Source organism: Centroberyx gerrardi, chromosome 10 (assembly GCF_048128805.1).
Source record: "Centroberyx gerrardi isolate f3 chromosome 10, fCenGer3.hap1.cur.20231027, whole genome shotgun sequence".
Classification (NCBI taxonomy): domain Eukaryota; kingdom Metazoa; phylum Chordata; class Actinopteri; order Beryciformes; family Berycidae; genus Centroberyx; species Centroberyx gerrardi.
The window spans coordinates 1553149-1623647 of NC_136006.1; the positions used below are offsets into that span (position 1 = coordinate 1553149).

The 70499-nt window shown below is 44.4% G+C and overlaps 6 protein-coding genes and 4 pseudogenes across 6 annotated transcripts; 6 read left to right on the plus strand and 4 right to left on the minus strand.

Annotated features, from left to right (window-relative positions):
- Nucleotides 1-6756: 6756 nt before the first annotated feature.
- Nucleotides 6757-7970, plus strand: LOC139918976 (trace amine-associated receptor 13c-like). Its single transcript, XM_071908520.2, has 2 exons — nt 6757-6938; nt 7172-7970. Exons 1-2 carry the CDS (start codon nt 6757-6759, stop codon nt 7968-7970), a joined length of 981 nt encoding a protein of 326 aa, XP_071764621.2.
- A 2561-nt stretch (nt 7971-10531) lies between these two features.
- LOC144539881 (uncharacterized) lies at nt 10532-12622 on the minus strand (annotated as a pseudogene).
- A 4075-nt stretch (nt 12623-16697) lies between these two features.
- LOC144539853 (trace amine-associated receptor 13c-like) lies at nt 16698-18090 on the plus strand. The gene is made up of 2 exons (XM_078286052.1): nt 16698-16982; nt 17271-18090. Exons 1-2 carry the CDS (start codon nt 16807-16809, stop codon nt 18088-18090), a joined length of 996 nt encoding a protein of 331 aa, XP_078142178.1. The 5' UTR covers nt 16698-16806.
- A 5967-nt stretch (nt 18091-24057) lies between these two features.
- Nucleotides 24058-26679, plus strand: LOC139918974 (trace amine-associated receptor 13c-like). Its single transcript, XM_071908519.2, has 3 exons — nt 24058-24073; nt 25282-25571; nt 25860-26679. Exons 2-3 carry the CDS (start codon nt 25396-25398, stop codon nt 26677-26679), a joined length of 996 nt encoding a protein of 331 aa, XP_071764620.2. The 5' UTR covers nt 24058-24073; nt 25282-25395.
- A 6859-nt stretch (nt 26680-33538) lies between these two features.
- LOC144539912 (trace amine-associated receptor 13c-like) lies at nt 33539-34753 on the plus strand. The gene is made up of 2 exons (XM_078286231.1): nt 33539-33711; nt 33946-34753. The coding sequence occupies exons 1-2, from the start codon at nt 33539-33541 to the stop codon at nt 34751-34753; spliced, it is 981 nt and encodes a 326-aa protein (XP_078142357.1).
- A 3474-nt stretch (nt 34754-38227) lies between these two features.
- LOC139920928 (uncharacterized) lies at nt 38228-40870 on the minus strand (annotated as a pseudogene).
- Nucleotides 40871-43582: 2712 nt separating this feature from the next.
- Nucleotides 43583-47864, plus strand: LOC144539882 (trace amine-associated receptor 13c-like; annotated as a pseudogene).
- A 6249-nt stretch (nt 47865-54113) lies between these two features.
- Nucleotides 54114-55494, plus strand: LOC144539884 (trace amine-associated receptor 13c-like). Its single transcript, XM_078286161.1, has 2 exons — nt 54114-54388; nt 54675-55494. The coding sequence occupies exons 1-2, from the start codon at nt 54213-54215 to the stop codon at nt 55492-55494; spliced, it is 996 nt and encodes a 331-aa protein (XP_078142287.1). The 5' UTR covers nt 54114-54212.
- A 4063-nt stretch (nt 55495-59557) lies between these two features.
- On the minus strand, nt 59558-60890 carry LOC139928264 (trace amine-associated receptor 13c-like). Its single transcript, XM_071920736.2, has 2 exons — nt 60618-60890; nt 59558-60374 (listed from the first exon to the last, which is right to left on the minus strand). The coding sequence occupies exons 1-2, from the start codon at nt 60791-60793 to the stop codon at nt 59558-59560; spliced, it is 993 nt and encodes a 330-aa protein (XP_071776837.2). The 5' UTR covers nt 60794-60890.
- Nucleotides 60891-67247: 6357 nt separating this feature from the next.
- Nucleotides 67248-68547, minus strand: LOC139931497 (trace amine-associated receptor 13c-like; annotated as a pseudogene).
- Between the last annotated feature and the right edge of the window lie 1952 nt (nt 68548-70499).

Genomic DNA, 70499 nt, shown 5'->3' on the forward strand with positions numbered 1-70499 from the left:
TCTATGTACAATTATTCCAACATTTCCCTCCTGTTTATCATATATTTGCTTAAATTCTCATATCACTTATTTTCAGCCACTTCACTTAGATTTTCAGCTGTAACGTCATTTTTATAAGAACAAGTACATTTACACTCAGAGGCAAATTTATGATTACTCACATCTTTTACTCATAATCACCTGAGTTTGAGGACAGGTCATCATCATTGTCATCGTCAGTGTCATTGTTTCTCTCTAGTAGGGGATACAGTTGTTCCATATGCTGTTCCATTGGTGATATGGCTGTGGTAATGAGACGGTTAAGCAAAGCACGCAGACAAGGAATACAACAACATCCACACAAGGTCAGTACTGCTGCAAACACAGCTAGAGACATTAATACTGAGGACACCAATAGTCGGTATTTTCCGAAGGCATCCATCCATGAATCCCACATCGTGGTATCAACCCCAGAATGCTCTTTCATTTTGCTGTTGAGAGTGCGTAGACCTTCAATTGCCTTGGTCAGGTTGCCATCAGCAGCGGTGTTGTTTGGTATGAATGAACAACATTGTTCACCAAACATTGCACAGACGCCTCCCTTTTCAGCAAGCAGCATATCTAGAGCAATTCTATTTTGGAAAGCCATAAGTGAAGTTGCCGACAGTTGTCCATGAACGGCCTCAAAACCGCTCTGAGTCCAATTACCTAATCTTTGAACATTGTAGTGGATGTAATTGAGCCTGTCAACGTTTTTGTTAAGCGTACACCACCAACAGATAGAAGATTCGAACCCTGCTACAACTTGATCAACTAATTTGTACTCATCGGGTACTCCACGTGGAACGCCTATCGCGTCTATGTAAGTTGGGTCATTATCAGGTAGCCAGGTCGCAGAACGTTTGTGTCTGCGCCATCGTTCAGGCATTACACTTGACATGGTATCAATTAACTGAGTAGTGGACATTGGATAGACAGACACTGGAAGGATCAACGACACTAAAGCACAGTATCCTGTTGTATTTATGGGCAAACGGTCGAAGATCCTGTCATCTCCACACCACCACCAGATGTCACTACGAGACACTGGGGTGAACAAACTAGGTACTGCTAGTGTTACGTTACACCATGAGCTTGACAAATTTCCTAATTGCTCCCCTTTACCAGTTCTGTTGACACAAAAAAATTACCTGGTGCCACAGTCTTTGAAAATATTGTTTTTTTCTTTTCAGGTCCAGTATTGGGGAAAACTTCATCCCAGGACTGGCATGTGACATTAGGATTAGTATTATTCATCACATCAAAGATACACTCTTCAGAAATAACTGCTGGCACTATCTGAAGTATGGGCCTTGGACCCATACAGATCACACAGTCTTTTTCGTTACATTCACCGCTTGTTCTACCATCAGTAACCAATTGTTGTTATTACCAGACACTCCAGTTGTGACGCGAAACCATCCATCAACACTATCAAGCGACACACTGACAGCTCTCACACCAGCTCTTCGTGTATAATTGCTCATCCTAGGCTGCTCTGTGGTTTCCATAGTACTATTGACACATACAACAATCGGAAAATAAGGGTCAGCGCCTGACGACCAAGCCCACAGCAGCAGTCCCCAACAGGAAGTGTTAAACAGTGTTGCATTTGGAGGACGTATTTCGCCGTCGGGAAGAGAAAAAGTCAACCTAAGTTGTTCTTGGGTGACTGAGAGTTACTCTATCTTTAAAGAATTTAGCCTCTTCACTATGGCCTGGTGGCCAATATTGTCCTGCCTGAGTTGTAATAAAAGCACTCCAATCAAGTCGCAGAACGTGTCCAATCAGATATCACCAGGAACCTAACCAATCTTTGCCTGTGGTTGGTACAGTGTTCCGAAACCCTTTTAACACTTTTATAGGAATATCTACAGAAGTGGTTGTATTGGGGGGCACTATAACAGTAACCGAGTTATTATACGTCCAGGATATTAGCCATGGAATGTGAGTCTCAGGAGCACTACTTCTCTTAACACGATTGGTGTCATTGCTAGTATGAATTTGTTTGGGAGGCTCCCAGAGATACCATACCAGTAAAAAGGTCAGGATAAAAAACACGGTTATCATCCAACAACAGATGGACTGTTTCAGCCATCTTGGGGCCATTTCAGCTAAAGGGTTATCCTCTACTTGGTTTGGTGTCTTGGAAAATCTTCACTGACTTTCAGGTCTTACCAGTCTCTACACGTCTGGCACCACCCTATTATCAGATTCTCGCTCACCGCCCCTATTGGAACCTTCAGCTGAGATGACTCTTTTACAGTGTGTCAAATGTATCCAGGTACCTCTCTCCGCTATTTTAACTGCAGTAGGAGTCGTCAACAATACCTGGTAAGGCCCTTCCCATTTAGGGGAGTACCAGTGTTTCTTCTTGATGCTCCTTATTAGAACCCAGTCTCCTGGTTCCACTAATGGAGTGTCCTGCTGAGAGACAGAAGGAACGTCATCGGTATTGTCTTTCCTCTGTCTCTCCAGTATCTTTCTCATATAATCTGCCAGATTTGTTTCATCATCAGTTTCCCATTGATTCTTAAACTGAGGCAATCTGTAGGGTCGTCCAAACAGGGTTTCGTATGGGGTCAGACCAGTAGTACTGGTAATGTTTATGTATAGTTTTACCAAATCCAAACAACCTGTCCATGGTCTGCCAGTTTCCTCAATACACTTTTTCAATCTATTTTTTATTGTTCCGTTCATTCTTTCTACTAGGCCTGCGCTTTGTGGGTGATAGGCACAGTGATTTTTTAAGTCTATGTGGAACATAACTCCTATCCTTTTTATTATTTGATTTACAAAATGGCTTCCATTATCACTGTAAATTCTTTCTGGGATGCCATATCGCGGTATGATATCTTTACATAGCGCCTTTGCAACTGTTAGAGCATCTGGATGCTTTGTTGGAAACAGCTCTATCCATTTTGAAAATGCGTCTATTATGACCAAGCAAAACTTCTTTCCTTCACTCTGATTCAGTTCAATAAAGTCCATATGGATTATTTGGAATGGGTATTGGGGTGTTGGAAACTTTCCCCTCTTTGGTCTCATATTGCCCTGTGGATTATGTTTTGCACATATCAGACATGCTCTACAAAAATTCTTTGAATAAGAGTTAAACCTATTAAATCCATAGGTTGTATAATATTGATGTATCTGTCCTACCATCCCTCCTGTTGAGACATGTGTAGAACCATGGCTCAATATTGCCGCCCATTTATATAGGTTTTTTTTGGTAGGATAGGTTTGCTCTCCGGTCATACATAGATGTCATCTTTCAGGTGGGCACCATTCTTTTTCCACTGATCTTTTTCTGTTTGTAAGCTTTGGATTTGCATATCTTTTAACACGTCAGTAGTTAAGAGTCCACGCTGCCTCTGTTTCCTTGATAGTAAACTTCACTTTCTTCGTTGAAAAAGGTATTGGCAGGTTTAGTCTTATTTGTTTTCTTTTCTTTCATCACCTTTCAGCATGGATAGCATGACTTATATACTCATCCATCGTTCCATTTGCAAGCCCCACATAATGCTTCTCTACCCAATGACGTAATCCATCTCTAGAGCCAGCATGTAGGGCATTTTTCAACTGCTGCTGGTACACGCCAGTCTGATTACCATCATCTGTGATTCCACTATGAGTTCTAAACGCTTTTTCCATTCTAATCCTGTATGCTTCAAAACTCTCATCCTCCTTTTGCTTTACTCTCCCTATTTCTGTGTAATTTGCCTTTTTCCTGAATCTTGCTGTCACTCGTTCACCTAGTCGGTCTACTCGAGTCTTCAATTCCTGCACATCATGTCCCAAAGGGTTTCCTCCCTGCATTGGGTTCCAATCTCCCCTTACATAATGCCAGTCAGGACCTAACGCTGCCATCCAGACCTGCTGCACTTCCTGTCCATTTAAATGGTATGACTGTCTCAAACTTTCCATATCTGTCACAAACTGGTTAACATCTTCTTTATGGGATGTTACTCCTTCTACTGCCTTGTTTACGTCTTGCATGTTCCAGGTTCTATACACCAACATGGTGGGTTCTCCACCTTCTGGATTTGGGTTGGCTACTGCTATCATGGGATATGTATCTGCCTTTTTTATGCTCAATAGAGGGGGTGCTGCTGGTGACGCGGGGCTAAGCATGCCACCCAGGGTTTTGGACCACTGTCCAAGGCCCCCTGTTACGGATCTAGTCTGCCTGTCTGGTATGACTTCCTCATAACCTGGTGGCTGGGGTGTAGGCAGCGTTGGATACACTCTCTCTCGTCCTCCCCGCCCAGCTTCTGCTGCTGCTGCACCCTCCTCCTCACTCTCTTCCTCTTCTACTCCTAGCCCCCCCCTTACTGCTCTCTCTTCTCTGCTACTCCTAGCCCCCACCTTACTGCTCTCTCCTCTCTGACTTTCTTCCTCTTCCTGCCTACGACGTCTACTAGAGGTTGTTTCATCATCCTCTTTTCTGTGAAACATTAACTGTTTGTTTCTTCTGCCTCAACACATTTATCTGCACATTCCTTTTCCTTAGCCTCTTTAACCTTCCTGTCGCCTTCTTCTCTTTTCTGTGCTACTTCTAGCCAGTATTTCACATCCTCATAACCATCTTTGCGCATTTTCTTGTTTCTGCTTTTATTCTTCCTTTCTATTGCTCCCTGTAATTCAATTATTTTCTGAGTACTTAATTTACCATTATAGTTGTACTTTTTCACCCATTTTTCAAGGTATTTTACTTTTTGCGGGGTTTTTTTTCCGATATATTTCCAATCTTTGCATTGCAATGCTTCTCTAAATTGACATTTACTATTTCCTTTACCCATTTTATGTGTCTTTTAGTCCAGTGTAATAACACCTAGGGTGTTCTAAACACTGGGAAATTCAAGCAGGACAGTGATTCAAATTTCCTTTTGTGGTAAGTCTCACTTCAACTCTTTCGAGTGGAGACTTCTTGCCTTTGCATCCACAAAAGTCCACTGTTTAACTCCTGCCTTTTGGTATGAGGTTAAATACCTAGTGGTATTTTCCCCTCCACTCACACTCACTCACTCACTCTTTCGTACTTTACGCTGCGCTTTTTCAGGCTTACAGAGGACTACGCCGTCCTACGGAATTTAACTGTAACACAGGGGACTCCGCCGTCCTCTACGGAATTTAACTGCGCCCCAGGACTTCTTTGCCCTTATTCACCTGCCAGTGTCTAGAATATTCAGGGTTTTATTCGCAATGACCCTCAGTCATTCTTTTCCTTTTAAAGAAAACTGTAACTCACCGATTTGTATTGTCTCCCTGTCAGACTACCGTCAACCGTCGGATCTCAGTCGGCGGGGCGGATCAGTCCTGGAAAGGGACTCACCGTGCATGGATTTTCCTGGTGTCCGCCTCGCCCACTGAAATCCTCAGATCTATTGGTATCCGGCTCGAAGGACCAAGTTAATGTCGGGTTCAAGCAACCTGAACATTATTAAAACACACACAAAGAGAGAAGACACAGAGTTAGAGTTTTCTTCCTTGCAAGGGAGAACGGACGGAAACGTGCTCAGTTACACTTTCCAACCCGCTCTGAACCCGTCCCGCCGTCTCCTCTCTTTTTATTTCCTTAAGGTGGTTCCTAGTTACAAAAGGATTGCAGCCCCTAAAGGGTGGGGGACACACGGGCTGAAATTCTCTACGTATCTTTTTCTAAACATGGTTACAAAGAAGTTCTCGTTTGTAGCAGGTGTCTTCATTCAGATCAAAGGCATAGTTGCGGCCTCCGCCTTCCTGTAGGAGTGTTTCTTATCTGCCTCCTCAATGCGGTCACCTCGACCCTGAGCCTGCCCGTGAGGCTTCGTGATATCTCTGAAAAACAGTTAACACATCCTCTCGCACAGACACACACACACACATATATAGCTCTCAAACAGTATAAGCAAATGTAGGATAACTTCTATGTACAATTATTCCAACAGTTTCTCTCTTCTACGTTGTACCCATTTCATCAAAGAGTAGAACTGTCTGTGCAAACAACGTTCCGTTGTCGTGAACACATCTTAGTGCCTGCATGCACTCTTTGCTTCTCCACTGCTGTTGTCGTACGCGAAAAGTACAGTCTGCCTAGTGTAATCTAGCCATTTAATCCGGCCTTGGCTGTGCCCACACCCCCTTATCCAGCCTGCAGACATCTATACTTGGACTTACTGGAGCCTTGGTACAGACACACACACATACAGAGGACAGTACATCATTTTTGGTTTGAACAGCAGATGGCACTGAAGCACAAATGCATTCCTCAAATTTGGCTTAGTCAGGTCAAAGATTGAGTGACAGGCTTCTAAATTCCTCCCTCTGTGTGTAGAGATAGTGGAGAGGTACGTTGAGAGGTGTTGCACAATCAACTTATCAGTCGCCTCGTGAAAATGCAACATCTATTGAGTTATATATCATTTAATGAATTCACTTCCATTACCATTAGAAGTGGGTGAATTGGGAGAGAAAAATGGTGAGTAGAGAGGGAGGATAGATTTGGAAGGGAGGAGTAGAGAAAAGAAGTCAAGGGGCGAGAAAAGAGGTGAGGAAGAAGAGAGATAGTGATGAAGATGAAGAGGATGATGCAAAGGAAGGAAGAGGGACATCAGTCTCCAAGAGACAGAATGAGAGAGAGGGAGGGAGGAAAAGAAGCAAAGGGAGGAGAGAGATAAATCAGCTGTATGATAGAGAGCTTTGGTCAGAAAGCTGCCAGACCTCAGCAGCTTCTCCTCTCCTCCTCTCTCTCTGATGATGGAGACCCTGGAAGGAGGTGAACTCTGCTTTCCACAGCTCCTCAACACTTCCTGCAGGAAGCCAACACGTCCTCACTCTGAGGCCATGCTCTTCTACATTCTGCTGTCCTCCATCTCTCTCATCTCTCTTCTCACTGCAGCTCTCAACCTGCTGGTCATCATCTCCATCTCCCACTACAGGTGGCCATAGATTTTGTCATGTACAAATCTTTATAAATCTGGTAGACTTACCAAAAGAAATGGCTGATAGACTAGAACAGAGGTACTGTCACATCTTGGCCTCTGATGAGAAGAAAGAAGTTGTTAAACAATGCTTTTGTATTTTTATAATGCTTGATTTCTGTCACATCTACTGATCAGAAATACTACTGATACTAATAGTATTAATGAATCTAATGCACCTTTCTCTCCAGGCAGCTCCACACCCCCACCAACCTCCTCCTCCTCTCCCTGGCTGTCTCAGACTTCCTTGCAGGCCTCCTGATGCCGACTGAAATGCTCTATACAGAGGCCTGCTGGTTCCTGGGTGACCTCATGTGTGCTTTGTCTTTTTTTGTTGTCTTTACCATCATCTCTGCCTCAGTAGGAAACATGGTGCTGATATCAGTCGACCGCTATGTGGCTATTTGTGACCCTCTGTGTTACCCCACCAAAATCACTCAGGGAAGAGTTAAAATCTGTGTTTGTCTGTGTTGGGTCTGTTCTGCTTTCTTTGGCAGTCTGATTCTAAATGATCACCTGAGAGAACCAGGCAGGTATAATTCCTGCGTTGGAGAGTGTGTGGTTGTCATCAACAACATTGCAGGAGCTGTTGACCTTGTTTTCACCTTTATTGGTCCCATTACTGTCATCATAGTTCTGTATATGAGAGTATTTGTGGTGGCTGTGTCTCAGGCTCGTGCCATGCGATCCCACACTGTGGCTGTCACACTCCAGCGTTCAGTGACTGTAACTGCTAAGAAATCTGAGAGGAAAGCAGCCAGGACTCTTGGTATTGTCATTGTTGTGTTTCTAATATGCTTTTGTCCACATTACTTTGTCTCTCTCACAGGCCAGGAGAACGTGGCCCTTTTGGTCTTTCTGGTCTATTTTAACTCCTGTTTAAACCCTGTGGTCTATGCCTTTTTCTACCCCTGGTTTAGAAAATCTATTAAACTCATTGTTACACTTCAGATACTGCAGCCTGACTCCTGTGAGGCCAACATACTGTAGAGAGAGGCTGTGGAGAGAGTTAAATGAAACTTTTTCTATCAAGAATTTAAAAAAAAAACTCATTTGAGTCGTTCTTTGATTGCTATATTAATTTTCTTTGGTGTTGTTGTTTCCATCCTCAAAATATTTTTTGTAAGCACCATAAATGTTTTTAGGGAAGCACCCAGTTTCATGTAAGCTGCTAATTCAACATTGCATATGTATATCACAGAAAGTATGATATCTTTGCATTACCAAAGTTACTACAAACATTAAGAGTCGTTTCTTTTCTTCCAGAATACCAGTTTTGGGTTAAAGGCATGTTGTCTACATGCGATTAAATTCCTGGGCTGGCCTGGGCTTATGAAACATCACATCTGTGACTCTTCCTAACGTTTGTCTGATCTGCCAGCTGATTTACAGTTTCAGATAAACCCACGGTGCTTTTGATCTTTTCACCTTATCTTTGGAGGCAGGACAGCCTTGTGGTTAGTGAGTTCATCTCCCAACTGAAGGGCCCAGAGTTGGAACTGCCTTGGCAAACCCCACTCTGCCTGAGCATGGAGAAGGATAGCAACTGTTGAGTTTTATGAAATATGCAGTGTTAGATTGTGTGCCTCTAATAGCACGTTTGGTCTGGAAGAAGTATTAGTTAAGAAAGAAGTATTCTACTCTTATTTCAATCTTTGTTTGCTGTACATTATTTATTTAATTGTTTTTCTCAATCCAGTCAGTCTTAAGCCCCATCAAATGTTTTTAGGTAAACACACACAGTGCAGAAGATGACAGCATCACTGTTCATTTTGGTTTTTTGACCGATCAGTGGACCAAGATACACAAACGATGTATAAATGAACACAATCAGATGAACAGTATGGCCACAATTAACCAATGAACTTGAAAATGGGTGTGGCTTAACACAAAAAACCTCCACACCTCTTGGTCCAATTATCGCAAAACTTGGTAGATGCATTAATGGAAGAAAATTTCATGGAAATCGGTCAATAGAGGGCGCATCAAATGCCAAAAACAGGTGTGGTCTAACACGAATTAGATTATAACTCAAAACATGTTTGTACATTCATCACTTAACTTGCTAAATATGTTTCATAAAGCTGTTGAAACGTGTGTACAACTATTCTAAATTCAACCAATAGCGGGCACCACAAATGCCAGAAAAGTGAGAGGGCCTGGCATAAATTTTTCACAAATTCCTGTGAGATGGTAAGTTGTGTGCAAATGTTGCACAGCAAATATTACCCCAATTGGCCTGATAGGGGTGCTATAATTAATGGTCAAAATATACAACTACACCATGATTTACACAAAACTTGGTACACATATCCAGCTACCTTTGTGCTACACATTTTCCTCAGAACCACCAACCCATTCTCGTTCCCAACTCGTCTTGTATTGAAGCTTTGTCAAATCCCTTGGCGTGACTTTCACTAGCAGGGACCACGCCACAACAATATGTCATTTAAAGGTTTAATGGAAATTCCGAGGTATTGGATGTTGAGGACAAGTGAATGGATGTAAGGGGAGGGGTGAAGGTGGAAGGAGGATGTCGTCTGTTAGGCTGGTCTGGGAGGACGTACTGGAGACCGGGCGGAGGGAGACTCAGTGTGGGGGTTCCATCTCAGGCGTGTTCCCACCTGAGCTGATAACAGGCCCCCAAAAGAGTCAGATTTAGATTGAGCTGAGTTGAGTGTGAGCTTGACGGAGATCGTTAAGATTGTTGCGGATATAGGAGCGATATGCCTAAGATTACCAGCGGCCAAGGACCTGGATGGTTTGATCCGAGATGCTCAGTCTGGCTGCTGTGGATGCTGCGCTGATGCGGAAGGAATGGCTCGAATAGTGTTCTGAAGATATGCCTGAAATGTGGAGGACTCTGTGTAAATGCTTCTGGAACCAGAATCGAGTGGTCATTTTTCCTGTTTCGGTGAGAAAGAGCGGGTGTTGAGGTGATGCCTCGGCGGCATACCTAGAGCTGATGTATTTGGCCAGCGGCTCGTATGGGCTGAGATAGGAGTCGAGGCGGAAAATGTAAATAGGGAAAGAAATTCCCAGCTGATCTGTTTTATTCCTTCGGAGCTTGAATATGAGAGAGTCGGAAGTGTGGATGGTTATATCAGATAGACTGGGATGACGAGAAGGATTATAGGCAGATGAAGTCGGGGCAAATTCGGAGCACCTCAGGAAGCCTAAAAAAGCCAGCAGGAACATGGATTCTAGGGTCAAATCGACCATAGGGGATATGTAGCCTGAACGTAGAGAACGGATGCAGAGGCTGAGAAGGTCAGAAGTGAGTGGCAAGCGTCTGGCTGGGAGAGCAGGTTCCTGTTTGCGCAAGCCTTTGATTAACATGGTAACATAGGAATGGGAGGTAGGAGGACAATGGAGGCCAGTGACTAGTTTGAAGAAGAAGTTGATTCCTGCTAAGTAGGTCTGGATGGTGGAGGACCGGATTTTTTGGACAGAATGAGCATGGGTGATAAAATTGCAGATAGACATGACGTCCAGAGAGGGAAATGACAGCTGGTAGGTGGCGTGGTATGCCTTGAAACAATTCCAGCCAGTTAGGTAGGCTGAGAGAGTGCTTGGGGGGGGACACCGACAGCTTTAGTCAGAAGGTTGGACAGGAAGGATTTTGCTTGTGGAATTATGCGAATGGCATAATTGAGATGGCCAAGGAGGGCTAGTAGCTGGCGTTTGGTGCATCTGTCTGCCAGGAGATAATTCGACAGGAGCAGAGTGATGCGCTGTATTTTCTCTGAGGGCAGAGATGCCTGGAAGGAAATTGAGTCCAGGGTGATGCCTAAGAACTCAATGGATGTGCTAGGCCCTGAGGTTTTCTCCTCAGAAAGAGGGACACCAAGTTCTGAGAAAACTTTTGTGAGTGTAGTGAGCCCGAGGTGAGGAGGTGAGGCTGGTGGAGTGACGACGAGGAAATCGTCGAGAAGATGGAGTATGTAAGGGAGTCTGTGGTTGTTAGTCAGGATCCAGCACAGGGCTTCTGAAAGAGAGTCGAAGATCCTAGGACTGCTTCTGCAGCCGAAGGTAAGGCGCACAGAAAAATAATATGCACCTTTCCAGCAAACACCGAAAAAACGCCAGAAGTCTGGATGGATTGGCAAGACTTTGAATGCGCTGGTGATGGCTGCTTTAGAAAGCCAAGCTCCGCGTCCTGCTAAACGGATGAGGGTGATGGCATGGTCGATGGTTGCATATTGCATAGAGAAATCGGACTAGGAATGACACTGTTGATGCTCGGAATGTGTGAGCCATGTGGGGAAGACAGGTCCATTATCAGCCTCTTTTTTCCGGAGTATTTCCGAGTGGCGACGCCTATTGGGCTGATGCGGAATACTGGAAAAGGAGGATTGTCGAATGGGCCTATCATGAATCCTTCCTTGACTTCCTTGGCCAATAGGGTGTCGACAGTGTGAGGTTCCGCAAGAGCGGACTGAAGGTTGTGAGAGACGTGGGAAGTATCGGGAAGTACTTCTATACCTGGATGGAAACCATGTGTGAAGCCATCGATGAGAAAGTGAACGAACTGTCTATCTGGATGGTTTTGTAGAGCAGTGGCAAGGACATGTACCTTGGGAGAAGGGCGACAAACTGACGAAGCTGGCTGGGTGGGTGGAGCTGCTGTGGCTAGAGTGTAATTATTGGCACAAGGATAAAAAACATTTGGGTGTTGGGGATGGGGGGGGGGGGGGGGAGGACAGACCAGTTGGAAATGAAGGAGGAGGCTGGGAATAACCGACTTGATTAGCCTGTGGCGGGACCCCTTGAGTTGCTGGAAGGGGCTCTCGTGCTGCTGTGTTGGCTGTGAAAGAAAAGGGGGGAGCGGAAGCCGTGTTGCTGTGAGCGGCTGAAGGAAGGGTAGAGGAAGGGATGATGGGATGAAAGGATGTATGTGCACAGGGATTTTGTGAAGCCTGCGAAGACAGGGATGAAAAGAAAGCTGAGATCAGCTGAGAGAAGTCTGAAACGGAGGGAGCAGGCACAGGGGGACATACGACCTGCCCCCCACCAGGGGGGGCTGATGATGCAGGCTGCGGCTGTGGCGGCGGAGGCTCTGTGACGTCACGCCTGACGACACGGGCGGTGGTTGGCTCTGGCGAGGAAGCCAGAAGAGCGGGAGGTACGGTGTTTGTTGTTGCTGTATTGATGGAGGCTGAATATAGTTTAAACAGTGTAGCTTTATTGTCGCCGCGGTGGAAGGGAATGCCTTTCCCTCTCAGGAAACATTGGAGGCGGGCGACGGTCCAGTCTCTGATGTCGGGCTCTGTTTGTGGACGAGGAGACTGCCGAGTGGAACATGAGGGCACACCGCGAGTGCGTTGTGGTGGATCGCCGAGGACTATAGGCCTACGTGAGGGGGGCTGCTGCCGATGAGAAGAGGGTTGGAGCCGGCTCCTACGACCATGGTTTTCGGCCCTCGCTGAAGGAGGAGAGGAGGCCTGAGATCTGCTGGGAGTCAGAAAGATCTCGTTGGTGGAGCTTGAGTGGAGAAGCCGACGGGGCCGTGGTACGTTAACCACTGAGCGCAGGCGACTCCGCTGGGGCGCTTGGCTGTGGTCTGGTTGAGGATAACCGGTTCCAAACAAGTCATCATCATCGTCTGAATCGGGTGGATTGAGCCGCAGTTCGGGATCCATGGTGAGTTGACTGTTTGCAATCAAATTTCTGAGTTTACTAATGCTGTCGAGCATTTAGGAGCGATGCACGGTCTGTCTGTTCTCGACAGATCTGAGACAAACGAGGCAGGAGGGGTTGACCAGGTATAAGTAGGCTAGGCAGATGATTAGAGGTGTGGTTGAGGCGTGGCCCTGCTCCCGAACCTAAGTTAACTAATTAACTTCATATGACGATGCAAAAGGTACCCTTTCGCGAACGCACTGGGTGCGTCCATGGTAAAACCTCTTGCAGCAGTATTGGACGCCTACAACTTTTTTTAGCAACAACACTAGTTAGGATATTATTTTAAGAAGCTCACTGATCTAAGGCCATGTATAGTAAATGTCATGGCCATATCCATCTGATTATCAACTTATCACCCCATGGTAAGGATAAGCCACAAATCAGCTATGGAGACTGCCACCTACAAGCTCATAACAGGGTAATCTTCAGAGATATATGTAGGAAATAGGGCTGAAACGATTCCTCGAGAAACTCGAGTAACTCGATTACTTACTTATTACTTTGCATCGAAGCTTCGTGTAATCCATATAACTATATACACACTCAGTGTTTCGCACGGATGATTATTACTGTTGCACAACGCGCTGGAGAAAGAGAAAATAGCGAGGGGCGAAGAGAAGAGACAGGCCAGAGAAAACGACAGAAAGTGTCCAAAGTTTCGGATCCAGTGTTGCCAACTTGGCGACTTTGTCGCTAGACTTAGCGACTTTTCAGACCCCCCTGGCGACTTTATTTCTCAAAAGCGACTAGCGACAAATCTGCCGACTTTTTCTGACCCTGGGAAGCAATGTTAATGTGTTGAATCCCAAAGCATTTGGCAATAAATTGGTTCGGCTGATGCCGGTTTTCTCTACTTGCTTGTCTAATCCAGAGAGGTCTGACGGTCACAGCGCTTCCCACACACAGCGTAGCTCCCTCCCTCCGCTGGGAGCAGGGACTGTAGGATAGAGTCCACTTGTAATTGCTACCGGCGTACGCCGAAACTGGCCCGGGTGGGCGGAGTCAGCACTTAATATTAAAACGGGATGAGATGAAGGCTAGTAAAGAATGCACGTTAATTATGGCTATATGTAATGGCTAGTTAAGAACGTAAATCAATATGGTGGCTAGTTATGATGTCCCTAAGTTAGCTAAGTTTTGCTCAAGAAAATAACCACAGAAAATAAAATGCTGCAGTCAATTTGTGAAAGCCTGAGCTTCATTCATGTTATTATTATGATAGTCACACACACATACACACACACACACGCACACACACACACACCTACTCCCCTCACAGTGATGCATAAAATACCCCAGAAAGCAAAATATCAGGTGGTGTAAGTAGCAATTGGAGCCTAAAATGCACCAGTCCAATACAGCAGGTATATTCAGTTTAGTTTGATTGCAGTGAGTAGGGTCAGCAGGTGTAGGGCAACCCTTCAACATAGTAAATAAATGTACATTAGCCAGTCTTATGAACTTGTATGATATTTAGGCCTAGTAATAAATATCAATAATAATTATTATTTCACCTCGTTTTCAGTAAATCACAGTGTCGTATGGACAGCTTCGTGCGGACAGCTTTTCTCTTTTGTATATTTACTATTGCTCTTTAATAAAGCAAAAGTATTTCTTATCCGATTAATCGATGGAATAATCGGTAGAATACTCGATTACTAAAATAATCGATAGCTGCAGCCCTAGTAGGAAACTTAATCTGTAAAGAGATGGGTATTGAGGCAACAACATACTATAATCCTGACCATGTAGGACCATTCAGGAGGTTTGGGGGAGGCAGTAAAGTGCTTCAGAAACAGCAATGTGTCAGGGGCAGGGATTAGGACCCAAATGCAGACAGTCGAGGCAGAGAGCTTTTCTGAAGCAAGAAGCTTTAATAGCTGAAACTTAGGCAGAGTACAAAACAGAAAATCCAAAAAGCAAAAACCGCAACAGGCTGGCAAATAAAGGAAGACAAAAACCAAACCTGGCCGGTAACAAGGCAGGAAGATTTCCACATGAAACACAGAATACAGAGCAGAAGGCGAAGCAGGTAACACGGAGAAACACAACAGACGAACTGGCAATCACACCATGGAACACAGACTATTAATACACACAGACTAACGGAGAAACGAGGAACAGCTGGCAGGAGGGAAAAGAGTCCGGGAGCTGATAGGTGGAAGCAGGCTGGTGAAGGGGGAACAAGGTAACAGGGCTAACGAGGGTGATGCAGGGCAGGTGTGGAGGGAAGGCGCACAGAAGGGAGGAAAGTCCGAGGACATCCGGTGGCTGGTGGGAGGATGGCAGGACTGGGGAGTGAAAGGAGTGGTTGACCAGGACACAGGGGCAGACAGGGGCAGATCATGGCAGACACAAGGGCTAGGGCTGAGAGGGGCAGATCATGGCAGACATTTCAGTCATGTGACCCTTTCAAAGCCCAGAGCTAGACTTGGCTTCTTGGAACTGAAGGTGACGTACAATACAAACTGTGCCTCCAAGTACATTAGGAACATCCATCTTGGGCATGGATCTCTTCAAAGCCCTGCATCTCGAGATTAATGAAGTTGTTATTATAACTAAGGTTCAGGAACTAAGACCACGCCTCAAGCACACATTCAATTTCCTGCTCCACTCTATTTAAATGCACCTAACCATTACCCTTTCTCTTTCTCGTATGTCTCAGTTCTCACATCCCTCCCCCCAAACCCCTTTTTTCTCAGTCTTTCATGCTCTTCTCCCTCAGTACAGGAACCACAGGTGGAAATGATGGAGCCAGAAGACTCCCCATCAGCGAGACAGTGCCCCCACCCTGAGTCCCAATTCCCTGAGTTCCTCGGCTGACCATCGACCCCAACTCATCCGAACCCTCAATTCATCCCCTCGTCTCGACCCCTGATTCATCCCTCTATCCTCGACCCTTGTTTCATCCCTCCGTTCTCAACACCTCTCTCTCTCAATAAACTGTCTAAATACATCTCATAGTGGCGTGGTCTTTGTTTGTGAAAAGATGCTTGTGTCACTACCAGTACACCCCCTACTGTCCCTGTACAGCACACTACTGTTGACACACACTACAGAGACTGGAACAGTTACTGGCTTTGACCACAACATCACAGTGAGACCTGAGGTATGGCCTGTGCAGCAAAAGTTACGCCGTCCGCCCTTTGCTGTACGTGATGCAGTCTCCCAGCAGCTACAGAGATTGGAGAATGACTGTGTCATTGAACGCATCAATTCATCACCATGGACTCTCTGCCTAGCCTCCCTCATGCCCAACCCATGTTGACCAAATGGTGAACCAAAGTGACCTGGATCTCATCTGAGATAACTGTTCTCCTTGCACTTCTTTGTCCTCGTCCTCCTCTTCCTCCTCTTCCTGTCACTCCTCTTCCTCTAGCTGTCATTGCAACATTGTTCTCAAACACAAGAGAGCTCACCTGTGGCCTTTTTCATAGAGCTAAAGCTCTGATTTCTGAGTGAACAATTCAGATATTAGTGTTTATATGTGTGATGAGTGGATGTTGCCAATTGGTAAATTAATTTAAGCATTTGGGATGGCAGTGCTCCAAATGAACACATGTGATTTTAGTTTTTGAATACTGTGCTAATCTAGAGAATGAGGGAAAACTACACAGTAGTTACTGTGTGTTGTGTTTTGCAAAAAGTGTGATTGAGAATTGCAAACTGAGTGAAAAGCAGAAAATGTGCTTGTAGGTTTGCAGACTTGGTTTAGGGATTTGATACATGAGTTTCAGGTTTTAGTGATTGTGTCCCAAGTTCCAGTTTTAGTGTGTAAACAATTGTGGAAAAACTGTAATGTCACAATGCTGAACCCATCATTGCATTTGGGATTAGGAAGGGACGAGGAGAAGGGAAATCAGAGCAGGGAGGTAAAGGTGATGAAGAGAGGTGAAGGAGAGAGGGAGTGATGAAGATGAAGATGAAGATGAAGAGGATTATTCCAGAAGGCAGCGAGGCAGGGATTGAGGGAGGAGGCACCAGTCTGTAGAGAGAAAGAGTGAAAAAGAGATGAAGGGATGGAGAGACAGAAAGAGTGAAAGAAGGGAGGGAGGAAAGACATAAATCAGCTGTGTGATAGAGAGCTTTGGTCAGAAAGCTGCCAGACCTCAGCAGCTTCTCCTCTCCTCCTCTCTCTCTGATGATGGAGACCCTGGAAGGAGGTGAACTCTGCTTTCCACAGCTCCTCAACACTTCCTGCAGGAAGCCGACACGTCCTCACTCTGAGGCCATGTTCCTCTACATCCTGCTGTCCTCCATCTCTCTGCTCACCGTGGTTCTCAACCAGCTGGTCATCATCTCCATCTCTCATTACAGGCAGAGATATACTTCTCAGCATAGACTGAAATATTTTTATATTGCTAAATATTAACAGTTAGACTTATAAGAAGAAATGGCTTTGGGCTAGTATGTATATGTCACATAAAGGCTTGTGATGAATACATTCAGGAATTTTGATAATGTTTTTGATCATTTATAATGTTTTACATCTGTTACATCTTGCATTAGACATACTACAATTTCTACTATTATTACTACTACAACTAATGTAACAGTACTTTTGAGACTGCCACTACTACTAATAATGATATTCTCCCACTCCAGGCAGCTCCACACCCCCACCAACCTCCTCCTCCTCTCCCTGGCTGTCTCAGACCTCCTTGTGGGCCTCCTGCTGATGCCGATTGAAATCATCCGTATAGAGTCCTGCTGGTTTCTGGGTGACCTCATATGTGCTCTCTTTTACTATGCTTCCTTCATTGTTACCTCTGCCTCAGTAGGAAACATGGTGCTCATATCAGTCGACCGCTATGTGGCTATTTGTGACCCTCTGCGTTACCCCACCAAAATCACTCAGAGAAGAGTTAAAATCTGTGTTTGTCTGTGTTGGGTCTGTTCTGCTTTCTATAGCAGTCTGATTCTAAAGGATCACCTGAAACAACCAGACAGGTATAATTCCTGTGTTGGAGAGTGTGTGGTTGTCATTAGCTATATAGCAGGAGCTGTTGACCTTGTTGTGACCTTTATTGGTCCCATTACTGTCATCATAGTTCTGTATATGAGAGTATTTGTGGTGGCTGTGTCTCAGGCTCGTGCCATGCGATCCCACATTGTGGCTGTCACACTCCAGCGTTCAGTGACTGTAACTGCTAAGAAATCTGAGAGGAAAGCAGCCAGGACTCTTGGTATTGTCATAGTTGTTTTTCTAATATGTTTCTGTCCATATTACTATCCCTCTCTTGCAGGCCAGGACACCTCAAGCGGTGCTTTATATTTAGCCTTTATGATCTGGCTGCTTTATTGTAACTCCTGTCTAAACCCTGTGATCTATGCCTTTTTCTACCCCTGGTTTAGAAAATCTATTAAACTGATTGTTACACTTCAGATACTGCAGCCTGACTCCTGTGAAGCCAACATACTGTAGAGAGAGGCTGTGAAGCTTGGACAGATGAAGAAAAATATATTTTGGTAAAACACAGTGAATTTGTATGTAACCACATTGTCATGAACTATTCATTCTATGTAAATAAGAGCTGTAATATATTTTGTAAAGTGCAACAACATGATTTAAAGTAAAATGGAAACATTTCTTGTCCTCATGCTGTTGAATGGAACTTGTCTGCCTGGTTTCCACAACAGGGCCAAACAGGGCTAGTCAGGGTTTAGTCATCATCTATTTCACTGATTTTCCCAAAACACCACCTCTGTTATTCTTTTCCATCTTAGTGCAAACAGAGATGATTGGTCAGGTGGGCTTTAGTTCCATATTATTTTTCTCAATTGGTTTTCTCATTGTTCTAATCATTCATAAGCACCGTTAAAATCATTTAGGTAAACACAGACATAATACAGAGGTAGATATAACAACAGCATCATTGTTGCATCACATGGATACAAAAATATGGGATACAAGGTGTGCAATGTAATGAGTAAACATTAAATAAAGCTGCAGAAATCGTGGTCTGTGTCTCCCTCTGCTGTTCTTAGTGAGTTTTACACATAGAACATAACCTGCCATCCTTCCTTCCTTGTTCATGATTTGCCGTATTGTTCGATTCACAGTCCTAAATATCTTTAAATATTTGTGTAGCCCAGCTTCCTAATCTATAGCTAGGACCTTGCTAGTGGGGTACAACACATACAACGGTACTAATATACTAGTATACAATAATATATCAATAATCATATACTACTTTATAGAGGTGTACAGAGACGTCATTATCTGTATCTGTATCTGTTCAACCAACAAAATTATCTGTATCTGTATTCGGATAGAAGACCGGAAGTGGGCGTGGTTTATACCAGAAGTCACGTTAAATCGGGCAAATGTATTTTCTAATCTAATATTCATTGGCAATGCAATTTTTGTGCCTTCAAAGCATCAAATTGATTTAATATTGGCATATAATTAATTATGAAATATATTTCCACATCCTCATACTGTACTTTTCATCTCTCTCTCTCTCTCTCTCTCTCTCTCTCTCTCTCTCTCTCTCTTATTTTTTTTTTAGTTTTTAACTAAACTAAGTTTTATGAACTGTGAACCCCACCACCACCTTATTGTGGCCTTGCACAATTTGCAGATGACTTCAGTTGTATCAGTTGGGCTCATTGTAAAGTGCTCCCAGATAGCACTGCTTGTTTTGCGATTTTGTTTTTGCTGGGGGTTCGGCAGAGTCCATTGCTAGCTTCACAAATCACTTATTGCTGTCACTTGAACTTGTTGCTGTCTGTTTAAATAACCATGAAATACTTGGTAGGGTGTTAGTGGACGCTAAGTCAAAATTTCATGAAACCTATGGCTGATACATACAGCATGTTACATCTTAAACGGATGAATATTGACTGAAATACAAGGTAAAATGTCATTTTTTTCAATATTTCGACTGGGTTTTTTAAATGGAGGAAATTAACACATACAGCTAAAAACTACAGGTTCTAAGGTTCATTTTGATGTATAGGTTGCGGAGGTTTGAAAGAAATCCAGCTGCCACACCAGGCTTTTGTCTCGCTAGCTCCCGCACATGATGCCTCCTCCTCCTCGATGCGAGAGTTTCCCTGAGTGACAGCCGGGAACGGTCCGCTCTCAGCCCGCTGCCTGCTTTGCGCTGACTCGGTGGAGGCGACTACAGAATATAGCGATCACTTTTCAATATTGTGTAGTAAATGAAACGACTTTCGACTGGGTTTTTTTTAAATGGAGGAAATTAACACATACAGCTAAAAACTACAGATTCTGTGTGGACTGCACTGTCTCAGCAAAGACTGTCCATTGTTATTCAAATAACAAACCATTGGTAACAAAGGACATCAAGGCCATCCTCAATACAAAGAAGGGCTTTTAGAGCTGGCAATAGGGAGAAGGTGAGGACAATCCAAGGGGACCTGAAAGTGAAGTCTGGAGTGGCATGAAGACCATCACTGGTTTCAGGCCGACTGGCGGCAGAGGGGCTGAGGGCGGCTTGGACAGGGCCAATGAACTTAATCTGTTCTTCAATAGATTTGACACGGTGGCCCCTGCCCATCCCCCCCTTGACTCATCTGTTTTCTGCCTCCAACCACCATCTACTCCACCGCCCCCCCCTCCCCCTTCTTACAGCCCCCCATCCTCCAGTGGAACCCAGAGTAGCCTTGTACTTGGACTACCTCATGGCGTACAGTCGGAAGGGGAAGATTCTTCAGGGCTCCCTGGAGCTTCAGAAAACTGGCAGCAGGGGTATGTACAATGGTTCTCTCAGAACCAACGTCAAGGACTGCGAAGGTCCTCAACATTCGTCCTTCATTCTGTAGGACAACTGGAACAATCTTCAACATGACTCCGGTTGAACAATTTGGTCAGTCCAAGAAGCATGCATCTTGTGAGGTGGCATGTACCATAAGGACTTTGTTGGGGTCTGACGATTCCTTTGGTGCAGTGTCATGCAGAATAGTGAGATGGATCTGCTTCCATGTATTACAAGCATTTTTAAGGGTGCATATATTAGCAGGATGGCAAGGGGCACACTTGTAGCATTGGTCATTATTAGCAATCCAGTCTCTAAGTTGTGAGACTGTAAACGCCTTTATTTGTGGGCAGGTTCCCAGGAAATGTTCCCAGTTATTACAGTAAGGACAGTATGGCTGGAACTTTGCCCTCCCTTTAGGCTGTTTCTTCTTCACCTATTGTTCGGCTATTGAATGACCGGCAGAACAGGCTGAAGCGCTAGTGTGGTACATAGTTGTGGGAGACTCTCTTCCGAGGTTCCTTCCCAGTAGCTCCTTGTCTCTTTTCCGCACCCAACGGGTGAAAGACCTGACTGGATATACTCTTAGCCTGGGCTTTGACCGTCAGCCATGATGATAGGGCTGGCAAAGTGTAGGTGTTACCAGTGCCATCTTGCAGAATATTGTGGGTAAGACAGTACTCAATGAAGCTGTCACGGTAATAGGCAGGCAACTTACTGAGCAACTTGTCAACATGGGAACCACATCGAAGTTCATTACCCTCAAGACCCTCAATGGACTGAAGCATACCAATGGGAGAATGGACTGACAGGGTGAACTCTTGAAGGCATGGTTATCACCTGGTTTTATAGGTGGGGCATTATGAATACTGGAGATCTCGCTTTGGACCAATTGATGAGGTTGGCCATACTTTGCTCTTAAAGCTGTTAGAGCAATGGTATATGGCATGGTTGAATGCATGAAGGATTTGGCCAACCTGTAGCACTAGGAAGCCTCAAGTGGTCCATCAAAACCTGAAACTAATAATGTTCAGAAAGGTGATTATGAATGCCCAGCAAACTCTCTAAAGCAATGTCAAGGAGAATGAAATCACTCTCTTTCCCACTTTCAAAGTATGGTAACCTAGGCTTCAGAGCACAGCCAAAGGAGACTGCAGCAGAACAGGTACTGAAGACTGCGGCAACTCAGGCTCAGCAGATTGCTGCAACACAGGAACAGAAGACTTAACCAGCTCAGAAACAGAAGGCTTTAGCAGCACATGAACAGGAGACTGCCGCAGCTCGGGAACCGGGAGCTTTAGCGGAGCAGGAACAGACTGGACCTCAGTAGTGATGCTGAGTAGCAGAGACTCCGTGGTGCTGGGCAGCAGAGACTCTGTGGCGCTGGGCTGCTGAGAGAGCCAGTGGCGTCGGGAGCCATGGGGACCTCGCCTCCTCTTGGAGACTCCGCAGTTCCCCGTGAAAATGGCAAGGCGAGTCCCTTCATAGGGTGACCGCTGGACGTCAGGGTGGCTCCACAGCTGATCCATATTAGTCTCATGGGGTTCAGGAAATGCAGAATCAGGACAGGTAGGTTCAGGACAGGCAGACTGCAGGCTCATGACGCCGAGCATAACCGACTGGAGTGCAGGCTGGTTGCGAGAAGTCCGAGGTGCAGGCTGAAGGCTAGCAGACCCAAGGCTAGCAGACTGGGAGACAGGCTGGTGGCTAGCAGGCCCGAAGCTAGCAAACTGGGAGAAAGGCTGGTGGCTAGCAGGCCCAAAGCTAGCAAACTGGGAGACAGGCTGAAGGCTAGCTGGCCGGTTGCTAGCAGACAAGGCTGCTAGACGGGCAAGGTAAGCAGGCAGGGAAAGGGGCTGAAACCCCCCAGAGCTTTCTTCCACTGCCGGGAGACGAGAGGTTTGGGGCTTGAGTGCACTGGGGATTGAGAGTGCAGGGGAGACAGACAAGCAGGCAGGGAAAGGGGCTGAAACCCCCCCGGGGCTTTCTTCCACTGCACCGGGACAAGAGAGGGTTGGCTGTGTCCGCTGGGTTCATGACTGGCCGGATCATACTGTTACGGCTAGGCAAGTGAACCCAAGTGCAGACACAGAGACAAGAGGCAATGAGCACAGTTCAAAAGACAGTTTATTTACTGGGCTGGTAGCTGGAAGCTGGAGCGAGGACCTGGGCAGGCAGTCAGAAACCTGGAGCTGAGGATTGGCATGAGGCTGGGCCAAGGCAGGACAGGGAAAGTGCAGAGGAGAGCCAGGCAGAGCGGGCTCCAAAGAGCGGGGAGCCGAACTGATCCGACGAGGGAAGCAGGCGAGGCAGGAAGACTGGGGATAGAGGCTGGAGTCTGGCTGGCAGGCTGAATGGTAGCAGAGTCTTTGGAAGAACAAAGTGTATGATCCGGCGGAGAGTGGATGGCAAACTGGGGATAATATACTGTGGGCTGATGAGCTGATGGAAAGCAGGTGAGCAGACTGGAGATGAGCAGATTACAGGCAGGTGTGCAAGAAGAGCTTGAGCTGGGAGTCAGGAGAACGAGGGGAGACCACGCCCACACACAACAAGACAGAAAGAGAGAGACAGACAAAAGAGCACTGGGAACACAGGGAAAAGGAAACAAATGTGAAATTAAAATGTGACTTACGGTTGCATGTCCTATGAAAACGCTGGGGAATCGAACCCTGGTCGCCGACATTGAAGGCAAATGTATACGGCCATCCCCCATCCCCGACCACAACAGCCTTACTAGCCACCGTGCTACTTCAATGTCACGGTACTTCCTGTTTATAGTTGTGTCTCCTTCACGTAACTGTATCGTGCTGGGAACACGTAAATTTAACACTTTACGTTCCACCAACACATAATTCGCTGTTAACATGTCGTGTTCATTTCACATTTTTCTGTGAGATCGGTCTGTAATTTTTTAACACCCTGCTCATATGTCAGTTTTTTCACGCTTCCCATTCATTTTCTATGTAAGCGGCCGTGCAATGCATTCTGGTAGTGCCGCAGTGCGTTTCGAGAGACGGCACATCACGTTGGCCACTCCACATTTACATAAAGTTGAGCTCTATTCTACTTTATGCAAATCAGGGGCGTCCAAATTGACTTGCCGCCTCTCAAAACTCCCAAAACTCATGTACAAACTTTTAAACTAGCCGCTGTCGATCTAAAATGAATACAGATTCAGCAACTGCATGGCTTATTATGCTGCTTGAGGACAAGCCTACGCTTGAGACGGCTCTTCCAATTTCTGCTCAGATTTAAAGTGCAGTCGCTGAAGCTAAAGCTATGGCTACTACCGGAGCAGCAGCTGAAGCCATGGTTGGCATGGTGCGTGGGAATACTTTTCGCAGAGGAGGGAGGCACAGGCATGAACAGAAACATCGTCGTCCTCCAGACCGCCTTCAAGGACAGCTGCGATGAACAGCTTAACGGCTGCTGGTAAAACATGCTGCCGCTGCGGATCCTCAACACACATTGCAAGTTATCCCAAGTGCCCAGCTAAATCGGCCACATGCAGACAGCGCAAAAAACATGGACATTTTGCCAGGGTTTGCAGGAGTAAGACCACTTCATACAACGTGGGAGAGGTGTCCAGTGAGTGTGTTACAGTACTACTAGTTGATGAGGATGATGTGACTACACTGAATAGTAAACTGATATGCAATGTCTCCCTTAATGCGTCAGATGGCCCTACAATTACTGCTGACTTGATAGTCGATACTGGTTCTACTGTCTCTATTCTCCCTGAGCATATGCACAAGAGACATTTCAGTCATGTGACCCTTTCAAAGCCCAGAGCTAGACTTGGCTTCTTGGAACTGAAGGTGACGTACAATACAAACTGTGCCTCCAAGTACATTCATATTGTACCAGCAGGAACATCCATCTTGGGCATGGATCTCTTCAAAGCCCTGCATCTTGAGATGAATGAAGTTGTTATTATTATAACTGAGGTTCACACTACTGTTGACACACACTACAGAGACTGGAACAGTTACTGGCTTTGACCACAACATCACAGTGAGACCTGAGGTATGGCCTGTGCAGCAAAAGTTACGCCGTCTGCCCTTTGCTGTACGTGATGCAGTCTCCCAGCAGCTACAGAGATTGGAGAATGACTGTGTCATTGAACGCATCAATTCATCACCATGGACTCTCTGACCAGCCTCCCTCATGCTCAACCCATGTTGACCAAATGGTGAACCAAAGTGACCTGGATCTCATCTGAGATAACTGTTCTCCTTGCACTTCTTTGTCCTCGTCCTCCTCTTCCTCCTCTTACTGTCACTCCTCTTCCTCTAGCTGTCAGTGCAACATTGTTCTCAAACACAAGAGAGCTCACCTGTGGCCTTTTTTATAGAGCTAAAGCTCTGATTTCTGAGTGAACAATTCAGATATTAGTGTTTATATGTGTGATGAGTGGATGTTGCCAATTGGTAAATGAATTTAAGCATTTGGGATGGCAGTGCTCCAAATGAACACATGTGATTTTAGTTTTTGAATACTGTGCTAATCTAGAGAATGAGGGAAAACTACACAGTAGTTACTGTGTGTTGTGTTTTGCAAAAAGTGTGATTGAGAATTGCAAACTGAGTGAAAAGCAGAAAATGTGCTTGTAGGTTTGCAGACTTGGTTTACGGATTTGATACATGAGTTTCAGGTTTTAGTGATTGTGTCCCAAGTTCCAGTTTTAGTGTGTAAACAAAAAGGGACGAGGAGAAGGGAAATCAGAGCAGGGAGGTAAAGGTGATGAAGAGAGGTGAAGGAGAGAGGGAGTGATGAAGATGAAGATGAAGATGAAGAGGATTATTCCAGAAGGCAGCGAGGCAGGGATTGAGGGAGGAGGCACCAGTCTGTAGAGAGAAAGAGTGAAAAAGAGATGAAGGGATGGAGAGACAGAAAGAGTGAAAGAAGGGAGGGAGGAAAGACATAAATCAGCTGTGTGATAGAGAGCTTTGGTCAGAAAGCTGCCAGACCTCAGCAGCTTCTCCTCTCCTCCTCTCTCTCTGATGATGGAGACCCTGGAAGGAGGTGAACTCTGCTTTCCACAGCTCCTCAACACTTCCTGCAGGAAGCCGACACGTCCTCACTCTGAGGCCATGTTCCTCTACATCCTGCTGTCCTCCATCTCTCTGCTCACCGTGGTTCTCAACCAGCTGGTCATCATCTCCATCTCTCATTACAGGCAGAGATATACTTCTCAGCATAGACTGAAATATTTTTATATTGCTAAATATTAACAGTTAGACTTATAAGAAGAAATGGCTTTGGGCTAGTATGTATATGTCACATAAAGGCTTGTGATGAATACATTCAGGAATTTTGATAATGTTTTTGATCATTTATAATGTTTTACATCTGTTACATCTTGCATTAGATATATTACTATTTCTACTATTATTACTACTACAACTAATGTAACAGTACTTTTGAGACTGCCACTACTACTAATAATGATATTCTCCCACTCCAGGCAGCTCCACACCCCCACCAACCTCCTCCTCCTCTCCCTGGCTGTCTCAGACTTCCTTGTGGGCCTCCTGCTGATGCCGATTGAAATCCTCCATATAGAGTCCTGCTGGTTTCTGGGTGACCTCATATGTGCTCTCTTTTACTATGCTTCCTTCATTGTTACCTCTGCCTCAGTAGGAAACATGGTGCTCATATCAGTCGACCGCTATGTGGCTATTTGTGACCCTCTGTGTTACCCCACCAAAATCACTCAGAGAAGAGTTAAAATCTGTGTTTGTCTGTGTTGGGTCTGTTCTGCTTTCTATAGCAGTCTGATTCTAAATGATCACCTGAAACAACCAGACAGGTATAATTCCTGCATTGGAGAGTGTGTGGTTGTCATCAACAACATTGCAGGAGCTGTTGACCTTGTTGTGACCTTTATTGTTCCCATTACTGTCATCATAGTTCTGTATATGAGAGTATTTGTGGTGGCTGTGTCTCAGGCTCGTGCCATGCGATCCCACATTGTGGCTGTCACACTCCAGCGTTCAGTGACTGTAACTGCTAAGAAATCTGAGAGGAAAGCAGCCAGGACTCTTGGTATTGTGATAGCTGTGTTTCTAATGTGTTTCTGTCCATATTACTATCCCTCTCTTGCAGGCCAGGATACCTCAAGCGGTGCTTTATATTTAGCCATTATGATCTGGCCGCTTTATTGTAACTCTTGTCTAAATCCTGTGATCTATGCCTTTTTCTACCCCTGGTTTAGAAAATCTATTAAACTGATTGTTACACTTCAGATACTGCAGCCTGACTCCTGTGAAGCCAACATACTGTAGAGAGAGGCTGTGAAGCTTGTACAGATGAAGAAAAATATATTTTGGTAAAACACAGTGAATTTGTATGTAACCACATTGTCATGAACTATTCATTCTATGTAAAAAAGAGCTGTAATATATTTTGTAAAGTGCAACAACATGATTTAAAGTAAAATGGAAACATTTCTTGTCCTCATGTTGTTGAAAGGAACTTGTCTGCCTGGTTTCCACAACAGGGCCAAACAGGGCTAGTCAGGGTTTAGTCATCATCTATTTCACTGATTTTACCCAAAACACCACCTCTGTTATTCTTTTCCATCTTAGTGCAAACAGAGATGATTGGTCAGGTGGGCTTCAGTTCCGCATTATTTTTCTCAATTGGTTTTCTCATTGTTCTAATCATTCATAAGCACCATTAAAATCATTTAGGTAAACACAGACATAATACAGAGGTAGATATAACAACAGCATCATTGTTTATTGTTTGTTACACATGGATACAAAAATATGGGATACAAGGTGTGCAATGTAATGAGTAAACATTAAATAAAGCTGCAGAAATTGTGGTCTGTGTCTCCCTCTGATAGATAGATACTTCTATTTGTCCCTGTGGGGAAATTGGTTTGCAGCAAAATCACAAGGCATTTCATCACAACATCACAAAATCACCAGTAGACATACTTGAACATACCCATATCATAATAGTCACAAGTAGACATACAAAGTCATCAGTAGACTACTCGTAGACATAATAGACATACTCGTACATATACCCATACACATACCAGGAGGAGGGGGACAGGCCAGACCAGCTGGACATCTTTTGTGACCAGGAAAGAGTGGCCAAAATGCATGGGGGATACGGTGCTGGTGAATTACCTGTTTAAAAATGTAATGGCTTGTGGAACAAATGAAAACTTGGATCTATTTTTAGTGAATAGATGCTGTTCTTAGTGAGTTTTACACATAGAACATAACCTGCCATCCTTCCATTGTTCATGATTTGCCGTATTGTTCGATTCACATTCCGAAATGTCTTTAAATATTTGTGTAGCCCAGCTTCCTAATCTATAGCTAGGACCTTGCTAGTGGGGTACAACACATAACAACGGTACTAATATACTAGCATACAATAATATATCAATAATCGTATACTACTTTATAGAGGTGTACAGAGACGTCATTATCTGTATCTGTATCTGTTCAACCAACAAAATTATCTGTATCTGTATTCGGATAGAAGACCGGAAGTGGGCGTGGTTTATACCGGAAGTCACGTTAAATCGGGCAAATGTATTTTCTAATCTAATATTCATTGGCAATGCAATTTTTGTGCCTTCAAAGCATCAAATTGATTTAATATTTGCATATAATTAATTATGGAATATATTTCCACATCCTCATACTGTACTTTTCATCTCTCTCTCTTTTTTATTTTTTTTTTATTTTTAACTAAACTAAGTTTTATGAACTGTCTGAACCCCACCACCACCTTATTGTGGCCTTGCACAATTTGCAGATGACTTCAGTTGTATCAGTTGGGCTCATTGTAAAGTGCTCCCAGATAGCACTGCTTGTTTTGCGATTTTGTTTTTGCTGGGGGTGCTGCAGAGTCCATTGCTAGCTTCATAAATCACTTGTTGCTGTCACTTGAACTTGTTGCTGTCTGTTTAAATAACCATGAAATACTTGGTAGGGTGTTAGTGGACGCTAAGTCAAAATTCCATGAAACCTATGGCTGATACATACAGCATGTTACATCTTAAACGGATGAATATTGACTGAAATACAAGGTAAAACGTAGTTTTTTTCAATATTTCGACTGGGTTTTTTAAATGGAGGAAATTAACACATACAGCTAAAAACTACAGGTTCTAAGGTTCATTTTGATGTATAGGTTGCGGAGGTTTGAAAGAAATCCAGCTGCCACACCAGGCTTTTGTGTCGCTACCTCCCGCACATGATGCCTCCTCCTCCTCGATGCGAGAGTTTCCCTGAGTGACAGCCGGGAACGGTCCGCTCTCAGCCCGCTGCCTGCTTTGCGCTGACTCGGTGGGGGCGACTACAGAATATAGCGATCACTTTTCAATATTGTGTAGTAAATGAAACGACTTTCGACTGGGTTTTTTTTAAATGGAGGAAATTAACACATACAGCTAAAAACTACAGATTCTGTGTGGACCGCAAAGACTGTCCATTGTTATTCAAATAACAAACCATTGGTAACAAAGGACATCAAGGCCATCCTCAATACAAAGAAGGGCTTTTAGAGCTGGCAATAGGGAGAAGGTGAGGACAATCCAAGGGGACCTGAAAGTGAAGATCAGGGAGGCTAAAGAGAAGTACAGGAGGAGGCTGGAGCGGAAACTCCAGCAGAACAACATGAGAGAGGTCTGGAGTGGCATGAAGACCATCACTGGTTTCAGGCCGACTGGCGGCAGAGGGGCTGAGGGCAGCTTGGACAGGGCCAATGAACTTAATCTGTTCTTCAATAGATTTGACACGGTGGCCCCTGCCCACCCCCCCCTTAACTCATCTGTTTTCTGCCTCCAACCACCATCTACTCCACCGCCCCCCCCCTCCCCCTTCTTACAGCCCCCCATCCTCCAGTGGAACCCAGAGTAGCCTTGTACTTGGACTACCTCATGGCGTACAGTCGGAAGGGGAAGATTCTTCAGGGCTCCCTGGAGCTTCAGAGAACTGGCAGCAGGGGTATGTACAATGGTTCTCTCAGAACCAACGTCAAGGACTGCGAAGGTCCTCAACATTCGTCCTTCATTCTGTAGGACAACTGGAACAATCTTCAACATGACTCCGGTTGAACAATTTGGTCGGTCCACGAAGCATGCATCTTGTGAGGTGGCATGTACCATAAGGACTTTGTTGGGGTCTGACGATTCCTTTGGTGCAGTGTCATGCAGAATAGTGAGATGGATCTGCTTCCATGTATTACAAGCATTTTTAAGGGTGCATATATTAGCAGGATGGCAAGGGGCACACTTGTAGCATTGGTCATTATTAGCAATCCAGTCTCTAAGTTGTGAGACTGTAAACACCTTTATTTGTGGGCAGGTTGCCAGGAAATGTTCCCAGTTATTACAGTAAGGACAGTATGGCTGGAACTTTGCCCTCCCTTTAGGCTGTTTCTTCTTCACCTATTGTTCGGCTATTGAATGACCGGCAGAACAGGCTGAAGCGCTAGTGAGGTACATAGTTGCAGGAGACTCTCTCTTCCGAGGTTCCTTCCCAGTAGCAAGGAGAATGAAATCACTCTCTTTCCCACTTTCAAAGTATGGTAATCTCGGCTTCAGGATACCATATGCAGAGCCTACAAGTAGCTTCATGATTCCAGCTCCTTCTGCTGTCAGAAGGTAATGCAGGTCCAACTGACATATCTGTGGAAACAGACTGACCTGGAGGCTGGGATGGTGGTTCACTGTCTCCTCCTCTTACTCTCTGTGGATCCTTACTGAGACGAGCAGCAGTATTGGGCAACTGATGGAATGAAGGAGCCTGCTGCGGTGTAGTTGGTTGCTGTGACTGGGAAGATGAGGCTGCAACTGGAGCTTGGCAGAGAGATGAGGTGGGTGAAGAGGATCTGCCCTCTGCTGGAGAAATATTTATCTCCTGAGGTGGCTGGGCTAAGTAACCAGGCTGCTGGGCTCCCTGTAGCCCTTGGACAGAATGCTCGGATGGGTAGTCGGGCTGTCGAGGAGCTGGTCGAAGATATTGTCGAGCTCCTTGCTGCTGAGGAGGCAGTTTTAAGGGTAAGCTAGACCTCTCTCCTCATTTTCCTCCACAAAGGATGACACCATACGAGCTTCTTCCAGTTCCATCTCAACTTTGCGCAACCGTCGCTGCATAACTAGCTGCTTGGCAATAATCTCACGTTCCTTCAAAACAGCTCTGGCTTGCTCATCCAACTTCCTACAACTCTCATCCGCTATTGCTTCCTCTTCATTCTGATTCTTTATTTCCTCTACAGCTAGAAGCTTCATCCTTTCCCTCAGGGTAGCCATTTGGGAGTCACTCAAGAACACTGATCGTTCTTGACTAACCCCACTACCAGTGCTAGCTCCATCTGTATAGCTGGTCCCAGAGCTGCCACTGCGACTAGAGGGCTTTGACTTGGAGCTATATCTAGAGGACTGCTTTGTTCTATATTTAGAATGGTGGGAACTAGGATGGGACTGACTATCCTGTCCTGCCTGTAGATGTTCCATAGGAGTTAAATGCTCACTCAAGCCAGAGTGAGTACTTGGAGGCTTTGCTTGGGCTCCACCCGCAGGACTAGTGATCGCGCCTTGATCTCCAGGCACATCCTCTGTGGTTGTAGGAGCCTGGGAAATTCTCGATGTTGGTAGAGGCTTAGCTTTCCTTATCTCGTCTCTCTTTTTCCTAGTAGTGGGTCGTGTCAACAGATAATGGGAATAGAAAGTAGGAGCCTGCCTCTGACGTTTAGGCCTCAAGTCCTTGTAAGAGTCAGGGGGGGCTCGTGGTTCGCCAGCCTCCATATTGTCTTTTGACCTGTGCTCTGATTTCTGTCCATTTCCTGCCATGACTCACTCTCTGCCGGCTCGAACGACCATTTGTTAGTGACCACCATTTGAGTCACTGGGACAGGGTTGAATGAGAGTGATGGTGACCAGGAACATCACGGTCAGATGACTTGGACAGATGACACACAAAGGAGTTCCACTTTAACCACTGGTCGTGGCAACGATCCGTATCTGCATGTGGATGTGTTCTGGAAGTGAACATAAACAGAGGTAGCAAATTAATATCAAAGAAAAAATACTATCATGAATAAAGAAATATAATACATAACATTATGTTAATTTCCCTAATCACCAACATTATTAACATAATTCATTATAACTCAAATTCGGGGGGCCATAGAGTCCATATTCAATGTTCAAACTGGATGTTGTGAACCAGTGTCCAGCTCAGTAGTCAAACATAAACAGAAGCACATGGCTAATTAATTCAGGCTTGTGACGTCACTTCCCGCTGCCAGTTATACAATCGGAAGTTATCTGGCTGTCTGAAATATCGCCATAACTTCCAAATCCTCTTCATCATAGTCACATTTATCCACAGCATCATTTCCAGCCAGAATAACAAACCAATTGGAAGGACAATCTCATAGGACTGTAAGCTACTCACGTTTCTTCATGGCCGCACACAAGGATTCGGTCGCTCAACCGCGATGGCGAGTGGTAGAGACGGGTCAGGTGAGATACCGAGCGCAGGTTCCAACAACCATATACACCCACTCCCAATCAGCTGGGAAGAGTAGCACTCCTTATTAAAGAGGCAGACTAGTTCAAGCTGCTGCAGGAGTCTTTTCCACAACTGTACACCCTCCATGGCAGGATGATGTGAGCAAGCGGAAGCATGTAGAGGAGGGGGGCAAGCGCTGAACCTTGGGGAACACCTTGGGAGACGGGGGCTGTGATGGATTTGCAGTTTTTGATGTTAATATATTGCCAACACCAATTGGGCAGTCTATTTAAGCTGTCAAACTCACTTGCTCATTCCCTGCTGCAGATGCTACTACCTATGCATCTCACACCCCACCACCAACACCCCAGCATCCACCTTTGGACTCTGTTTCTTCAAGGTTCCTCATGGGGGGTTTGCTATTGATCTCTCCACTAGCTTTTGGCTCCTGTATTTGTGAGTGCTTAAAGGATAACGCTAGTGTTTTTTAATGCATTTCTTACCGTCAACAAATGCTATGAAAATAACAAAATCAACAATGCGTTTGCTCTACTCCCGTTACTTTCTGACTTCCCACGTACCGTTTTTAGCCTTCAACCCGGAAGTCATTGGCTCCAATTGTAAGCTAAAAACCTTGAAATACAGCTCACAAAGACATAGTTTCAATTTTAAAAATCACTAACTGTTACAATGAAAAGTCAGGCTATTGTAGTTATTACTAAATTAAATTCAAATGGGAACAAATTCTTCATTAGCACCGACTATTTTCAGTGCTACGGAACTACTTTCCTGAGATCGCAAGCGTGTTTACAGTCGGCTTATTAAGTTGTTTGAGGAAAAAGTCGGCCGGCCCGGTGCATCGCAATGATGAAATATGCAGCTCAGAGTAACGACATGGCTCTTTGACGTGTTTTTAATTGTTTTTTTAATACAATGGAGTTCTATGGCTACTGAGACATGGCTTCATTGGGCACCGGCTACATGGACGAGACTTGTTGGCAAAACAAAATCATTGCTGATTTTGTTATTTTCATAGGATTTGTTGATGGTAAGAAATGCATTGAAAAACACCAGCGTTGTCCTTTAATACTGGTCTACTCATCATTTTTGTAAGCCCATATAGTCATGTCTCAAATTCAAGAAAGCTTGGAATTCTGTCCATCAGATGAGGCCTATTGTCTGACATCTGGAACACCATTCTTTAATTCTCATTGAAGTCAATTCTAAATTTGATTGATATCATACACCATCTATAACTACTCACACTACAGTGTTCTCCTCCTCCTCCTTCCACACAAACTGTAACATGGTCCCTGGCATATCAATGTAAAAGGTAAAACATACACCTAAGCTACTGTACATTACTACCATGAATTAAACTACTAACATGGTTGACAATGCTGAACTTGTCAGCATAGAAGGGATTGGGAAGAAACAAGAAGGGAAAAGAAAGGAGAGAGAGGTGATGAATTGATGTAAAAAAGAGAGAGGTTAGAGAGTGATGAAGATGAGATGAAGAGGGTGATACAGAAAGTGCGAGCAAGAGGAAGGAAGGGAGGGGAGGGAGGAAAGAGATAAATCATCTGTTTGATAGAGAGCTTTGGTCAGAAAGCTGCCAGACCTCAGCAGCTTCTCCTCTCCTCCTCTCTCTCTGATGATGGAGACCCTGGAAGGAGGTGAACTCTGCTTTCCACAGCTCCTCAACACTTCCTGCAGGAAGCAGATGCGTCCTCACTCTGAGGCCATGCTCCTCTACATTCTGCCATCCTCCATCTCTCTGCTCACTGCAGCTCTCAACCTGCTGGTCATCATCTCCATCTCCCACTACAGGTGGCCATTGATTTTGTCATATACAAATCTTTATAAATCTGGTAGACCTATCAAAAGAAATGGCTGATAGACTAGAACAGATGTACTGTCAAATCTTGGCCTTTGATGAGAAGAAAGATGTTGCTAAACAATGCTTTTTTTTTATTTTTATAATACTAGATATCTACCACATCTAGTGATGATATATACTACTGATACTACATTAATGAATATAATGCTCCTGTTTCTCTCCAGGCAGCTCCACACCCCCACCAACCTCCTCCTCCTCTCCCTGGCTGTCTCAGACTTCCTCGCAGGCTTCCTGATGCCAGTTGAAATCCTGTTCATAGAGGCCTGCTGGTTCCTGGGTGACTTCATGTGTGCTTTGTCTTTCTTTGTTGTCTTTACCATCATCTCTGCCTCTGTAGGAAACATGGTGCTCATATCAGTCGACCGCTATGTGGCTATTTGTGACCCTCTGTGTTACCCCACCAAAATCACTCAGGGAAGAGTTAAAATCTGTGTTTGTCTGTGTTGGGTCTGTTCTGCTTTCTTTGGCAGTCTGATTCTAAATGATCACCTGAGGCAACCAGGCAGGTATAATTCCTGCGTTGGAGAGTGTGTGGTTGTTTTTAACTACATTGCAGGAGCTGTTGACCTTGTTTTCACCTTTATTGCTCCCATAACTGTCATCATAGTTCTGTATATGAGAGTATTTGTGGTGGCTGTGTCTCAGGCTCGTGCCATGCGATCCCACACTGTGGCTGTCACACTCCAGCGTTCAGTGACTGTAACTGCTAAGAAATCTGAGAGGAAAGCAGCCAGGACTCTTGGTATTGTCATAGCTGTGTTTCTAATGTGTTTTTGTCCACATTACTGTCTCTCTCTTGCAGGCCAGGAGAATGTGGCCAGTCCTTCATTTTTGGTCTTTTTGCTCTATTTTAACTCCTGTCTAAACCCTGTGATCTATGCCTTTTTCTACCCCTGGTTTCGAAAATCTATTAAACTCATTGTTACACTTCAGATACTGCAGCCTGACTCCTGCGATGCCAACATACTGTAGAGAGCGGCAGCACTTGGAGATATTTAAATGAGACCTTTTCTATCAAGAGGAAAATGTTCATATTGTTTTTGAGTCAATGAAAGGACAGAAGTCTGGACAAATGAATAAACATGCAGGTATATCCGTAACTGGAATTATCATTTAAACCTGCAATAAGCGATTTCAGACCCTGTAACCAATCCTGAAAATAACTTGTGCTACGTGGAGATTTCCGTGAGACGTAATGATATAAACAAACAGTTTACTGTTTTCACCTCTTTCCTAAAGCTTGTTGTCAAAGTTGGCCTGAGGAATAGCGAATCGATGAAGCGAGCAAGTAAACGTTTTCAACTAGTAAACTTGCTACCTGCCTCTTCACTTGTTATTGTGGGACATGTAACCTTCAGCGGGAGAAAAATCTGGCAAAGCAAGACTGGTAACCGGCGATATTTCTCCTTAGGTACGTTTATTTTAGCCATTAGCCTTTATGCACGGTTTGTCCTTAAGGCCTTCCATCGCCTAGTAGCTTTGCTGTGTGTGTTTTTCAAATGTGTTGCGGTTTCTGTCGCCCTTTAGTGGTCAGAAAAAATCTCTTAGTGTAGCTTTAACATTGTGGGCATTTAGGTGACGCTCTTATCCATATCTGCTTACAATAAGTGAACTGTTATAGGTTCAGTATCTTGCTCAAGGACACTTGGACAAGGTATATGGCTGTATATGGACACACATTGGCTGTTGCAGATATGAAACCTGTGTCTTTTCAGTTACAGGTCTGTCTCCAGCTCTGCCTTTGTATTCATATACCTCATATTCAACTTTTAGTGAGAGAGGATCATTTTTTTCTCATTTGAGTCGTTCTTTGATTGCTATATTCATTTTTTGTTTGGTGTTGTTGTTTCCATCCTCTAAATTTTTGTAAGCACCATAAATGTTTGTAGGCAAGCACCCAGTTTTGTGTAAGCTGTAAATTCAACATTGCCTATGTATATGACAGAAATTATGATATATTTTCATTACAAAAGTTACTACAAACATTGAGTCTTTTCTTTTCTTCCAGAATACCAGTTTCTGTTTAAAGGGAAACATTTGTTGCATGCGATTGAATAAGACCAACAGCCTGGTTCCCTCTAATGGGCCACAGTTTACTACTCTCCAATGTACTCATTAGATCATTGTCACTTACTTGAACTGAAACATCAAGTCTGTGACTCTTTCACCTAGGTTTCTCCAACAGAGATGACCAGCCAGCTGGTTTAGTTTCAGATAAACCCACAGTGCTTTTGACCTTGTCATTGGGGGCAGGACGGCCTTGTGGTTAGTGAGTTCATCTCCCAGCTGAAGGGCCCAGAGTTGGAACTGCCTTGGCAAACCCCACTCTGCCTGAGCATGGAGAAGGATAGCAACTGTTGAGTTTTATGAAATATGCAGTGTTAGATTGTGTGCCTCTAATAGCACATTTGGTCTGGAAGAAGTATTAGTTAAGAAAGAAGTATTCTACTCTTATTTCAATCTTTGTTTGCTGTACATTATTTATTTAATTGTTTTTCTCAATCCAGTCACAGTATTAAGCCTCATCAAATGTTTTTAGGTAAACACACACAGTGCAGAAGATGACAGCATCACTGTTCATTTTGTTTTTTTGACCGATTAGTGGACCAAGATACACAAACAATGTATAAATGAACACAATCAGATGAACAGTATGGCCACAATTAACCAATGAACTTGAAAATGGGTGTGGCTTAACACAAAAAAAACTCCACACCTCTTGGTCCAATTATCGCAAAACTTGGTAGATGCATTAATGGAAGAAAATTTCATGGAAATCAGTCAATAGAGGGCGCATCAAATGCCAAAAACAGGTGTGGCCTAACACAAATTAGATTATAACTCAAAACATGTTTGTACATTCATCACTTAACTTGCTAAATATGTTTCATAAAGCTGTTGAAACGTGTGTACAATTATTCTAAATTCAACCAATAGCGGGCACCACAAATGCCAGAAAAGTGAAAGGGCCTGGCATAAATTTTTCACACATTCCTGTGAGATGGTAAGTTGTGTGCAAATGTTGCAGAGCAAATATTACCCCAATTGGCCTGATAGGGGTGCTATAATTAATGGTCAAAATATACAACTACACCATGATTTACACAAAACTTGGTACACATATCCAGCTACCTTTGTGCTACAAATTTTCCTCAGAACCACCAACCCATTCCCGTTCCCAACTCGTCTTGTATTGAAGCTTTGTCAAATCCCTTGGCGTGACTTTCACTAGCAGGGACCACGCCACAACAATATGTCATTTAAAGGTTTAAGGAAATTCCGAGGTATTGGATGTTGAGGACAAGTGAATGGATGTAAGGGGAGGGGTGAAGGTGGAAGGAGGATGTCGTCTGTTAGGCTGGTCTGGGAGGACGTACTGGAGACCGGGCGGAGGGAGACTCAGTGTGGGGGTTCCATCTCAGGCGTGTTCCCACCTGAGCTGATAACAGGCCCCCAAAAGAGTCAGATTTAGATTGAGCTGAGTTGAGTGTGAGCTTGACGGAGATCGTTAAGATTGTTGCGGATATAGGAGCGATATGCCTGAGATGACCAGCGGCCAAGGACCTGGATGGTTTGATCCGAGATGCTCAGTCTGGCTGCTGTGGATGCTGCGCTGATGCGGAAGGAATGGCTCGAATAGTGTTCTGAAGATATGCCTGAAATGTGGAGGACTCTGTGTAAATGCTTCTGGAACCAGAATCGAGTGGTCATTTTTCCTGTTTCGGTGAGAAAGAGCGGGTGTTGAGGTGATGCCTCGGCGGCATACCTAGAGCTGATGTATTTGGCCAGCGGCTCGTATGGGCTGAGATAGGAGTCGAGGCGGAAAATGTAAATAGGGAAAGAAATTCCCAGCTGATCTGTTTTACTCCTTCGGAGTGTGAATATGAGAGAGTCGGAAGTGTGGATAGTTATATGAGATAGACTGGGATGACGAGAAGGATTATAGGCAGATGAAGTCGGGGCAAATTCGGAGCACCTCAGGAAGCCTAAAAAAGCCAGCAGGAACATGGATTCTAGGGTCAAATCGACCATAGGGGATATGTAGCCTGAACGTAGAGAACGGATGCAGAGGCTGAGATGGTCAGAAGTGAGTGGCAAGCGTCTGGCCGGGAGAGCAGGTTCCTGTTTGCGCAAGCCTTTGATTAACATGGTAACATAGGAATGGGAGGTAGGAGGACAATGGAGGCCAGTGACTAGTTTGAAGAAGAAGTTGATTCCTGCTAAGTAGGTCTGGATGGTGGAGGACCGGATTTTTTTGGACAGAATGAGCATGGGTGATAAAATTGCAGATAGACATGACGTCCAGAGAGGGAAATGACAGCTGGTAGGTGGCATGGTATGCCTTGAAACAATTCCAGCCAGTTAGGTAGGCTGAGAGAGTGCTTGGGGCGAGGCTGTTGAGGATAGCTTCTTGTGAAGCGTTAGAGAGGTTTCCCAGCTGTGGAGCTAGTTGAATGTTGTGGCTGAAAACGATGGTATTGGTATGGGATGAAAATCCGATTCTGGGGCCAAGTGTCTGAATTTCTGGAATGAGAAACGAGACAATGAATCAGCGATGCTGTTGTGGTGACCAGGAATGTGGGCTGCCCGGAGGATGAACTGGTGTTGAGCCAAGATTAACGTGAGTCTGCGCAGGAACTGCATGATGGCTGGAGAACGAGATCGACCTTTGTTTAGGATCTCTACGACCACGGTGTTATCGGAGTGGATGAGTATGGACTTCCTACACCATTCATGCCCCCAAAGAATGGCAGCTATGACAATGGGGTATAGCTCGTGAAGCGCGGATGAAGGAGAGCGGGACTCGGAGTCGAGGGATTTGAACTCTGAGGGCCAAGCAGAAGCGAACCATCTCCCTCCATAGTAGCCACCGAAACCTATGGAGGCAGCTTCGTCTGTGTAAAGTTGGATGTCCTCGGGCTGGGTGATGAAGTCGTCGTAGAAGAAGGAAATGCCATTCCAAGAAGACAGGAAATGTTGCCACATACGCATTTCCATTTTGCAGGCATCGTCCAGAACGACTCTATCGTGGAGAGAGGGGACGGCTGCAGCTTTAGTCAGAAGGTTGGACAGGAAGGATTTTGCTTGTGGAATTATGCGAATGGCATAATTGAGATGACCAAGGAGGGCTAGTAGCTGGCGTTTGGTGCATCTGTCTGCCAGGAGATAATTCGACAGGAGCAGAGTGATGCGCTGTATTTTCTCTGAGGGCAGAGATGCCTGGAAGGAAATTGAGTCCAGGGTGATGCCTAAGAACTCAATGGATGTGCTAGGCCCTGAGGTTTTCTCCTCAGAAAGAGGGACACACAGTTCTGAGAAAACTTTTGTGAGAGTAGTGAGCCCGAGGTGAGGAGGTGAGGCTGGTGGAGTGACGACGAGGAAATCGTCGAGAAGATGGAGTATGTAAGGGAGTCTGTGGTTGTTAGTCAGGATCCAGCACAGGGCTTCTGAAAGAGAGTCGAAGATCCTAGGACTGCTTCTGCAGCCGAAGGTAAGGCGCACAGAAAAATAATATGCACCTTTCCAGCAAACACCGAAAAAACGCCAGAAGTCTGGATGGATTGGCAAGACTGTGAATGCGCTGGTGATGTCTGCTTTAGAAAGCCAAGCTCCGCGTCCTGCTAAACGGATGAGGGTGATGGCATGGTCGATGGTTGCATATTGCATAGAGAAATCGGACTAGGAATGACACTGTTGATGCTCGGAATGTGTGAGCCATGTGGGGAAGACAGGTCCATTATCAGCCTCTTTTTTCCGGAGTATTTCCGAGTGGCGACGCCTATTGGGCTGATGCGGAATACTGGAAAAGGAGGATTGTCGAATGGGCCTATCATGAATCCTTCCTTGACTTCCTTGGCCAATAGGGTGTCGACAGTGTGAGGTTCCGCAAGAGCGGACTGAAGGTTGTGAGAGACGTGGGAAGTATCGGGAAGTACTTCTATACCTGGATGGAAACCATGTGTGAAGCCATCGATGAGAAAGTGAACGAACTGTCTATCTGGATGGTTTTGTAGAGCAGTGGCAAGGACATGTACCTTGGGAGAAGGGCGACAAACTGACGAAGCTGGCTGGGTGGGTGGAGCTGCTGTGGCTAGAGTGTAATTATTGGCACAAGGATAAAAAACATTTGGGTGGGGATGGGGGGGAGGACAGACCAATTGGAAATGAAGGAGGAGGCTGGGAATAACCGACTTGATTAGCCTGTGGCGGGACCCCTTGAGTTGCTGGAAGGGGCTCTCGTGCTGCTGTGTTGGCTGTGAAAGAAAAGGGGGGAGCGGAAGCCGTGTTGCTGTGAGCGGCTGAAGGAAGGGTAGAGGAAGGGATGATGGGATGAAAGGATGTATGTGCACAGGGATTTTGTGAAGCCTGCGAAGACAGGGATGAAAAGAAAGCTGAGATCAGCTGAGAGAAGTCTGAAACGGAGGGAGCAGGCACAGGGGGACATACGACCTGCCCCCCACCAGGGGGGGCTGATGATGCAGGCTGCGGCTGTGGCGGCGGAGGCTCTGTGACGTCACGCCTGACGACACGGGCGGTGGTTGGCTCTGGCGAGGAAGCCGGAAGCGCGGGAGGTACGGTGTTTGTTGTTGCTGTATCGATGGAGGCTGAATATAGTTTAAACAGTGTAGCTTTATTGTCGCCGCGGTGGAAGGGAATGCCTTTCCCTCTCAGGAAACATTGGAGGCGGGCGACGGTCCAGTCTCTGATGTCGGGCTCTGTTTGTGGACGAGGAGACTGCCGAGTGGAAGATGAGGGCGCACCGCGAGTGCGTTGTGGTGGATCGCCGAGGACTATAGGCCTACGTGAGGGGGGCTGCTGCCGATGAGAAGAGGGTTGGAGCCGGCTCCTACGACCATGGTTTTCGGCCCTCGCTGAAGGAGGAGAGGAGGCCTGAGATCTGCTGGGAGTCAGAAAGATCTCGTTGGTGGAGCTTGAGTGGAGAAGCCGACGGGGCCGTGGTACGTTAACCACTGAGCGCAGGCGACTCCGCTGGGGCGCTTGGCTGTGGTCTGGTTGAGGATAACCGGTTCCAAACAAGTCATCATCATCGTCTGAATCGGGTGGATTGAGCCGCAGTTCGGGATCCATGGTGAGTTGACTGTTTGCAATCAAATTTCTGAGTTTACTAATGCTGTCGAGCATTTAGGAGCGATGCACGGTCTGTCTGTTCTCGAGAGATCTGAGACAAACGAGGCAGGATGGGTTGACCAGGTATAAGTAGGCTAGGCAGGTGATTAGAGGTGTGGTTGAGGCGTGGCCCTGCTCCCGAACCTAAGTTAACTAATTAACTTCATATGACGATGCAAAAGGTACCCTTTCGCGAACGCACTGGGTGTTCAATAGATTCCATGGTAAAACCTCTTGCAGCAGTATTGGACGCCTACAACTTTTTTAGCAACAACACTAGTTAGGATATTATTTTAAGAAGCTCACTGATCGGAGGCCATGCATAGTAAATGTCATGGCCATATCCATCTGATTATCAACTTATCACCCCATGGTAAGGATAAGCCACAAATCAGCTATGGAGACTGCCACCTACAAGCTCATAACAGGGTAATCTTCAGAGATATATGTAGGAAACTTAATCTGTAAAGAGATGGGTATTGAGGCAACAACATACTATAATCCTGACCATGTAGGACCATTCAGGAGGTTTGGGGGAGGCAGTAAAGTGCTTCAGAAACAGCAATGTGTCAGGGGCAGGGATTAGGACCCAAATGCAGACAGTCGACGCAGAGAGCTTTTCTGAAGCAAGAAGCTTTAATAACTGAAACTTACGCAGAGTACAAAACAGGAAATCCAAAAAGCAAAAACCGCAACAGGCTGGCAAACAAAGGAAGACAAAAACCAAACCTGGCCGGTAACAAGGCAGGAAGATTTCCACATGAAACACAGAATACAGAGCAGAAGGCGAAGCAGGTAACACGGAGAAACACAACAGACGAACTGGCAATCACACCATGGAACACAGACTATTAATACACACAGACTAACGGAGAAACGAGGAACAGCTGGCAGGAGGGAAAAGAGTCCGGGAGCTGATAGGTGGAAGCAGGCTGGTGAAGGGGGAACAAGGTAACAGGGCTAACGAGGGTGATGCAGGGCAGGTGTGGAGGGAAGGCGCACAGAAGGGAGGAAAGTCCGAGGACATCCGGTGGCTGGTGGGAGGATGGCAGGACTGGGGAGTGAAAGGAGTGGTTGACCAGGACACAGGGGCAGACAGGGGCAGATCATGGCAGACACAAGGGCTAGGGCTGAGAGGGGCAGATCATGGCAGACATTTCAGTCATGTGACCCTTTCAAAGCCCAGAGCTAGACTTGGCTTCTTGGAACTGAAGGTGACGTACAATACAAACTGTGCCTCCAAGTACATTAGGAACATCCATCTTGGGCATGGATCTCTTCAAAGCCCTGCATCTCGAGATTAATGAAGTTGTTATTATAACTAAGGTTCAGGAACTAAGACCACGCCTCAAGCACACATTCAATTTCCTGCTCCACTCTATTTAAATGCACCTAACCATTACCCTTTCTCTTTCTCGTATGTCTCAGTTCTCACATCCCTCCCCCCAAACCCCTTTTTTCTCAGTCTTTCATGCTCTTCTCCCTCAGTACAGGAACCACAGGTGGAAATGATGGAGCCAGAAGACTCCCCATCAGCGAGACAGTGCCCCCACCCTGAGTCCCAATTCCCTGAGTTCCTCGGCTGACCATCGACCCCAACTCATCCGAACCCTCAATTCATCCCCTCGTCTCGACCCCTGATTCATCCCTCTATCCTCGACCCTTGTTTCATCCCTCCGTTCTCAACACCTCTCTCTCTCAATAAACTGTCTAAATACATCTCATAGTGGCGTGGTCTTTGTTTGTGAAAAGATGCTTGTGTCACTACCAGTACACCCCCTACTGTCCCTGTACAGCACACTACTGTTGACACACACTACAGAGACTGGAACAGTTACTGGCTTTGACCACAACATCACAGTGAGACCTGAGGTATGGCCTGTGCAGCAAAAGTTACGCCGTCCGCCCTTTGCTGTACGTGATGCAGTCTCCCAGCAGCTACAGAGATTGGAGAATGACTGTGTCATTGAACGCATCAATTCATCACCATGGACTCTCTGCCTAGCCTCCCTCATGCCCAACCCATGTTGACCAAATGGTGAACCAAAGTGACCTGGATCTCATCTGAGATAACTGTTCTCCTGGCTCTTCTTTGTCCTCGTCCTCCTCTTCCTCCTCTTCCTGTCACTCCTCTTCCTCTAGCTGTCGGTGCAACATTGTTCTCAAACACAAGAGAGCTCACCTGTGGCCTTTTTTATAGAGCTAAAGCTCTGATTTCTGAGTGAACAATTCAGATATTAATATTTATATGTGTGATGAGTGGATGTTGCCAATTGGTAAATGAATTTAAGCATTTGGGATGGCAGTGCTCCAAATGAACACATGTGATTTTAGTTTTTGAATACTGTGCTAATGTAGAGAATGAGGGAAAACTACACAGTAGTTACTGTGTGTTGTGTTTTGCAAAAAGTGTGATTGAGAATTGCAAACTGAGTGAAAAGCAGAAAATGTGCTTGTAGGTTTGCAGACTTGGTTTAGGGATTTGATACATGAGTTTCAGGTTTTAGTGATTGTGTCCCAAGTTCCAGTTTTAGTGTGTAAACAATTGTGGAAAAACTGTAATGTCACAATGCTGAACCCATCATTGCATATGGGATTAGGAAGGGACGAGGAGAAGGGAAATCAGAGCAGGGAGGTAAAGGTGATGAAGAGAGGTGAAGGAGAGAGGGAGTGATGAAGATGAAGATGAAGAGGATTGTTCCAGAAGGCAGTGAGGCAGGGATTGAGGGAGGAGGCACCAGTCTGTAGAGAGAAAGAGTGAAAAAGAGATGAAGGGATGGAGAGACAGAAAGAGTGAAAGAAGGGAGGGAGGAAAGACATAAATCAGCTGTGTGATAGAGAACTTTGGTCAGAAAGCTGCCAGACCTCAGCAGCTTCTCCTCTCCTCCTCTCTCTCTGATGATGGAGACCCTGGAAGGAGGTGAACTCTGCTTTCCACAGCTCCTCAACACTTCCTGCAGGAAGCAGATGCGTCCTCACTCTGAGGCCATGCTCCTCTACATTCTGCTGTCCTCCATGTCTCTGCTCACTGTGGTTCTCAACCAGCTGATCATCATCTCCATCTCTCATTACAGGCAGAGATATACTTCTCAGCATAGCCTGAAATATTTTTATATTGCTAAATATTAACAGTTAGACTTATAAGAAGAAATGGCTTTGGGCTAGTATGTATATGTCACATAAAGGCTTGTGATGAATACATTCAGGAATTTTGATAATGTTTTTGATCATTTATAATGTTTTACATCTGTTACATCTTGCATTAGACATACTACTATTTCTACTATTATTACTAATACAACTAATGTAACAGTACTTTTGAGACTGCCACTACTACTAATAATGATATTCTCCCACTCCAGGCAGCTCCACACCCCCACCAACCTCCTCCTCCTCTCCCTGGCTGTCTCAGACCTCCTTGTGGGCCTCCTGCTGATGCCGGTTGAAATCCTCCATATAGAGTCCTGCTGGTTTCTGGGTGACCTCATATGTGCTCTCTTTTACTATGCTTCCTACATTGTTACCTCTGCCTCAGTAGGAAACATGGTGCTCATATCAGTCGACCGCTATGTGGCTATTTGTGACCCTCTGTGTTACCCCACCAAAATCACTCAGAGAAGAGTTCAAATCTGTGTTTGTCTGTGTTGGGTCTGTTCTGCTTTCTATAGCAGTCTGATTCTAAATGATCACCTGAAACAACCAGACAGGTATAATTCCTGCACTGGAGAGTGTGTGGTTGTCATTAGCTATATAGCAGGAGCTGCTGACCTTGTTGTGACCTTTATTGGTCCCATTACTGCCATTATAGTTCTGTATATGAGAGTATTTGTGGTGGCTGTGTCTCAGGCTCGTGCCATGCGATCCCACATTGTGGCTGTCACACTCCAGCGTTCAGTGACTGTAACTGCTAAGAAATCTGAGATGAAAGCAGCCAGGACTCTTGGTATTGTCATAGCTGTGTTTCTAATATGTTTCTGTCCATATTACTATCCCTCTCTTGCAGGCCAGGATACCTCATCCAGTGCTTCATATTCAGCCTTTGGGATCTGGCTGCTTTATTGTAACTCCTGTCTAAATCCTGTGATCTATGCCTTTTTCTATCCCTGGTTTAGAAATACTATTAAACTGATTGTTACACTTCAGATACTGCAGCCTGACTCCTGTGAGGCCAACATACTGTAGAGAGAGGCTGTGAAGCTTGGACAGACGAAGAAAAATATATTTTGGTAAAACACACAGTGAATTTGTATGTAACCTCATTGTCATGAACTATTCATTCTATGTAAAAAAGAGCTGTAATATATTTTGCAAAGTGCAACAACATGATTTAAAGTAAAATGGAAACATTTCTTGTCCTCATGTTGTTGAATGGAACTTGTCTGCCTGGTTTCCACAACAGGGCCAAACAGGGCTAGTCAGGGTTTAGTCATCATCTATTTCACTGATTTTACCCAAAACACCACCTCTGTGATTCTTTTCCATCTTAGTGCAAACAGAGATGATTGGTCAGGTGGGCTTCAGTTCCATATTATTTTTCTCAATTGGTTTTCTCATTGTTCTAATCATTCATAAGCACCGTTAAAATCATTTAGGTAAACACAGACATAATACAGAGGTAGATATAACAGCATCATTGTTTATTGTTTGTTACACATGGATACAAAAATATGGGATACAAGGTGTGCAATGTAATGAGTAAACATTACATAAAGCTGCAGAAATTGTGGTCTGTGTCTCCCTCTGATAGATAAATACTTTTATTTGTCCCCGTGGGGAAATTGGTTTGCAGCAAAATCACAAGGCATTTCATCACAACATCACAAAATCACCAGTAGACATACTTGAACATACCCATATCATAATAGTCACAAGTAGACATACAAAGTCATCAGTAGACTACTCGTAGACATAATAGACATACTCGTACATATACCCATACACATACCAGGAGGAGGGGGACAGGCCAGACCAGCTGGACATCTTTTGTGACCAGGAAGGAGTGGCCAAAATGCATGGGGGATACGGTGCTGGTGAATTACCTGTTTAAAAATGTAATGGCTTGTGGAACAAATGAAAACTTGGATCTATTTTTAGTGAATAGATGCTGTTCTTAGTGAGTTTTACACATAGAACATAACCTGCCAACCGTCCTTCTTGTTCATGATTTGCCGTATTGTTCGATTCACATTCCGAAATGTCTTTAAATATTTGTGTAGCCCAGCTTCCTAATCTATAGCTAGGACCTTGCTAGTGGGGTACAACACATAACAACAATACTAATATACTAGCATACAATAATATATCAATAATCGTATACTACTTTATAGAGGTGTACAGAGACGTCATTATCTGTATCTGTATCTGTTCAACCAACAAAATTATCTGTATCTGTATTCGGATAGAAGACCGGAAGTGGGCGTGGTTTATACCGGAAGTCACGTTAAATCGGGCAAATGTATTTTCTAATCTAATATTCATTGGCAATGCAATTTTTGTGCCTTCAAAGCATCAAATTGATTTAATATTTGCATATAATTAATGATGGAATATATTTCCACATCCTCATACTGTACTTTTCATCTCTCTCTTTTTTATTTTTTTTTTATTTTTAACTAAACTAAGTTTTATGAACTGTCTGAACCCCACCACCACCTTATTGTGGCCTTGCACAATTTGCAGATGACTTCAGTTGTATCAGTTGGGCTCATTGTAAAGTGCTCCCAGATAGCACTGCTTGTTTTGCGATTTTGTTTTTGCTGGGGGTGCTGCAGAGTCCATTGCTAGCTTCACAAATCACTTGTTGCTGTCACTTGAACTTGTTGCTGTCTGTTTAAATAACCATGAAATACTTGGTAGGGTGTTAGTGGACGCTAAGTCAAAATTCCATGAAACCTATGGCTGATACATACAGCATGTTACATCTTAAACGGATGAATATTGACTGAAATACAAGGTAAAACGTCATTTTTTTCAATATTTCGACTGGGTTTTTTAAACGGAGGAAATTAACACATACAGCTAAAAACTACAGGTTCTAACCTTCATTTTGATGTATAGGTTGCGGAGGTTTGAAAGAAATCCAGCTGCCACACCAGGCTTTTGTCTCGCTAGCTCCCGCACATGATGCCTCCTCCTCCTCGATGCGAGAGTTTCCCTGAGTGACAGCCGGGAACGGTCAGCTCTCAGCCCGCTGTCTGCTTTGTGCTGACTCGGTGGGGGCGACTACAGAATATAGCGATCACTTTTCAATAATGTGTAGTAAATGAAACGACTTTCGACTGGGTTTTTTTTTTAAATGGAGGAAATTAACACATACAGCTAAAAACTACAGATTCTGTGTGGACTGCACTGTCCCAACAAAGACTGTCCATTGTTATTCAAATAACAAACCATGGGTAACAAAGGACATCAAGGCCATCCTCAATACAAAGAAGGGCTTTTAGAGCTGGCAATAGGGAGGAGGTGAGGACAATCCAAGGGGACCCAAAAGTGAAGATCAGGGAGGCTAAAGAGAAGTACAGGAGGAGGCTGGAGCGGAAACTCCAGCAGAACAACATGAGAGAGGTCTGGAGTGGCATGAAGACCATCACTGGTTTCAGGCCGACTGGCGGCAGAGGGGCTGAGGGCAGCTTGGACAGGGCCAATGAACTTAATCTGTTCTTCAATAGACGGTGGCCCCTGCCCACCCCCCCCCCCCTTGACTCATCTGTTTTCTGCCTCCAACCACCATCTACTCCACCGCCCCCCCCTCCCCCTTCTTACAGCCCCCCATCCTCCAGTGGAACCCAGAGTAGCCTTGTACTTGGACTACCTCATGGCGTACAGTCCGAAGGGGAAGATTCTTCAGGGCTCCCTGGAGCTTCAGAGAACTGGCAGCAGGGGTATGTACAATGGTTCTCTCAGAACCAACGTCAAGGACTGCGAAGGTCCTCAACATTCGTCCTTCATTCTGTAGGACAACTGGAACAATCTTCAACATGACTCCGGTTGAACAATTTGGTCGGTCCAAGAAGCATGCATCTTGTGAGGTGGCATGTACCATAAGGACTTTGTTGGGGTCTGACGATTCCTTTGGTGCAGTGTCATGCAGAATAGTGAGATGGATCTGCTTCCATGTATTACAAGCATTTTTAAGGGTGCATATATTAGCAGGATGGCAACGGGCACACTTGTAGCATTGGTCATTATGAGCAATCCAGTCTCTAAGTTGTGAGACTGTAAACACCTTTATTTGTGGGCAGGTTGCCAGGAAATGTTCCCAGTTATTACAGTAAGGACAGTATGGCTGGAACTTTGCCCTCCCTTTAGGCTGTTTCTTCTTCACCTATTGTTCGGCTATTGAATGACCGGCAGAACAGGCTGAAGCGCTAGTGAGGTACATAGTTGTGGGAGACTCTCTCTTCCGAGGTTCCTTCCCAGTAGCAAGGAGAATGAAATCACTCTCTTTCCCACTTTCAAAGTATGGTAACCTCGGCTTCAGGATACCATATGCAGAGGCTACAAGTAGCTTCATGATTCCAGCTCCTTCTGCTGTCCGGTCAGAAGGTAATGCAGGTCCAACTGACATATCTGTGGAAACAGACTGACCTGGAGGCTGGGATGGTGGTTCACTGTCTCCTCCTCTCACTCTCTGTGAATCCTTACTGAGACGAGCAGCAGTATTGGGCAACTGATGGAATGAAGGAGCCTGCTGCGGTGTAGTTGGTTGCTGTGACTGGGAAAATGAGGCTGCAACTGGAGCTTGGCAGAGAGATGAGGTGGGTGAAGAGGATCTGCCCTCTGCTGGAGGAATATTTATCTCCTGAGGTGGCTGGGCTAAGTAACCAGGCTGCTGGGCTCCCTGTAGCCCTTGGACAGGATGCTCGGATGGGTAGTCGGGCTGTCGAGGAGCTGGTCGAAGATATTGTCGAGCTCCTTGCTACTGAGGAGGCAGTTTTAAGGGTAAGCTAGACCTCTCTCCTCATTTTCCTCCACAAAGGATGACACCATACGAGCTTCTTCCAGTTCCATCTCAGCTTTGCGCAACCGTCGCTGCATAACTAGCTGCTTGGCAATAATCTCACGTTCCTTCAAAACAGCTCTGGCTTGCTCATCCAACTTCCTACAACTCTCATCCGCTATTGTTTCCTCTTCATTCTGATTCTTTATCTCCTCTACAGCTAGAAGCTTCATCCTTTCCCTCAGGGTAGCCATTTGGGAGTCACTCAAGAACACTGATCGTTCTTGACTAACCCCACTACCAGTGCTAGCTCCATCTGTATAGCTGGTCCCAGAGCTGCCACTGCGACTAGAGGGCTTTGACTTGGAGCTATATCTAGAGGACTGCTTTGTTCTATATTTAGAATGGTGGGAACTAGGATGGGACTGACTATCCTGTCCTGCCTGTAGATGTTCCATAGGAGTTAAATGCTCACTCAAGCCAGAGTGAGTACTTGGAGGCTTTGCTTGGGCTCCACCCGCAGGACTAGTGATCGCGCCTTGATCTCCGGGCACATCCTCTGTGGTTGTAGGAGCCTGGGAAATTCTCGATGTTGGTAGAGGCTTAGCTTTCCTTATCTCGTCTCTCTTTTTCCTAGTAGTGGGTCGTGTCAACAGATAATGGGAATAGAAAGTAGGAGCCTGCCTCTGACGTTTAGGCCTCAAGTCCTTGTAAGAGTCAGGGGGGGCTCGTGGTTCGCCAGCCTCCATATTGTCTTTTGACCTGTGCTCTGATTTCTGTCCATTTCCTGCCATGACTCACTCTCTGCCGGCTCGAACGACCATTTGTTAGTGACCACCATTTGAGGCACTGGGACAGGGTTGAATGAGAGTGATGGTGACCAGGAACATCACGGTCAGATGACTTGGACAGATGACACACAAAGGAGTTCCACTTTAACCACTGGTCGTGGCATTTATTAATGATCCGTATCTGTATGTGGATGTGTGCTGGAAGTGAACATAAACAGAGGTAGCAAATTAATATCAAAGAAAAAATGCTATCATGAATAAAGAAATATAATACATAACATTATGTTAATTTCCCTAATCACCAACATTATTAACATAATTCATTATAACTCAAATTCGGGGGGCCATAGAGTCCACATTCAATGTTCAAACTGGATGTTGTGAACCAGTGTCCAGCTCAGTAGTCAAAATATTAGTAGTCATAATATTCTCTCGATCATAATATTCTCTTAAACCGCCTAGCGAGCGACGTTGGCATCCGCGACTCTGCGCTTTCCTGGCTAAATTCCTACCTATCTGACAGAACACATTGTGTCTCACATAAAAATACTATATCTGATTACTCTAAAGTTAACTTTGGCGTACCGCAGGGCTCCGTGCTCGGACCTTTGCTTTTCTCCATTTACATGCTACCTCTTGGTGAAATCTTCCGCAGTTATGGTATTAAATTTCACTGTTACGCGGACGATACTCAAATTTACATACCAATTAGACCTGACGACCGCTTACAACTTTCAAACCTAGAATTATGCCTAATCGCTGTCACCAATTGGATGTCACTAAACTTCTTGCGACTAAACGCCAACAAAACTGAGATGCTAGTTGTTGGCCCACAAACCCAACTACCTCTTGTTTCAGACCTTACTCTAAATTTTGGGGATTGCTTAATTACCCAGAGTCCCACAGTTAAAAACCTTGGCGTTACGTTCGACTCAGCTCTCTCATTCGATGCTCACATTAAGGAAATCACTAAGATAGCATTTTTCCATCTTCATAATATCTCTAAAATTCGCTCCCTACTAAACACGGCGGATGCTGAAACCTTAATACACGCTTTTGTTTCATCAAGACTCGATTATTGTAATGTTTTACTCTCTGGCCTACCTTACTGTAGTATTAAAAAACTTCAACTTGTGCAAAATGCTGCTGCCAGAATATTAACCAGAACTAGAAAATTTGACCACATTACTCCTATCCTAACCTCCCTTCACTGGCTCCCAATTCAAGCCAGATCTGACTTTAAGGTGCTTCTGTTAGCTTATAAATCGTTACATGGGCTTGCACCATCATATCTATCCGACCTCATCATCCCTTATATTCCATCTCGTGCCCTCCGTTCGCAGGACGCTGGCTACCTCATTGTCCCTAGAATCAAGAAAAAATCAGCAGGCTGTAGAGCTTTCTCCTACCGAGCTCCCTATCTCTGGAACCAGCTACCTCTCACAGTCAGGGAAGCTAATTCTGTCGAAATCTTTAAATCTAGACTCAAAACCTATCTTTTCTCGCAATCTTACGACCTACCTTAGCACCGCTGGCTTGGGCTCGTCACAGTCTTCTCTCTTACCCTAGCCTAGACAGTATTTATATAGAAATTTGCCGTTGGGAACATAAGCATAGGGATGCCCTCTGGCTACACTGTGTCTAATCACTTCCGATCTGCTGTTTGTATGAGCGTGTCTGTGCCCAAATACGTCCGGGTCTTGTGCTGCTTCTGCACAGCTCTGTGTGTGTGTGTGTGCGCGCGGCTGGTTTTCTCCTCCCTTTCTCAGATTCCTCTGACCCTGATGGTCTTCGGTGCTGGCCTTAGTCCCATCCCTGACGCTGCTCCCACCTGGATCTCTCTCTCTCCGTGTGTTCGTTGTCTTTGTGTGTACCTGTCTCCTCCCCCCTTCTCAGACTCCGGTGCAGTCCAGTGGTCGTCAGCGCCGGCCTCGGTCCCTTCCCTCATCCCTGATACTGCTGCCCCCTGTGTGTCTCTGACCCTGTGTGTTCTGTTTGCAGCTGTTTCCCCCCTTCTTCTTTACGTGTGTGTGTGTCTGGGTGTGTTGTGTGTGTGTACGCGGCTTCCTCTCTCTCGTCCTCTCTGACTCCAGGTCAGTGTTCTACCTGGCAGTGACGGGTGCTGCCCTGGCTCTTCGTCGTCAGTGCTGCCTTGCTCTTCCTTTCCGCTGCTCCCTCCTGGACGCTGATTTACGACTGCTGCCCTCGCTCCTTTAGTGCTGGCCTCCGCCCCCCCTCCACCGCCGCATGCTCCTCCCCTTCTTTTGTCTCTCTCTGTTTTCTCTTGTCATCATTGTTGCCCATGACTCTGTCAATGTTTTGCCCGGCACCTATTGCACGCTAAGCCGTCCCGGGGGGGGATCCCTATCTGCCTCAGCCCGCCCAAGGTTTCTTCCAAATTTTCCTGGGAGTTTTTCCTTGTGTGCATTTAGGGTCTAAGGCTGGGGTGCCGGGTAGGTTAGGCTATATAGAATAGGTAGATTGTTTGTCTCGCTAAATCTGCTCCTACCTACCTTGTGTTTTTCTTCATGCTGTCCGACAAAATTTTGTTTACCACTGATTGTGTTTAGTTAGACCTAGCTAGACACACTCTCTGTAAAGCCCTCTGAGACATGCTTGTGATAAAGGGCTATATAAATAAATAAATAAACTTGACTCAGTAGTCAAACATAAACAGAAGCACATGGCTAATTAATTCAGGCTTGTGACGTCACTTCCCGCTGCCAGTTATACAATCGGAAGTTATCTGGCTGTCTGAAATATCGCCATAACTTCCAAATCCCCTTCATCATAGTCACATTTATCCACAGCATCATTTCCAGCCAGAATAACAAACCAATTCGAAGGACAATCTCATAGGACTGTAAGCTACTCACGTTTCTTCATGGACGCACACAAGGATTCGGTCGCTCAACCGCGATGGCGAGTGGTAGAGACGGGTCAGGTGAGATACCGAGCGCCGGTTCCAACAACCATATACACCCACTCCCAATCAGCTGGGAAGAGTAGCACTCCTTATTAAAGAGGCAGACTAGCTCAAGCTGCTGCAGGAGTCTTTTCCACAACCGTACACCCTCCATGGCAGGATGATGTGAGCAAGCGGAAGCATGTAGAGGAGGGGGGCAAGCGCTGAACCTTGGGGAACACCTTGGGAGACAGGGGCTGTGATGGATTTGCAGTTTTTGATGTTAATATATTGCCAACACCAATTGGGCAGTATATTTAGGCTGTCAAACTCACTTGCTCATTCCCTGCTGCAGATGCTACTACCTATGCATCTCACACCCCACCACCAACACCCCAGCATCCACCTTTGGACTCTGTTTCTTCAAGGTTCCCCATGGGGGGGTTGCAATTGATCTCTCCACTAGCTTTTGGCTCCTGTAATTGTGAGTGCTTAAAGGATAACGCTAGTGTTTTTTAATGCATTTCTTACCGTCAACAAATCCTATGAAAATAACAAAATCAACAATGCGTTTGCTCTACTCCCGTTACTTTCTGACTTCCCACGTACCGTTTTTAGCCTTCAACCCGGAAGTCAATGGCTCCAATTGTAAGCTAAAAACCTTGAAATACAGCTCACAAAGACATAGTTTAAATTTTAAAAATCGCTAACTGTTACAACGAAAAGTCAGGCTATTGTAGTTATTACTCAATTAAATTCAAATGGGAACAAATTCTACATTATGCCGGGGACTATTTTCGGTGCTACGGAACTACATTCCTGAGATCGCAAGCGTGTTTACAGTCGGCTTATTAAGTTGTTTGAGGAAAAAGTCGGCCGGCCCGGTGCATCGCAATGATGAAATATGCAGCTCAGAGTAACGACATGGCTCTTTGACGTGTTTTTAATTGTTTTTTTAATACAATGGAGTTCTATGGCTACTGAGACATGGCTTCATTGGGCACCGGCTACATGGACGAGACTTGTTGGCAAAACAAAATCATTGCTGATTTTGTTATTTTCATAGAAAATGCGTTGAAAAACACCAGCGTTGTCCTTTAATACTGGTCTACTCATCATTTTTGTAAGCCCATATAGTCATGTCTCAAATTCAAGAAAGCTTGGAATTCTGTCCATCAGATGAGGCCTATTGTCTGACATCTGGAACACCATTCTTTAATTCTCATTGAAGTCAATTCTAAATTTGATTGATATCATACACCATCTGTAACTACTCACACTACAGTGTTCTCCTCCTCCTCCTTCCACACAAACTGTAACATGGTCCCTGGCATATCAATGTAAAAGGTAAAGCATACACCTAAGCTACTGTACATTACTACCATGAATTAAACTACTAACATGGTTGACAATGCTGAACTTGTCAGCATAGAAGGGATTGGGAAGAAACAAGAAGGGAAAAGAAAGGAGAGAGAGGTGATGAATTGATGTAAAAAAGAGAGAGGTTAGAGAGTGATGAAGATGAGATGGAGAGGGTGATACAGAAAGTGCGAGCAAGAGGAAGGAAGGGAGGGGAGGGAGGAAAGAGATAAATCAGCTGTATGATAGAGAGCTTTGGTCAGAAAGCTGCCAGACCTCAGCAGCTTCTCCTCTCCTCCTCTGTCTCTGATGATGGAGACCCTGGAAGGAGGTGAACTCTGCTTTCCACAGCTCCTCAACACTTCCTGCAGGAAGCAGAAGCATCTTCGCTCCAAGGCCATGCTCCTCTACATTCTGCTGTCCTCCATCTCTCTGCTCACTGTGGTTCTCAACCTGCTGGTCATCATCTCCATCTCCCACTTCAGGCAGAGATATACTTCTCAGCATAGCCAAAAATGTTTTTATATTTTTTTAAGTATGAACAGTTTGACGTGCAAGAAGAAATGGCTTTGGGGTAGTACATAAAATTGTCACATCTAGTCTTTAATAAGTACATTACGGTTTGGTAAAGCTTTAATTCTTGTTTTTAGTCATACTGCTACTTTGACTACTACCCCCACTACTGCAACTAATAATATAACTACTTTCTTCAACAGCCAAAATACTATATATGAATGTTAAATGTTGAATGATGATATTCTCCCACTCCAGGCAGCTCCACACCCCCACCAACCTCCTCCTCCTCTCCCTGGCTGTCTCAGACCTCCTTGTGGGCCTCCTGCTGATGCCGGTTGAAATCCTCCTCATGGAGTCTTGCTGGTTTCTGGGTGACCTCATATGTGCTCTCTTTTACTATGCTTCCTTTATTATTATCTCTGCCTCAGTAGGAAACATGGTGCTCATATCAGTCGACCGCTATGTGGCTATTTGTGACCCTCTGTGTTACCCCACCAAAATCACTCAGAGAAGAATTAAAATCTATGTTTGTCTGTGTTGGGTCTGTTCTGCTTTCTATGGCAGTCTGATTAAAAAAGATCTCCTGAAACAACCAGGAAGGTATAATTCCTGTGTTGGAGAGTGTGTGGTTGTCATTAGCTTTATAGCAGGAGCTGTTGACCTTGTTATGAACTTTATTGTTCCCATAACTGTCATCATAGTTCTGTATATGAGAGTATTTGTGGTGGCTGTGTCTCAGGCTCGTGCCATGCGATCCCACATTGTGGCTGTCACACTCCAGCATTCAGTGACTGTAACTGCTAAGAAATCTGAGAGGAAAGCAGCCAGGACTCTTGGTATTGTCATAGCTGTGTTTCTAATGTGTTTCTGTCCATATTACTATCCCTCTCTTGCAGGCCAGGACACCTCAAGCGGTGCTTCATATTCAGCCTTTGTGATCTGGCTGCTTTATTGTAACTCCTGTCTAAACCCTGTGATCTATGCCTTTTTCTATCCCTGGTTTAGAAATACTATTAAACTCATTGTTACACTTCAGATATTGCAGCCTGACTCCTGTGAAGCCAAACTACTGTAGAGATGCTGTGGAGTGACATAAGAACTTTTCTATGAAGGCGGAAATGTATTTTTTCCTGTTGTTGAGTCAATGAATTCAAAAGACCAAACACAAGTTTGGACAGACAGAGGAAAATATATTTTGGTAAAACACACAGTGAATTTGTATGTAACCTCATTGTCATGAACTATTCATTCTATGTAAAAAAGAGCTGTAATATATTTTGCAAAGTGCAACAGCACGATGTCAAGTAAAATGGAAACATTTCTTGTCCTCATGTTGTTGAATGGAACTTGTCTGCCTGGTTTCCACAACAGGGCCAAACAGGGCTAGTCAGGGTTTAGTCATCATCTATTTCACTGATTTTACCCAAAACACCACCTCTGTGATTCTTTTCCATCTTAGTGCAAACAGAGATGATTGGTCAGGTGGGCTTCAGTTCCGCATTATTTTTCTCAATTGGTTTTCTCATTGTTCTAATCATTCATAAGCACCGTTAAAATCATTTAGGTAAACACAGACATAATACAGAGGTAGATATAACAACAGCATCATTGTTTATTCTTTGTTACACATGGTTACACAAATATGAGATACAAAGTGTGCAATGTAATGAGTAAACGTTAAATAAAGCTGCAGAAATTGTGGTCTGTGTCTCCCTCTGATGTTCTTAGTGAGTTTTACATATAGAACAAAATCTGCCATCCTTCCACTGTTCATGATTTGCCGTATTGTCTGATTCACAGTCCTAAATGTCTTTAAATATTTGTGTAGCCCAGCTTCCTAATCTATAGCTAGGACCTTGCTAGTGTGGTAAAACACATAACAACAGTACTAATATACTAGTATACATATCAATAATTGTATACTACTTCATGACAGATCCCAGACACCATATCTAAAATGGTCAATAATGCAACCCTCCAGTCTATTTAAAGGTGTATGCTCTGGGCTAAAGTGACCTAGCAGTATTCTGGTTAGTGTTCCTCTCCTGAGGTCAAACAGATTGTCTTCTATTGCTGTGAACTCACACTTTTATGTAAAGGTCATGTCTTTTGCCCCAACATTGAGCATGACAAAAACATAGCTGTTGGGATTCACTTAGTACTAGATAATCTTCTGACATTTTGTTTTTCCTTTCTGGAAGACTTTTGAATGTTCTGCCCATCCACAAGAACATGGAAAGAGACTAGTATTAGATCTGCAGTTATATTTGTGCTTGTTATTGATCTGGTCTTATGAGTTATGAGCCATAATGTGCTATGCCAGTTTGATATGAACCAGTTAAAACCAAATGTCAGCCTCATGAGTGCATGCTTACGAAATTTGATGAAATTCAAACAATCAGTTTAGGAGGCACGAAGTCTTGGCTTATGTGACACCTCATATTGGATTATTTTAAAATGCCATAGCAGGCATGGTTCCTCACCTGTACTGACAAGGATCATTATGGGTGGACAAACTATGATAGAGTTACGGTCACGGCCAAGTTCCAGCCAAGCTTTAATTAGTCCAACATTTGGCATGTCTCAAGTATTATGCCCAACAGTTAAAAGTTAGCATGCTGGATCAATTTGGGACAAAATTCTGTAGAGGCTTTGCAGTTGTGTCACAAATCTGCAGGCAACCAGAACTGGCATCATGATGAAGGTCCACATGAAGCTATCAACCAAGTGTCAGTCCAAGCTAACGCTCCAGTGTCCATCTGGCCGCCTGTCAGGCAACTCGCCACCACACAGCTGCCTGATTTTTGCTGTCTTTCCAGATATGGATAATCAATCACTTGATTAAACTAACCTATAATAACATATCTTACCTTTCTTCCTCTTTTGAAAATGTGAAGAAGATCCATAACCTGTCTTGTCTATTCCTGACATTGTGTTTCCTGGCTGTAGCCCACCTTGCCTTCTCTGACCTAGGCTAGGACCGACCGATTAAAATCATCCATAACGTTTTCTGTTCCTTTAGTTCGACTCAAACTACGACAGGTGACAGAAATCTTGAACAATGTAAAACTTCACTTAGGACTACATATTAACTGATCAAAAATATTCAGGGCTAATCTCAAAATATTTGGGGCTTAAGCCCCGAAAGAAAGACCCTGGCGACGCCACTGTTCCTGAACATATACGATTAAACAGATGCTTTTATCAAAAGTGGCTTCTGCATTTTTAGTATGTTTGAACCCAGTGGGAATGGAACCTCTCACCCTGGCAGTGTTGGCGCCTTGCTCTGCCCATTGAGCCACACAGGGCAGAGAGAACCTGAGAATTGTTGTTGTTTTTGTTGTTGTTAATGTACTGTTCCTGTGTTTCAGAGGAGATCCTGAGATCAACTCCACCTACGTCAGCCTGAGCCTAGAGTGACCCCCACAACTACTCTTCAGTTCAGCTCGGCTGGAGTGCGCTTGGCGTTCATCAGCCTTGCTGAGTGCTGCAACCTAAGTGCTCCCTTCAGTTTGGTGGCCCTGCTGAGCTCGACTTTGAACGACCAGACCTCGATCAGCTGTTCGTGCCCTGTAGACGAACACATGCCTTGTCTCTGTGTTCATCACCTACTGTGGGACCTACCTCCGCTGGCTCTGGCATACGTATGGTCATCATCCACTGGGCATAATTCATGTACCACACATACACTTACTTTATACAATATTATTTATCTATTCTCCCGGTTCTCGTTGGATTTTACAATTTTAGATTTTCTACTTTTACCTGATCTTAGCACCATCTTTTATTTCTTGTATTTTTTACAGTTGTAAATCAGTACAAACGGCTGAGTTATTTTATTTTACTTTATTTTTTGCTCATTGAAGCCAACAGTTCAATGGTGCTTCAGAGCATGAATTCTACCGCCCCGCTTCCCACGTCATCTCCGCCACACTGCTCCGGTTGCTGCTACCTAACTGCTAGGGTTGCCTCCCAATCCCTGGAACTGGTAACACTGAACCATGAAGAGTAAAGTGGAGTTTCTCCAGTCTGAGGTGCTGCTTTACATCTCTCAGTGCCAAAACATATGGGCCAGAAAGGCAGGGAGCAAACCACACCGATCATAAGTAGAGTAGTACATCGAGATACATTCTGGCAAGCTTCACTTTCAGAAAAGTGAAGGCGATTAAACACCTTAAACTGCACCAGCCCATGCCTAGCACAGATTGATGGTGTATGTATACCTTCCAGACAATCAGTCCACTTCTCCTCTGTTATATCCACTCCTAGATCTGCCTCCCAGGCAGATTTCAAAATATTTACGTCTGGGTTTTGCAAACTAGACAAGTGATCATACAAAAAATATATGTGCAGCTTTGGATTGGATTCCATGGTTGAGTTACCAGGCATTTTGGGAAAAGAGGTAGTGTTGGGTTTAATAAAATTGGGGATTTGGAGGAATCTGAAGTGAGTTTATGGTATGCTAAATTTAGGACACAACTGTTCAAAAGAGAGAAATATTACATCTATATAGACCCTTCATATTATCAACAACATTGTGTTTCCATAGGTCAGATGATACAACAATTATGAGAGGAAGAAAAGAATAGTTGGGGAACAGAGGGGCAAGAGGTGAGTTACCCTGCCATCAAAAACAAAACTTTTCGACCCTATTTTAAGAGACTGTGTTTACCTAAATAATTGTAATGGTGCTTATGAATGATTAGGACAAAGAGAAAACCAATTGAGAAAAATAATGTCAAACTGTGGCCCTGACGACCAATCATCTCTGGTTGCTACAAGATGAAAAAGCATCGCCGAGGAGGTATTTTGGGGAAAACTGTGACATAAATGATAAGTAAACCCTGACTAGCCCTGTTTGGCTGCATTGTGGAAACCCAGCAGGCAAGTTCCATTCAACAACATGACAACATATTTCTTGTAATCATGTAATCAGTTATGCTTTGCAAAACATATCTTAACTCTCCTAATTTACATAGAATGAATAATTCATTATTGGGTACATACAAATTGATCGTGTGTCTTAGCAAAATACTTTTTCTTGTGTCTCTCCAAGCTTTTGTTTAGTCTTTTGAATACGCTGAGTCAATATTCTATTCATAGAAAAGGTCTCATTTAAATCACTTCACAGCATCCTTCTACAGTATGTTGGCCTCACAGGAGTCAGGCTGCAGTATCTGAAGTGTAACAATCAGTTTAATAGCTTTTCTAAACCAGGGGTAGAAAAAGGCATAGATCACAGGGTTTAAACAGGAATTACAATAAAGCAGCCAGACCCCAAAGGTCGAATATGAAGCACTGCTTGAGGTGTCCTGGCCTGCAAGAGAGGGATAGTAATATGGACAGAAACATATTAGAAACACAGCTATGACAATACCAAGAGTCCTGGCTGCTTTCATCTCAGATTTCTTAGCAGTTACAGTCACTGAACGCTGGAGTGTGACAGCCACAATGTGGGATCGCATGGCACGAGCCTGAGACACAGCCACCACAAATACTCTCATATACAGAACTATGATGACAGTAATGGGAGCAGTAAAGGTAAAAAGAAAGTCAACAACTCCGGTGATGTAGTTAACGACAACCACACACTCTCCAACACAGGAATTATACCTGTTTGGTTGTCTCAGGAAATCCTTTAGTATCAAACAGTTGTAGAGAGCAGAACAGACCCAACACAGACAAACACAGATTTTAACTCTTCTCTGAGTGATTTTGGTGGGGTAACGCAGAGGGTCACAAATAGCCACATAGCGGTCGACTGATATGAGCACCATGTTTCCTACTGAGGCAGAGATAACAATGAAGGAAGTATAGTAAAAGAGAGCACACATGAAGTCCCCCAGAAACCAGCAGGCCCCTATGAGGAGGATTTCAATCGGCATCAGGAGGCCAACGATGAAGTCTGAGACAGCCAGGGAGAGGAGGAGGAGGTTGGTGGGGGTGTGGAGCTGCCTGGAGTGGGAGAATTTCTTCAAAAGTAGTAATGGCCTCAAAAATAGTGTTACCATTAGTAGTAGTATGTTTCATGCAGGATGTCATTAATGATCATAAGCATTATTAAAATTCCTGAATGTATTCATCAAAGGCCTAAATGTGACATCACATCTACAAACTAGCCCAAAACCATCTCTTCTTAGGAGTATAAGTGTTAATATTTAGTAATATAATAATATTTTAGTCTATGCTGAGAAGTACCTGAAGTGGGAAATGGAGATGATCGCCAGTAGGTTGAGAGCCACAGTGAGCAGAGAGATGGAGGACAGCAGAATGTAGAGGAACATGACTTCGAAGCGAGGACGTATCGGCCTCCTGCAGGAAGTGTTGAGGAGCTGTGGAAAGCAGAGTTCACCTCCTTCCAGGGTCTCCATCATCAGAGAGAGAGGAGGAGAGGAGAAGCTGCTGAGGTCTGGCAGCTTTCTGACCAAAGCTCTCTATCACACAGCTGATTTATCTCTTTCCTCCCTCCCCTCCTTCCTCTTGCTCTCACTTTTTGCATCATCCTCTTCATCTCCATCTTCATCACTCTCTTCTCTCTCTGTTTCACATCACTTCATCACCTCTCTCTCCTTTCCTTTCCCTTCTCATTCCTTCCCAATCCCTTCTGCGCTGACAAGCTCAGCATTGTCTACAATGTTAGTAGCTTAATTCATGGTGGTAATGTAGCTTAGGTGTGTGTGTTACCTTTTACATTGATATGCCAGGGACCATGTTAAGATTTGTGTGGAAGGAGGAGGAGAACACTGTAGTGTGAGTAGTTATAGATGGTGTATGATATCAATCAAATTTAGGATTGACTTCAATGAGAATTAACGAATGGTGTTCCAGATGTCAGACAGTATCAATAGGCCTCATCTGATGGGACAGAATCCCAAGCTTGCTTGAATTTGAGATATATATGGGCTCACAACAATTATGATGAGACCAGTATTAAGCAGTCACAATTACAGGAGTTGAGCAACGGAAGACATGAATCAGCAGTCAGGTAGGCAGTGAAGGGGTGACAGCTTAACTACCTGAGAACACTGACTTACAAAGAATACTGAATGACGGAATTGTCAATGGCTGACACAAAATTGCAAATGCTGAGTCACTTAACACAGGGACGCCGCAATAAAGTAAATGATGTGTAAAGTGTTGTGTAGTTGAATGGGTATGGTGGACTATGTGTGGTGCATGAATGATGCCCAGTGAATGATGACCATACATACGCCAGAACCAGCGGAGGTGGGTCCCACAGTAGGTGACGAACACAGAGACAAGCCATCTGTGTTCGTCTACAGGGCACGGACAGTTGTTCGAGGTCTGGTCGTTCAAAGTCGAGCTCAGCAGGGCCACAAAACTGGAGAGAGCATGTAGAATGCAACACTCAGCAAGGCTGGTGAACACCAAGCGCACTCCAATGGAGCTGAACTGAAGAGTAGTTGTGGGGGTCACTCTAGACTCACGCTGACCCTCTCTGCGGATTGCAGTCAGCCCAGTATACAGTAGCAGATTTACTGGCAGGCAAGGGCCACAGGCACACTGGAGTTGTGTGTGGGTCAAGCAAATGGAGTCTTTGCAGAAAAGCACTCTTCACCGCTTCCAATGATGAAGCAGTTTCTCTATTTGGCTTGTGGAGCTGATGCCGATGGACACGAGTCCATAAGAGACAAAGTCTTTGGGAGACGTTGTTTAGACTCACTTAGCACGTCGTGGTATATGCCTGTGACTGCATAATATATCATACCAGTAGGTGGCGGTGTAACCCCCGACTAGATAAGGTAGAACGGATGTATGAGGCACTTGACTACATGCTGCTGAGTAAAAAGACATCTCCTCTCATATACACCTGCTTGCCATCTTCTTTTGACATACATACACAACATATTGGTGACGAGGATGGCTCTGCTTGGTATATCATCACCATGGATTTGAATGTTTGACAACTATGTGCTTGCTCGTGCTATATAAATAAAGTTACTTACTTACTTACTTTCTGTATTAACAGACCAGTCCAACTTGTTGTCAATGTGCACGCCCAAAAACGTATAGGACTTCACAACCTCCACCTCAGCATCCTGAATGGACACAGGTGTCACAGAGCTCTTTTTCCTTCTAAAGTCCAGAACAAGTTCTGGACAAATGGGGAGAGCAAGGCACCGACACTGCCAGGGTCAGAGGTTCCATTCCCACTGGGTTCAAACTAAAAATGCAGAAGCCACTTTCGGTCCTCAGCTGTTAGCAACAGTGCCTGTGAACAGCTGATTGCATATCTAAGTATAAAACCTGGCCAATTCTGTGCTGATACTGGAAAAGATCATCTGACATCTGATCAATTTTGTGTTTAAATAATGTAAGCTTTTTAGCTAACTAACCTTAGTATCTGGTAGCTATCACAATATTCTTGACATATCATACCTAACATTCCAGCTACACTTAGTCAGTTTGAACCCATTACTTTATCAGCTCTCATCAAAACCATATCCCAAATGAAATCCTCGTCCTGCCAATTAGACACTATTCCCACATCTCTCCTAAAGCAGGTACTTGAAACAGTTGGTCCGACCATCCTCTCCAGTAAATAAATCCATAGTCTCTGGTTTCGTCCCCTCCTCATTTAAACATGCCTTAGTCCAGCCCCTACTAAAGAAACCCATTAACTACAGGCCCATTTCAAAATTATCTTTTTTATCTAAGGTTTTGGAAAAACTGATCTCCTCACAACTCTTAGCCCACTTGATCAACAACAGCTTATTTGAAAAGTTCCAGTCAGTTTTTAGAGCCCTCCACAGTACTGAGACTGCCCTGATTAAGGTCACTAATGACTTACTCATGACTACAGATGCTGGTGACTGCTCGATCCTGGTCCTTCTGGATTTAAGTGCAGCGTTTGACACGGTGGACCATACCATACTGTTAAATCGCCTAGAATCATGGGTAGGTCTTAGCAGCACCGCCGTCCAACTGCTGCACTCCTACCTCTCAGATAGAATCCTCTCCGTTATTGTTGGTAATGCCTCCTCCTCGTCAGCCCATCTCACTTGTGGTGTTCCACAACTATCCTTGGCCCTTTACTATTTTCAATTTATATGCTCCCCCTAGGTCATGTCATCCATAAGCATATTTGATGCTCAAGTAAAGAGGGTTGTTCAATCCTGCTTCCTGCACTTGAGAAATATTTCTAAAATAAGATCCTTTTTATCTAGTCAAGATCTCAATAGAGTTGTTAATGCCCTCATCTCTTCTCGTTTAGACTACTGCAACTCTCTTTACTCCTGCCTCAGCCAAAGCTTACTACATCGCCTGCAGTTGGTGCTGCTGCTAGGCTTATTACTGGTACGAGGAGATTTGAACACATCACTCCGGTTTTAGCTGCACTTCACTGGCTGCCTGTCAATTTTAGAATTGATTTTAAGATTTTAGTGTTAACTTTTAAAGCTCTTCATGGTCTGGCACCTAGCTACCCCACTGCGCTCCTAACCCCATATGTGCCAGGTCGTAACCTGAGGTCCTCTGATACGGCTCTACTGGTTGTACCTAAGTCTAGGTTGGTGACTAAGTGTGACCAGGCCTTTGCAATCAAAGCCCCCAGACTCTGGAACACTCACTTTTTTTTTGGAGCAAGCAGGGGGTGTGTTAACTTACAGCTAACAAAAGCGGTCTAACGCTGCTTTATCACAATATATCATGCTGGTATAGATGAAAGTCAAGCTAATAGACGAACCACTGCAGGGCTGCCAGAACAATGGGGGCGAGCTGGCATTTGACCCATCACTTTTCCAAGTACTGGGGCGACGCCCCAGTACTTATTGAGTTCACACTGAGTAGCCTATTTGAGAAAAATCTCCACTCCACTCTCACTAAACGCACGGTCTACTGACCTATAGGCACAGGCAGACAGATTTTCTAACAGAACGGCTGAACCAATTAAAACCTTGATTTCAGCTGCTGGGGCGGGTGTTATGAACACAGGTGGGACCCAAACGCAGGACACGGACAGGGTGGTGTTGGTAAGGAAAAGGTTTTATTGTAAGGGAGGATCTGGATGAGGGGCTGATGGCAGGGAATGGGAATCCGGTGGCAGTAGGGGTGAGTGATGGTAGGGAGGAGCGGGGCTTGGCGTGAACGTGGGACAAGGGGAAGCGTGGCAGGCAGGGGTAGCTCGGAGGCTATGAGGTTGCTGGCAGGCAGGCAGGGAGACAAGCAGGAAGACAGGCAGGCGGGTGATGATCCTGGGGCACAAGAGAGACTGGTTAGTCACAGGAAACACAAAGAGATAAAGTCACTGGGAGCTCTAACTAGATTGGCCTTGAAGTGTAACTACCACTGAGGTTGAAACAACAATCTGGCGAAGAATGGTTGAAGAGCCGGGGTAGCCGTGGCAGACCGGGAGAGGTGATGAGCCGATTGCAGACAGGTGTGCAGGATGAGCAGAGCCGGGAGCCAGGAGAACGAGGAAGGGAGACCACGCCCACGCCAATACACACACAAACAAAACATGGACAGAGAGAGAGACAGACAGGGGAGCACTGGGAACACAGGGAAGGGGAAACACAAGGAAACACTAGGGAATCTTCTGGGGGTACGGCCACGGCCGTAACAGCGGGACATTTTCCGAATTCAGCACCGCTAAACTCAGCTGCTAAACTCAACTGCATGGTCTCTTGAAGAGCGCCAGATTGTGTGTCGCTCATTAATCAGTAATGTCCATTTGCGATTTGAATGAACTAATGGTGCACTTGGTCACTGTTTATGCCATGATATGTTGGCCTGTTACACTGTAATATGCACCATTACGGATGTTATAATTTCAATAGGACTATAACTATAAAGATACCTATAAAAAGATTTAGATCATTATAAGTAAATAGAATTCCGTGTTCCCACTACAACTCTTCTACAAAAAACATCCAAACGATAACTAAATCTATATTCTTGGTTCCATCTCGCAGCGATTTTTCTGGAGGTAGAGACAACATAAAACATTTTCAACCAATCAAAGTAAATTTCTGTGAAGTTAATAAAGTTCTGTGACTTCCTCTGGGCTGAGCCCCGGATGTTCTGAAATCCTAACATCTGATCTGTGCTAGTTAACATATATAGTTGAAGCTAATTTTATTAGTGTCCAGTTTTCACTGACATCAGTTGCTTTGTTAAATTTGCCTGCACGATAGTTAGCTCGCTAACAAAGAAAAAAACAACCGTTTATTCACTGTAACAGAGCTGATTCCTCTCAAGCTACAACTCGTAGTGTTGAGTAGAGACTAGAACTAAAGACAAGATAGTTTCCTGTGTCACAGTAACCTGACTTTGGAAACTAGACCTTACTAGACTATTCACTTATTTGCTTATAATATTACTGAGTCTGCAGCCACACCACAACAATTTTTTTTCAGATATCTTTCTTTTTGTTGCCAGGTTGTTGTATACTTAGAGATTATTTTTGCACAGCCAATTCTGAACTGGACCTACATCATGATGCCAGTTCTGGTTGCCTGCAGATTTGTGACACAACTGCAAAGCCTCTACAGAATTTTGTCCCAAATTGATCCAGCATGCTAACTTTTAACTGTTGGGCATAATACTTGAGACATGCCAAATGTTGGACTAATTAAAGCTTGGCTGGAACTTGGCCGTGACCATAACTCTATCACGGTTTGTCCACCCATAATGATCCTTGTCAGTACAGGTGAGGAACCATGCCTGCTATGGCATTTTAAAATAATCCAATATGAGGTGTCACATAAACCAAGACTTCGTGCCTCCTAAACTGATTGTTTGATTTTCATCACATTTCGTATGCATGCACTCATGAGGCTGACATTTGCTCTGGGCCATGGATTAGTCAATATCTAAAGTTTCGTTTTAGCTGGTTCATATCAAACTGGCATAGCACATTATGGCTCATAACTCATAAGAACAAATAAATAACAAGCAGAAGTATAACTGCAGATCTAATACTAGTCAGAATACTGCCAGGCCACTTCAGCCCAGAACATACACCTTTAAATAGACTGGAGGGTTGCATTATTGACCATTTTAGATATGGTATCTGGGATCTGTCATAAAGTAGTATACGATTATTGATATGTTATTGTATACTAGTATATTAGTACTGTTGTTATGTGTTGTACCCCACTAGCAAGGTCCTATCTATATTTATATATATAAATATATTTAAAGACATTTAGGACTGTGAATCGGACAACAATAAATGGCAAATCATGAACAATGGAAGGATGGCAAGTTTTATTCTATATGTAAAACACACTAAGAACAGCAGAGGGAGACACAGACCACGATTTCTGCAGCTTTATTTAATGTTTTCTCATTAAATTGCACACCTTGCATCTCATATTTTTGTAACCATGTGTAACAAACAATAAACAATGATGCTGTTGTTATATCTACCTCTGTAGTATGTCTATGTTTACCTAAATTATTTTAATGGTGCTTATGAATGATTAGAACAATGAGAAAACCAATTGAGAAAAATAATATGGAACTGAAGCCCACCTGACCAATCATCTCTGTTTGCACTAAGATGGAAAAGAATCACAGAGGTGGTGTTTTGGGTAAAATCAGTGAAATAGATGATGACTAAACCCTGACTAGCCCTGTTTGGCCCTGTTGTGGAAACCAGGCAGACAAGTTCCATTCAACAACATGAGGACAAGAAATGTTTCCATTTTACTTGACATCGTGCTGTTGCACTTTACAAAATAAATACAGCTCATATAATTTGCATAGAATGAAAAGTTCATAACAATGTGGTTACATACAAATTCACTGTGTGTTTTACCAATATATATTTTTCTTCGTCTGTCCAAGCTTCACAGCCTCTCTCTACAGTATGTTGGCTTCACAGGAGTCAGGCTGCAGTATCTGAAGTGTAACAATCAGTTTAATAGTATTTCTAAACCAGGGATAGAAAAAGGCATAGATCACAGGATTTAGACAGGAGTTACAATAAAGCAGCCAGATCCCAAAGGCTGAATATGAAGCACTGGATGAGGTATCCTGGCCTGCAAGATAGGGATAGTAATATGGACAGAAACACATTAGAAACACAGCTATGACAATACCAAGAGTCCTGGCTGCTTTCATCTCAGATTTCTTAGCAGTTACAGTCACTGAACGCTGGAGTGTGACAGCCACAATGTGGGATCGCATGGCACGAGCCTGAGACACAGCCACCACAAATACTCTCATATACAGAACTATGATGACAGTAATGGGACCAACAAAGGTCACAACAAGGTCAACAGCTCCTGCTATATAGCTAATGACAACCACACACTCTCCAGTGCAGGAATTATACCTGTCTGGTTGTTTCAGGTGATCCTTTTGAATCAGACTGCTATAGAAAGCAGAACAGACCCAACACAGACAAACACATATTTTAACTCTTCTCTGAGTGATTTTGGTGGGGTAACACAGAGGGTCACAAATAGCCACATAGCGGTCGACTGATATCAGCACCATATTTCCTACTGAGGCAGAGGTAAGAATAAAGGAAGCATAGCAAAAGAGAGCACATATGAGGTCACCCAGAAACCAGCAGGACTCTATACGGAGGATTTCACCTGGCATCACCAGGAAGCCCACAAGGAAGTCTGAGACAGCCAGGGAGAGGAGGAGGAGGTTGGTGGGGGTGTGGAGCTGCCTGGAGTGGGAGAATTTCATGAATAGTAGTAGTGGTAGTCTACCATTGTTATGTCACAGTATATCACAGGTAACTAGTGTTACCATTAGTTGTAGTAGTAATAATAATATAAATAGTAATATGTCTAATGCAAGATGTAACAGATGTATTATCAAAATTCCTGAATGTATTTATCACAAGCCTTTATGTGACATATATTGTAAATATTTTAGTCAATGCTGAGAAGTATATCTCTACCTGTAGTGGGAGATGGAGATGATGACCAGCATGTTGAGAACCACGGTGAGCAGAGAGATGGAGGACAGCAGAATGCAGAGGAGCATGGCCTTCGAGCGAAGATGCTTCTGCTTCCTGCAGGAAGTGTTGAGGAGCTGTGGAAAGCAAAGTTCACCTCCTTTCAGGGTCTCCATCATCAGAGAGAGAGGAGGAGAGGAGAAGCTGCTGAGGTCTGGCAGCTTTCTGACTAAAGCTCTCTATCATACAGCTGATATATCTCTTCTCTCCCTCCCTTCGTTCCTCTTGCTCTCTCTCCCTCTATCTGTTTTTCTCTCTACAGACTGGTGCCTCCTCCCTCATTCCCTGCCTAGCTTTCTGAAATAATCCTCTTCATCTTTGTCTTCATCACTCTCTATCTCTTCTTCACCTGTCTTCATCACCTATACCTCCCTCTGATTTCCCTTCTCCTCCCTTCCTAATCCCATATGTCATGATGGGTTCAGCATTGTGACATTAAACAAACAGCATTATGTTTGGAGCTTAATCCACATTGGTGAAGTATCTTAGTTCTGTTACCTTTGACATTGATATGCCAGCTAGGGACTGTGTTAAGGTTTGCGTGGAAGGAGAAGGGTTAGGCCCCTGCAAAAAGGAAGGAGACTTGGATTATGCTGCAAGAGTTGTATGGAGTAATTTTATGGATATTTTTTGTTCTTTTAGGAACTCTAAGGATTGGTCCCCAAAGACTTCACCTGTGTTTCAACTGGCATGAGAGAGTAGATGATGACTGAATTTTCATTTTTGGGTGAACTATTCCTTTAATGGAATGCTGAGGCTTTCAAAGCCATTCCCCTCCCCCATCTGGGACAGTTGGATCACCTCTCATTGGGCCTCATTCACAAAACTTTTCTTAAATTGTTCTTACTTTTGTTCTTAAGAAACATGCCTACGCAAAACCAACGTGGGATTCATGAAGCATGTGCAGAGTCTGGATTTTTGCGTATTTCAGGTGTAGGGCTGAACAATTAATCGAAATTTTATCGAAATCGCAATATGGCCTACTGCAATTTTCAAATCGCAGGAGGCACAATATTTGTTAAAGGCGAAATGTGTGTCAAAATACCATTTTAAATTAAATATTGTCGTGCTGCAGAGATGTCCTGGACTACACATCATATTCTACAGACTTAAGAAAACATCTTTGTTTGGTACAGATCCCCACAGATTCCCTCACACCATAATCATTTTAATACGTTTTTCAATGAAAATGAGAATAATGATGTAAAAATTATCATTCCCTCTAATATCGCAAATCATACCGCAGTTGCAATATCAGTCAAAATAATCGCAATTAGATATTTTTTCAAAATCGTTCAGCCCTATCCAGGTTTATCTGATGATGAATGCCACTTGTTCCTTAATTGGATGTGCGTGCCTGTTGATGCTGATTAGCATAGGTAGACGCCCCGGCAACTCCATAAAAGGCCTGCTGTCTGAAGGGTTGTGCGCAAATGGAAAGCATTACTGGAGTGGTGGAGAATGGCAAACAGACCCAAGAAGAAAAATTCAAACTCTGAAATAGAAGTGTTGTTGTCGGGACTGAACTTTTTAAAAGTGTAAGCGGTGGAGTGACAGCAACTGAGAAAAAAAAACATGGCAAGAAATTCCTGATGCTGTCAATGCTGCAAAATCAGAAACATGCACCTTAAATTAAATGAAAAAGAAACGGTTTGACTTAAGTTAGGTTAGGGTTAACCTGATGCACCAGATGGTTTGTTACACAGAACCATCTGGGAAGTCGTCCTTGGAAACTGTTTGGAAAAGGGCAGGCACTTTCAAAAAATACTTGGCAGGTGATTGGATGAACCATCTGTCTATCACCGTCTATCACGGGCTAACTTCAACCAATCAGATCAACGAACCATATGACGTAGTAGGACAGCGCCGAAGAGGAAAGACAACAACAAACTATGTAGTTAGCATGTCGGTGCCGTCTTTGTAAGGAAAATTTGCGCATAAAGGGCACTAAAATAAAATAAAATAAAATACTCTCCAGTTCAGAAATAACTGATGTTACAGCAGCATCTACGCTAGCCTCTTTAAGAGCCGTTATTGTTGTGAACGAACAGTCGCTTCTCGCTGTCGTCACACCTAAACCACGCCCGTAGCTGCCCTCATAGGACGCTGATTGGGCCGAACCACTTTGGTTCGGCCAC

What these genes read in the sequence shown, in the direction of transcription:
- LOC144539853 (XM_078286052.1), top strand. Translation starts at nt 16,807, where the DNA reads ATGATGGAGACCCTGGAAGGAGGTGAACTCTGCTTTCCACAGCTCCTC. An exon ending in ATCTCCATCTCTCATTACAG is followed by an intron (nt 16,983 to 17,270) that starts GCAGAGATATAC and finishes CTCCCACTCCAG; the next exon opens with GCAGCTCCACACCCCCACCA.
- LOC144539912 (XM_078286231.1), top strand. Translation starts at nt 33,539, where the DNA reads ATGGAGACCCTGGAAGGAGGTGAACTCTGCTTTCCACAGCTCCTCAAC. An exon ending in ATCTCCATCTCCCACTACAG is followed by an intron (nt 33,712 to 33,945) that starts GTGGCCATTGAT and finishes GTTTCTCTCCAG; the next exon opens with GCAGCTCCACACCCCCACCA.
- LOC139918976 (XM_071908520.2), top strand. Translation starts at nt 6,757, where the DNA reads ATGGAGACCCTGGAAGGAGGTGAACTCTGCTTTCCACAGCTCCTCAAC. An exon ending in ATCTCCATCTCCCACTACAG is followed by an intron (nt 6,939 to 7,171) that starts GTGGCCATAGAT and finishes CTTTCTCTCCAG; the next exon opens with GCAGCTCCACACCCCCACCA.
- LOC139928264 (XM_071920736.2), bottom strand. Translation starts at nt 60,793, where the DNA reads ATGATGGAGACCCTGGAAGGAGGTGAACTCTGCTTTCCACAGCTCCTC. An exon ending in ATCTCCATTTCCCACTTCAG is followed by an intron (nt 60,375 to 60,617) that starts GTACTTCTCAGC and finishes CTCCCACTCCAG; the next exon opens with GCAGCTCCACACCCCCACCA.
- LOC144539884 (XM_078286161.1), top strand. Translation starts at nt 54,213, where the DNA reads ATGATGGAGACCCTGGAAGGAGGTGAACTCTGCTTTCCACAGCTCCTC. An exon ending in ATCTCCATCTCCCACTTCAG is followed by an intron (nt 54,389 to 54,674) that starts GCAGAGATATAC and finishes CTCCCACTCCAG; the next exon opens with GCAGCTCCACACCCCCACCA.
- LOC139918974 (XM_071908519.2), top strand. Translation starts at nt 25,396, where the DNA reads ATGATGGAGACCCTGGAAGGAGGTGAACTCTGCTTTCCACAGCTCCTC. An exon ending in ATCTCCATCTCTCATTACAG is followed by an intron (nt 25,572 to 25,859) that starts GCAGAGATATAC and finishes CTCCCACTCCAG; the next exon opens with GCAGCTCCACACCCCCACCA.